Source organism: Peromyscus leucopus, chromosome 6, assembly GCF_004664715.2.
Source record: "Peromyscus leucopus breed LL Stock chromosome 6, UCI_PerLeu_2.1, whole genome shotgun sequence".
NCBI classification, from domain to species: Eukaryota; Metazoa; Chordata; class Mammalia; order Rodentia; family Cricetidae; genus Peromyscus; species Peromyscus leucopus.
In genome coordinates this window covers 49,346,589-49,418,677 of record NC_051068.1, presented here as the reverse complement: position 1 = coordinate 49,418,677, position 72,089 = coordinate 49,346,589, and the positions used below count along the sequence as shown (strand labels likewise).

The 72,089-nt window shown below is 35.5% G+C and overlaps 1 protein-coding gene across 1 annotated transcript; it reads right to left on the bottom strand.

The window, feature by feature from the left end:
* Window positions 1-44,692: 44,692 nt before the first annotated feature.
* LOC114691743 (transcriptional regulator ATRX-like) lies at window positions 44,693-49,487 on the bottom strand. Its single transcript, XM_037206659.1, is given in 1 exon segment — window positions 44,693-49,487. A coding segment is annotated over 1 exon segment (3,819 nt). The 5' UTR covers window positions 49,345-49,487; the 3' UTR covers window positions 44,693-45,525.
* Window positions 49,488-72,089: the final 22,602 nt, after the last annotated feature.

Genomic DNA, 72,089 nt, shown 5'->3' with positions numbered 1-72,089 from the left:
TCAGAGTCCCAGCATAAACTGAAGACTGTTGGAGACACTCACCTTGTGGATTGAGTTACTACTGGATTTTTGGACTTTTCCTTCATAGCGAGCTGTGGTTGAATTAGCCTGTATGTCATTCTAGTAGAGAGATTCATTCTATGAATTCTGTTATTCTTCAGAACCCTGACTAATATTCTTTTTATTCCTGTGATACTTTCTCACTAAATTATTTCAATTTTTACTTTTCAGTTGCCATTCCCTGTAAATCAGGAAAACTCAAAGAAAGCCTATGCAAACACAAGTAATTCATCTTCCAATTTCATTAGTATGGACTTTAAAACCTTGCTTGGGCTTTGTTTCTTCTAATATCTCTCAGGTAGTACACACAGGTCAACTAGGTGATCTCTGAGTTTATCACAAAACTGTATTCTGTTCTATTATTATCATCTGACTTTGAGGTGCATACATTCTTGAATTTGCCATTTACTATGATGGTTATTAATTTACTTATCCAGAAAATATAAACTAAAGTAAACATCATAATCAAAGGATATTACTTTGTATTTTTTTTAACTTTTAACTTTAATACGTCTGTACTTGTGTATGTGTGTGCATGTGTGTGCAGCAATGTATGACAAGGTGCGTGTATAAAGGTAAGATAGTGACTGGATGGAGTTCATTCTCTACTTTCACCATTTAGATTCTGGTGATTAACCTTAAATTATCAGATTTTGTAGCAAACACTTTCACATAATGACATATATCGTTTCCACAAACCATAATTTATATTCAAATAAGATCAGTAGATCAAAAAATATCTGTAATTTTGTGATAATCGGTTTTCCATTAGGTGTCAGGATCTTCACAATCTGTACAGAGTTAGATACTTTCATGATTAAAGACCAAAGGCAGAAATACAGTCTTGGTTATCTATACACAGTCCTCAGGGCAATAAGTATCTTGTCAAATTTCTGGTTACACAGAACCCTCTCTGCTGAATTGCATCAGCCTCAAATGCAGTTGAAAGCACATGCATCTAAGAATGCTTCATTTGGTGTTCACTGGATAACTGTATTTAGGACCTGATATTGGGCCAAACATTATTAATTTATATTTAAATGGTAGATTAATTGTTTCTTTCAAGATAATAATATAAGAAATTGTGGCAATTCAATTTTATTTTTTTATGTTGGTATAATATAGAATATGTCCATGGATTGTTGTTCAACAATTCTAATCAAATTTATCTTTAGAGCTGTGTTTCTTCTACACATATTTATAGCATGAATTATGGCATGTAATTATTAAATTATTCCTCCTGTGCAATTTAAGGTACAATATCAGGTCAAGTATCTATGATGCAGATGTTTATATAATTTTTGTAAATATGATCAACAGATACATCCCAATGTTTACAAATTCATCAGGATTATTTTCCAATAATATTTCAAATTTATGTTTTATTCATCATATTTCTATGTTTTTTCTAATTAATTTAGACATATTTGAATGATTTTACAAAATTCATCTTAATTCTATTCAAATCCTGACATATTAGTAATATATCATTTAATATCTTAAATATAAGTTAGCATCTTATGTCAAAATATACTAATTTGTATAGAACACATTGTTTTTAATTATACAAGATGTTTTCCTTAAGTAAAGTGATAGAAAATTTAACATGACAGATGGTGGGTGGGTGTACATCATGTAGGCACAGATGATCAAGAAGAAATAGATGCTATAGAAAGAAATTTGGGATGTGCTGATAATGGACTGGATTATGTTTAGAAAAAAACAAAACAAAACAAAAACCCAAAGAAACCAGCAATTATAATCCAATAAAATGGCCACCAAATAAAGTTTCTTATCAATAGACTACTAGTAGTAATTTCAAAAGGACAACTGAGCTACCTATTTTCATATACATAGTGTATTTACAATTGATCTAAAGTCATATATAATTAATATTTAAAATGTAATTATATGACATATGATATTCTTTACAGAAGCATAACTAACAGAAGGATTCCATATTTAAAATAGATTGCATTAGATTGGCATAAATGATGCAACTCAATAGACCAACCATGCCTGTCTACATGTTGGAGAGACTGGGAAATCAGAACCTTCTCAGTCCATGGGGCCAGATGCCTGAGCAGTTCTAATGTGGTACTGAAGACCTGAATGGTTTCCTGAGACAATGTGGTCTTCATTCCATATTGGATATTTGAAGAATCTGGATTGTCCAGTCAATGATGGAAAGGCACAGTAGTACCAGCAGCAGAGAGTACACAGTCACTACATATATATATCTGTAGGAATGATTGTGTTTCATGTATTGTGGGTATTATTTTAAAAGAAGAATTGAAGAAGAATTGGTCCTTTAATAAACATGCTTTATGATTCTGTTGTTAAATCATTAGGAGTTTTGAGAAAATTGATTGACTTCTTTACATAATTGCTTATAAGAGGAAGAGACAAACACTACAAATCATAACTAATAATATATATAAAATAACATATGGAATGTTGATCAGTCAGTGATTTTCTAGTACACATATTCAGCTACTTTTTATATAATTATGGATGTTTAAAGGATTAAAATAAAGGGTATAATTAGTTTTATATGTCTACACAGTTTTGAGTTTAAATTTTCTCATAATAAATCTGAATAATATTTGCTGTTACTTTAGAATAATAGAAGAAAATTTCAAACTTTAAAATCTAAACTATCACCTTACTAATAGAGGAAATTTACTGTTTTTATACATTATTACCTCTGGAAATATATGATCTTGGTGTAGATCCCTTACGTGACATTTGATAAATTAATATCAGACAAGTTATTTCACATTTTGGATCACTGATCTTTTGTCTTAGATGTAAAGTTGTAATATGAGAAGAATTTTTCATTAAGTATGTCACTACACAGTCAAGAATTTTTCATTAAGTATGTCACTACAGTCATACATCATCATTTTATAGATGGTTTCATTGGAAGTTTGTCTATTAAAAACACCTTTCTCTGGATTATTTTGTTGATTATTGTGATAACAGTGCTACCACTAAAATCAGAAGCTGAACCTCACAGAGGTTATTATTTTCTTCTTTATTTTATTCTATGAGTGGGAGTGCTTTTTCTGCATGTATGTCGCTCATCATGATGAGCCTTGTGTCAGTAGTGTCCAGAAGACAACGTTGGAGCCAATGGAATTACAGTTACAGATGGCAGTGAGCTTCCACATGGTTGCTGGAAGTCAAAGCTGGGCTCTTTGGAGAGCAACAAGGTCTTTTATCTGCTGAGCAATCTCTTCAGCCAGTTTTTCTTACTTTTTTGGGGGACTCGAGAATTTCATACATGATTATGATGAGCTTTGATCTAGCACCCCCAATTTTCCAAATTACATTCTCCATCTCCCCACCACTATTAATTTTGCCCACCAAATGCCTTCATTGTTGTCATGGAATAGAGACAGCCTAGACGTCCATCAAATAACGAAATTATCATGAGAATGTGGTACTTTTATACAATGGAATTTTATTCAGCTGTTAAGACATTGAAACTATGAAAATTTCAGATAAAATGATGGAACTAGAATTAATCAGTGAGGTAACAAGTCTCCCAAAAGAAAAATATAATATGCTTTCCTTATATATGGACTCCAGTTTTGAAATTTTGGATCTGCATATTTAAATTGGATTTCCCACAGACGTCAGAAAATTTTCTTAAAACAATGTTTAGTAAAATTCCATAGTTAATAAGTCACTTTTTAAAGAAAAAAGTGGGTAGGCAGTGGTGGTGCACACTTTTGATCCCAGTGCTCTGTAGGCAGAGGCAGGCAGATCTCTGTGAGTTCAAGGCCAGCCTGGGCTACAGAGTGAGTTCCAGGAAAGGTGCAAAGCTACACAGGGAAATCTTGTCAGAAAGAAAGAAAGAAAAAGAAAGAGAGAGAGAGAGAGAGAGAGAGAGAGAGAGAGAGAGAGAGAGAGAGAGAAGGAAAGAAAGAAAGAAAGAAGAAAGAAAGAAAGAAAGAAAGAAAGAAAGAAAGAAAGAAAGAAAGAAAGAAAGAAAGAAAGAAAGAAAAAAGAAGGGAGGGAGGGAGGGAGAGAGGGAGGGAGGGAGGGAAGAAAGAAGTGATTTCAAAATATGATACTTAAAGTCAAGGTTGTAAGGCTTACCTGATCTTAATAGCCCTGATGTTATGATTATATGCCTACCAAGAAGCAGAGACTGCACTTCTAGAAATAAGATAGTAGAGTTATATCTACCTTGCCAAAGACTTCCATGAGATGACTCAAATGCAGTAGACCTAAGAAAATATTACATTTATATTTGACTTCATAATTTCATAGAACAGATCATCTGTGGCTCAATAATTACTTTAAAAGATGGTAAAACAGATCATGAGGCATGATACAAGATTCAAATGCAAAAAGCACAGAGTAAGTAATTACTCACTGGCAAATATGGCTTGTTGAAAATTATTATTTCAAAGGAAATACAAGTTAGAACAAGAGAAAAATATGTAAATATATTTTTTACTCATAGAAGAATGCTCATAGCCTTGTCTCTTGACTCTTACAACCATTTCAGAGATGGATGTATTATTGCACAACCATCTATCTGGTGGGTTGTTGTACATAATGTTCTAACTTATCAAATGCCAGGCAAAAGCTTACAGTCACACACATCTGCTAACGAATGGTGTGCTTGGTATGCTTACTGAAAATACTGAGTGGTGTGTAAGGTTTCTATTTTGAGTTCTCAGCATATGTACAACATGTTAAATTTGCAAACTTGAGAAGACAAGATTCTGATTAGTTTGGGCCTGCTTCCTGCATCACTATTCAGATGGCTCAAGATTCTATAAAACTTGGACGAAATGAAGGAGACAGCCTTAATTGTAAAACAGAGATGTAGCTGATATATGTCCTGAAATATTCAATGAATCTGATATCAGAGAGACTTTTTTTCAATTTCGTTGTTATAGCTTATGGGGTAAATATCTTTTAGGTGTTTCAATATGTGAGATGCATCTCTAGAGATCGAGGGTTGACAGGTAAGGCCCTTAGAAGGCCCTTAGAAGGCACTGGTCCTGAAGCATTCTGCCAACATCATAGACTGTTCCATTCAAACATTAATACTGCTGTTGAAGTTGGTGCCTTATTATAAACATAAGCTTCCAAATTCATGGGAAGGGTACACAGACTTATGTATTGACATATATGAATCTCTTATTTTCCCACATAAACACAAAGAAATCTCCAGTGTAAAAACATTGCAATGAACTGACAGAGACTAATAATAAAACTTCGGAGTCCTTTATTGCTATAAGATTCATTATACATATCAGAATTTTACAAAGCAAGTATATCTTTGAAATGTGCTTAATAGATTTATTCATAAAATACTATATTCATTTGTTCTGCTAAAAGAACATAGCCACAAAATGACCTCTAACAACGATGTGCCATATCTTCTTTCAGTAGATGAGAATTAACTCAGATACCATCAACTGGACAATATACAGAGAGAGAAAGATTTAGGAAAGGCCAGTCCTACATGGGATGCCCTTATCTGACTCCTCCTCTCAGGGCTCAGGAGCTGTATGAAAGACAAGGAAAACAGACTGAAAGAGACAGAGATTGCTTATAATACCAAGAAAACCATGCCATCCAGACACAAGAGAACTGATGCACATATGAATTCAGGGAGATTGTGGTAGCACATACATCCATAAGCAGGTTCAAGTCAGCCAGTTTTCCAGCACTGAGAGTCAGGAGTGGACACCAATTCCCATCCCTAACAATAAATACATTTCTAATTAAAATCTACTCTCAAAGGAAAAATTAGTTTTTTTCTATAGAGGTTCATATATAGAGATATATACTTAAATATAATCTGTTGTGTCTGCACAATGTTACTAGTGAGAAAACAGTCCATGACTTTTAATAAATAGTGTGGAAGGAAAACATTGAGGATTTAGAAGAAGGAACAGGAAGGGAGAAATGTAATAAATTATAACTTCAAAAATAAAAAAAAAATAAACAAAAAAGTTTCTCTGCTAAAAGTTTTATCCCATGCAAACTGAATTCAAGAACACATCAAAAAATCACTCATCAAAATCAGTCTATATTTAAGAGGTGGTGAAATGTTTGAATATATGTATATAAATATGTAATAAATTACTTAAATGCACTCAAGGAGAAAAATAACATGGTAATATCAATAGAGACAGGAAAGGCTTTTGACAAAGTCCCAAAATCTTGATGTTCAAAGTTCTGAACAAGCATGAAATAGAAATAAATAATATATCTCAATATATATCTGAGTTTATATATGGTAAATCTATGACTTACATTGTATTAAATTGGGAAAATCTTACAGTATTTCCCCTAAAATCTGAAAGAGGACTATCATATCTTCTTTGTCCAGTTTTATTTTTAATACCATGCTACTATCTTCACTAGAGAAATAAGAAAAGAGAAATAAAAGCGAGGTAAATAAGAAATGAAGAAATCAAGTAACCCTGGACATTGTATGATTCTGTAAAAGACTCAAACATAAGACACTTGAAACCAATAAACACTTTCAGCAAAGTGACAGAATGCAAAATCAGAAATTCAGATGCAAATAAACACACACACACACACACACACACACACACACACAAATATATAAATAAAATAAACGTTAAAATCCCTGTGTATCAAAGACAAATATATTGAGAAAGATATCTGGCAAACAATTCCTTTCATAATAGCCTCAAACAAAATAAACAAAAAATAGCATATAATATCTTGGAATAAACATAATCAAGAATGCAAAAGATCTCTACAATGAAAACTTTCAAAACTGTAGGACAAACTGAAAAAAAAGCCATGGTAATATGGAAAATTTCCTACACTAATGGATCAGAAGAATCAATAATGTAAAAATGGTTATCCTACCAAAGCAATCTGCAAATTCAAGGCCACCCCAATAAAATTCAAGTGACATTCTTCTCAGAAATAGGAAACAGAGTTTTAAAATTCATGTAGGAACACAAAAGTCCCCAGATAGCAAAAGCAATCTTAACAGAAAGAATACCTAGGATGCTATCACCATAACTGATTTAAAGTTATATTACAAAAACATAGTAATAAAACTAACATTTTACTGTCACAAAAGAGACACCCAGATAGATAGAATGGAATAGAGGATACAGATACAGGGTCACATAGCCATAGGCAACTGGATTTCTGACCAAGGAGGAAAGGCAGTATCTTAGATAAATGATGTTGTGACAACTGGACATCTACAAAAAGAATATAATTGAATCCCTATCTTCCCCTTGCATAAAAATCAACTAAACATGGATCAAGGAGCTCGACATAAGACCTAAAACCCTGAAACTTCCAGATGAGGTATTGTGGGCACTCTTTGATATACAGGTGTAGCTAGTGACTTTCTGAATACGATTCCAATGGCTTAATAACTTAGACAAATATCTAAAGAATGTGATCTCATGGAATTTTAATGGTTGTATACTGAAGGAGAAACTGTCAGTAATTTCAAGGGGTAACATACAGGTTTGAATACAGTTGGTTTTTTGTTTGTTTGTTTGTTTGTTTGTTCTTTTAGCTATACATCCAACTGATGATGATTATGTATAACATGTAAGGAACTAATTTTTAAAAAAAAAATCAGGAGAACAACTGGGCTATGGAACTGAGAAGATCTTTCCAAAAAAAAGCAGACAATTACTAATAAACACAGAGACAACTGTTCAATATCATTAGCTATTAGAGATATAAATTAAAACTACTTTGAAATTCCATCTCACCCCAGTCAGAATGGATAGAAACAAAAATTCCTGGTCAACAAATTTTGACAACAAATTTTGACAACAATGTGGGGAAGTTATTAACTGTCTTGTATGAGTGTAAACCGAGGCTTCAGCATTGAGATTTAGTGTGAAAGTTTCTTAAAAACTAAAATTATAGCATGCATAGGACTGAGCTATTCTATTCCTGGCAAAATACCCATAGGCCATTATCCTAGTTAAGAAACCTTCAATTCAGTTGCTTTTAATCCCTATCACCAAGGACAAAATTCTACCCTTCTTAGGAATGGCTGGCTTCTTAGGCTCTTGGATTCCTTCTATGTCTCGTCTCACCTGCCCCTTATATGAGGTGGCCCTTGGCCACTCACAGGAGTTCCTCCTTGCAACCATTACCAAGACCTTTTATAAGCTTCAATATACCTTCCTCTAGACTCTAGCCCTATATCTTTTAGGCTTAACTCACTCCTTCTCTTTCTATATTACAGAAAAAGAGGAATATGCCCTCTGGGTTCTTGATTACCAATGGGGATCTTTCTTCACACTCATGGCATATACATATCCAAGGATGGACACTTTATCTGAGCACTCTGGCTGCAGCCAAACTTCTTAACCTCCTTAAAATTCTTAACCTATTACTGTCTTCTCTCCTCACCACTGGTCCCACCTTCTAACATACAAGAGTCTCCAAACATTACTCACTTCCTGAGTTCTCTCCCTCCCGATAGCATTGATAGAGGATGCCACCCTTACCTTTCAGCCATGCTCACTTCTCAACATTTCAAAGTGATTCAAGTTGTTGATTTGACTCTCTTAAAGTATGAGCAGATCTTTTTTTTTCTGCTGTCTTCTGCTGCCCATCTTACTTGATTCCAAATTCTAGAGTCTGCCTCTTCAGCTGCTTCTTTCCTCCACCTGGTCTAATCATCTGTCTCTACTCACCTGCTTAGTAACTGTCCTCTCTGGCTCCTGGAAAATTCTATGCCCTGTGGAACCCACCACATAGGCAACTCTCTGGTAACTAACTGTAGGCAGAGTTTTCTCCTTAGACTGCTGAACAGTTCTGTCCTGCTTGCCATTCACCAAATAACCAGAGACTTATCATTAGTTTTATATGATCAGCCAATAGCTTAGGCTTGTTTCCAGCCAGCTCTTACCACTTAAATTAACCCACTTCTATTCATCTGGGTGCTGCCTTGAGGCTCGTTTTCCTCATCTATGAACTTCCCATGATGCTTCTTCTACATCTAGCCTGCTACTCTTGTGATTTCCTGACCTCAATTCTTCTTCCCAGCATTCTCTCAGCCCTGAAAGCCCTGCCCAGCTATTGGCCAATTAGCTTTTTATTAACAGTGAGAGCAACACATCTTCACAGTGAACAAAAGGATTATTCCCCAGCAATTGACACACTTTCTCATTTCCCTTTGTTAGAACCCTCTCTGCTTTCTTGCCTCCTCCTGCTAGGAGCTTCCTTTTAAGTCCTGCAGCTTCCTTAAGCCCTTCCTGGCCTCTGTGACCTTGTCACTCTTGTCTGTCATCTCTGTCCTGGAAATCTCACAGCTTCTGTATGCCCTCCTGGGCTTCTTTCTTCCTTCAGCTCACACTTGGGACTTATAGGAGCTCTTGCTGGAGGAGTTCTCTTTGTGACCCTTCCTTTCTTCCTCCATGGACTCAGATTTTATTAAATCCTCACTCTGTTACTATAAATAGTTTGGCTTCAGCACAGTTTAATGGCCACATCTGACATGTCCAATTTTCAATGGTAGCAACTTCTGACACTGCACAGACAAATGATATGAACATCTTTTATACCTACATGTTTCCTTCTATCTACACTTGTCTAGGGGTTGCTCTTACATATGTTAATCATATATGAGACCCCTACAACAGCCCATCTTAATAGGGATTGGAAATTTCTCTATATCAGGCTGTCAAAGCCTGGTCCAGTTGTTTTAGAAATAAATTTAGGTGTTATCGGAATTAGTATCTCCATTTGACAACCAGCCTGTGAGCATTCTCCAGATATAACCATGCCAGTCAACTGGATCAACTGTTGAGTATAGGTTCACTTATAAATCTCTACTTCTTCTGGTCAGGCAGTGGTGGCGCATGCCTTTAATTCCAGCACTCGGGAGGCAGAGCCAGGCAGATCTCTGTGAATTGAAAGGCCAGCCTGGTCTACAAAGCGAGTTCCAGGAAAGGTGCAAAGCTACACAGAGAAACCCTGTCTCGAAAAACAAAACAAAACTCTACTTCTTCTGGATTCACTCTATTCCTGTTTTCTCTGTTATTGTATGAAAATTCCTGTAGTGGAAACCAAAAATCACAAAAACAGAGTTTGTGAATAATAGGATTTATAAAAACAATGCTTACTTAATAAGTTATAAAGCTGCACCTTAAGAATGTACCTCATGCTGGCAGTCGAACTTTGTAATGTAAGATTTACCTAGGTAGTATTAGTTTAAATTAGTACATGAAGGGGTCGTGGAGAGCAACTTGGCACTGTGTTTCAAGATGGTAGTTCCTAAAGAGAGCCCAGGAGAAACTATTGGTGAAAATGTAGACCAATTGCAATGAGAGTCTAAGAAATTGTATAAGGATCGATGGATACAAAAGCTAAAGGAAGATCTGAAGGTAAAAGAAAGTGTTCTAAGGCATGTAAAAGAAAGTTGTGAAGGTATAAGAAAGCTTTTTAAAGCATGTAAATTAAAACTCTAAAGTATAAGAAAGTGATTTAAGGAAATGAAAGAAAATGTTTCAGATTTCTGTCCTGCTCAATGCTACCACTATATTATGATTTTTAAAGATTTTTAAAGTATAAAGATATACTCAATGGTTCAACCAGACCACTCACAGGGTAGGGTCTGGAGAATGCTTACAGGTAGGTTTCCAAAAGGAGATTCCTATTCTTATAACACCTAAATTTATTTCTGAAATACCTGTCCTCTACACTTGCTTTCTCTATAATCAAACTAGAGATTACTGTCAAAGATGGCCAGAGACATATGAAGGCTGCCCTTATTGGTCCTGTAGGAGACATTATGCATATTCAGGAAGGTGCTCTTTCTTTTATTTAGAATGTGGGATCTTTTATATCATAAGAAAGTACTCATAGCACCCCAAATGGGAGACAGGGGTCATTGATTAACTTTACTATAGCATTTGCCAGGACACCTATCGAATATAATCAAAATACAGTGGGTACACACCCCACTCTCTCAAACCCTTGGTATAAGCACAGTAGAAAAAGTGGTCCAATGCTGTTCAAAGGTCCTTACATCCCTCATATCAATCCTCTTAGATAATATGAATCCCATCTCTCTGTCCCCATGGTTAGTCCATCTCTTGTTTCAGACCTTAATCTCTACATATCAACTATTGAATAACACTCTGCCTGACTGCCTCAAAGAATGCTGGTGGTGTGTCGCTCCCAGGTCAAGCACACAATCACCATTTGCGACTTCACTCAATGGACTATTAGACACTCTCGCCTTGCTGCTCGTGAACTGTTCTTAGTCAAATACTACTATCTCCTCTTGTCTCTGCCACATCTTTCCCTTCAGTATTCCAGTCTGCTTTGGCTCCTCCTGTACACACTTTGTGGGTGCACTGGATTACTTGGACTGTAATAATACTTTGATCCTAAGCACTGCCAGCTAACAATGTTCAAAGGTTCATGGTGCCTTGATCCTCAGCAGCACTCAAGTATACTACTGCTTACTCACTGGGTGATCTGAGATTTGTGCCCTTGTTTTTCTTTTTCCCAAAATGAAGGGGGTGGTAACCAGTGAAGAACCCTTGCCAGTTACCATCATGTGATTTATGGTGGCATGGCATGACAAATGAGCTGTTCCAGTCCCACCTTTCCCACAGTCTTGGGTATAACCACTGGCATCACTATTGGAGCAGCAGGACTGAGTACTTCCCTAGCTTTGTACCATTAGTTTCCCGCTAAGTTTATCCAAGATCTCCAATGGGTGACTCAGATCATCCTCACCCCCTAGGACATAACAGACTGGCTGGCTGCTATTGTAGTGCTACAAAATCAGTAAAGATTTGATCTACTAACACCAGGGAAACATAGTCTTTTCCTCTTCCTCAGGGAGAAATGTTGCTTTTATGTCAACCAGTCAGACACAATAAAAGATAAGATCTGACAACTCCATGTGGACCTCCAAAAACACAAGAAAGAGCTCCATGCCTCTGGGCAATGCATCATTGACTGTCTGACATGGAACTAGATACTGACTTTCTTAACCCTCTTTGACCCTCTTTTCCCTGATCCTATTAATTGTACCCAGTCTTGTAAATGTCTCATCTATATTTCTTCAACATCGGACTGGAAATATTTCTAGCAAAACTTTTAATCACTTGCTATCACAAGTCTCTTAGCCCCTAATTAGGGGACAAAAGACCTATGGCCCCTGATTATGCCTTGATAGTGGAAATCAAGCTTGCCCTACAGACCTTGCAAACCAGTACAACAGGTGGTAGTCTAAGGATAATGTTGCCCTTTCCTGCCCCATGATTGTTTACTAATAATAAATAAAAAGGGAGGCATGCAGGGTGAAAGTCTGGTGATCACCTCTGTGTTTTGAAAACCTACCAAACCCTCAACTTGAAAACTCAGGAATCCCTCCCAAAAGCCCACAAATCCCTGATCTCAGGACTTGAAATCCCATTAATCCCCACCCTGGAAATCTCCATCCTGGAAAACTCTGTGCCCAAGAAATCTTTTATAAAACTTGCCTCCTGCTCATTTTTTTGTTTGTTTGCAGCTTCTCTCATGATTAAAGGCAGCCACCCTCTTGCCTCTTTCCCAATGAAGCTTTTATGTGAGGTTTATTGTATGCTGTGACTTCCTGGAGGATGGAATGTTTCAATCTCTGAGGAAACTATTAAGGAACATGGACCAAAAGTTCCTAAAGCAGCACAGAGTATTAATACGTTCATTTACCATCATAACTGAAAGATGAGACCCAATGGATAAAAGCACAATAATTTTTGATCACACATCATGAGTAAATGAAGCTGGGACAGAGTTGGAAGCTTTATGCTTGTATATTTCAATGTTCATTTGTGAACACAGTTTACCAATATTTGTTCAATGCTAATGTAATTAGGAATTTTGATTTAAAATGTAGGTAATGTGAATAAACTCTATAGGTGTTATTTAAGTAAATGTAGCTGTGAAACAAAGTTTCTCCTCATTTAAATTGTATATTTAATGAATGCTTTATAATCAATGGCATATTTAAAAATATTCTTATGTACATTACCCAGAGAAAAACAAATCTAGTATTTTTGTATACTTATGTTCTTTTAATACTTCCTTTTAATTATTTCTCATGTCTTAATTATTGTCCTCTTCACAATAAAATTAAACCAAATTGAAATTACTCCTTATTTATTATAGCTGATAGGTCTGTCTCAATCAGTCCTATTTTTACTTGGCAGATGTCTTAAAATAAATTTCTTTATCTTCCTATATTCTGGATTCAGTACTTTATTATATCCATGTCTTTTATTTTTAATTTATATTAATTCACCATTCAAATTCATTTACCCTTTAAAATAACACACATGATACAAAAGTAGAGGATGAAATAAAATAGGAGGCAAGGTTAAATGAGAATGAGGTAGGAAGATGTGTTAGAAGAGGGGATGAAGAACTTTAACTAAAAAAAAAACCCACAAAAATAAATAAGAACCATATAAGAGAAGGTAAGAAGAACCCTGATAGGAGCCTATTACTTTATAAACAAAATACAAATTTTTAACAGATTTATGTTTTAGAGGTTGTTACCACTCCCACCTTAACTTTTTATTTGCTGTAAATACTTTCACACATTTCTGATAATGTTAACAGCATACCAGCTGTAATAGTTTTAAATATATGTTTATTACCAACTGGCCTGCTTGTTTTACAAGATAAAATTGAAGTTGTTTTAGTTTTATATTTAATAATACAAAGGTTGTATATACCTCAGGGTATATACATCCATTTAATCTGTCTGTTGTGTTACTCCAAATTTCTCTCCAGAGTTCAGCTTCTTTTCACATTAGTATCAAAGATTCATTACCTGTAATACCTTCAGAGATTATGTGATTGGTAAATAAAATATTGCAATATACAATAAATTCACATGGACTGAGCAGGATGTATATAGTTATGGATAGATAGATAGATAGATAGATAGATAGATGTAGATATATGTATTTATATATGTAGTTATATATTTAGGGACATATATGTAGTTATAGATATAGATATAGATATAGACATAGAATATTTCATATAGAATTTAACCATATTGTACTAGTGCAAAAATAAAACATTTATTTTATACAAAAGATATCTAGATGTAAGCTTATATGTATTTCACTAAGTTCATAATAAGGAATCATTGATTTAGTGAGATATTTCCCAATTTTGATATTCATGTATTTTACATTGAAACTACTATGAAACATGCTTTAATAATTTTCTATCAATAATGTAACTTTGTAAAAGTAGTAGTATAATTCATAATGAAATATTTTCTTCGTTTTCAAATTGCCTGTCAACAATGATCTCTTAACATATATGAAAAGGCACTGACAAAGTCTCACCAATCTGATGAATATGTACAATATCAGACAAGCCAAAGGGGATGGGAAAAACCAAGAGTTCTAAATCCTATACAATGAACTAAAAGCAACTCAGGATGCTGGGAGTGGGAGAAGTACTCTTTTCCAGTGAAGAACAGACCAATCCATTATCTAGTACTAGATGTTCAGTCCTGAAAACACACATAGAAATGACATTATATTGACTGAGCAGGTTGTATTTAGGAATATATCGATATATGCATGTTTGGTGTATAAAAAATTTCCTGAAATAAGAGGCTGTGAATTTGAAAGAGAGCAAGAATGGGTCTATCAGAGAGTTTGAATGGAAAAAAAAGGGAAGAAAGAAATGATGTAACGTTATATTAATTAAAAAATAGCAAAAAAATAAAAAAATAAATTAAAAAATTAGCAAGAATTGGCAAAGTATTAATGAACTTGCATAAATCTACTAGCCACCAGGCGGTGGTGGTGCATGCCTTTAATCCCAGCACTTGGGAGGAAGAGTCAGGTGGATCTCTGTGAGTTCGAGGCCAGCCTGGATTACAGAGCAAGTTCCAGGATAGGAGTTCGAGGCCAACCTAGATTACAGAGCAAGATCAAGGACAGGGACCAAAACTGCTCAAAGAAATCCTTTCTCAAAAAACAAAACAAAACAAAAACTGCTAGTCTGTCAAACACAGAATACACAATTTAATAGAAAACAAATGCCAGCTAAAGCATAATGCCACAGAAGCCTACCTTCAAATTACAGTGAAATGCAGAGAAAATTTGGTATTGATCTAGCCATCTAAATCTTAATATTTATAATAGAGCAAAGCATGATGTCATTCTAATACACAATCTTCTGTCTGAAATCAACCTCGGTGATCCTCAACATCAGAGGTTGAAAAGAGCAGACTTTTACCAAATTTAATAGGAAAGTGTCTGTATTTATACTTCTCTGCATAGTAAGTGTACATATCCCAAAGAAACATAGTTGTGTATACATATGTATGTGCATGTATGTGTGTGAGAGAAAGTATTTGTGTATGTGTATTAACAAGAGAGAGGTGAGAGAGAGGAAAGAAGAGAAAGTTTTTGCTATGAGTATTTAAGGACATTTTGCATAAATCATAATTAAATTATGGAAATAAATATTTTTATTTGTATAAAATTAAATGTAAAATAATCATTATACCATGGTCAAAATTACAATGACAGCAGATGTTTAATGCTAGAAAATTGTAATTGTTATAGCACAGATGGAGTTGAAGAAAGTGGAGGAAATAAAACTTGATTAATAAGTTTTAAACATTTATCAATAGTGATCACACAGGACATTAGTGGTTACAGAGGTCACAATTTCTGAAACATTTAGAATTTTAGTTGAACTCTAAATTAAACTCATTTAGAGTAGACAAAGTACACAATTGCACATTCGGGTACCTTAAAAGAGAACCTGATTACTCATCCCATTTCCTTCCCCAACTCACATTCAACACACCACACACACACACACACACACCACCCCCACCCCCACCCCCACATACACACAAGGGATAGACTTTGGAAATATCTTTAAAGACTAAAATATTTCATAAAATATGTTTAAATACTCACTATTTAAAAGTGTGTATTAGCTTCTAATATCATTTATTTATCTCACTGTAGGAAAGGATGAGAATTAATTTCATAATGTGTATTTTATAGGATAAATTATAAACATGAATATTGTTATTAAAAGTTATGTTATTTCTTTGTATATAGAAAGTAACCTATAATATAAAGGAAGATGAGTGTTAGATGGAAGCTACCATGTTTCTCAATAGAATATTCATGACATTTGAGAATAATGTAAATGTCATAAAAGAAAATCTTTTAAGTTCAAAACTTGAAAAAATGCATCATTGAATTTTTACACAACACAGTATGGATCAGAAACAGAAACAAAAATTGATGTTATGAAGCAAAAATTAAAAAGGGATTATAATACATATATTTGGTTATTTTACATTTTCCTCTTCTCAGAAGAAAATTTTAAATAAAGAATAAAATCCTAAGTATCACTGGGATAGAGGAAAGAATGTCATCCCTGAACCATAATTCTGAGGAATTTTCAGAAGATATAAGGCAGATGGGGACAGATGGAAGACAAATTTGTCACAGAAAGAAAAGGCTTTGATTCGATTTCTGCAAAAGGGGAACACTATGAGGAACAAATGAGCATGTTTCTCATGTAGAGAAGCAGATACCTGCAAAGCCCACCATAGGGGGAAATAGAAACAAGAGGTGTTGGGTAATAAGGCAGAAACCAGAGGCATTTAAATTCTGAGATTTTATTATCACACAAGGTGGCCAGTATAATCTTTCTTTCCAAGGATTATTTAAAAATGAGTGAAGGTTCCCACCATAGAGGAGGGGATTGGACCCGCCTCAACTGAATGTACCAGGCTCTGCTGACTCCCCTTGGGAGACCTTGCCTTGGAGAGGGTGAGAGTAGGGTGTGGGTTGTGGGGAAGGGCTGGGAGTTGGGAGGAGAGAGGAAGGGGGGATCTGTGGTTGATATGTAAAATGAATGGAAAATCTCTTATGTGGTGGTATTGTGTTCCCCAAAATATTGTGTACTTAATAAACTTATCTGGGGTCAGAGAACAGAAAAGCCACTAGTTAGGCAGTGATAGCACACACCTTTAATCCTAGCATTCCAGAGGCAGAAATCCATCTGGGATCTCTGTGAGTTCAAGGCCACATTGGAAATAGCCAGGCATGGTGACTCACACCTTTAATCCCAGGAAGCAAGCCTTTAATCCTAGGGAGTGATGGTAGAAAGCAGAAAGGTATATAAGGCGTGAGGACCAGAAACTAGAAGCATGTGGCTGGTTAAGCATGTGGCTGGTTAAGCATGTGGCTGGTTAAGCATGTGACTGGTTAAGCATGTGACTGGTTAAGCTTTCAGACTTTGAAGCAGCACAGTTCAGCTGGGATTCATTCTGGATGAAGACTCAGAGGCTTCCAACTTGAGGAAACAGGACCAGCTGAAGAATTGGCAAGGTGAGATAGCTGTGGCTTGTTCTCTCTCTCTGATCTTCCAGTGTTCACCCCAATACCTGGCTCAGGTTTGATTTTATTAGTAAGAAACTTTAAGATTCATGCTTCACTCTTAATTTAAAAAAAGGAGGAAAAGAAAACAAAATGATTGAAGGGACATAGCATTGAGACTTCTCAATACAGGCACAAAGACAAAGACACAATCAAAGCCAAATCTCGTACCATTGATGATACACAACAGAAAAAAATACAAAGAACTGTAAATCAGTGTATATTTGTTTTGTTTGTTTGTTTGGGTTTTTTTTTTTTTTGTAGGTAACTGGTAATTATTATTGTAACTGAACACTAAAATGCCTAATCCATCATGGATTTTAATGATTAGGAAGCCTGTGGGAAAATAAGCCACATCAATGATAGAATATTAAGAATATCCTCCAATGACCACCAATAGGACAAGCTGTGAGTGAACTCAGCATTCATTTTTATAAGAAGTGACTGAATCCCATCACTCTACTAAGAGGCTTCAATCCTGATAGAAGTTAAACAACTGATGAAATAAAAATTATTCTATCCCACCATCCCAGTCTATAATAAATACAGTCAAAACTCCCCTTGAACAAATTCACTGAAATTCAAAGTTTGATGTTGAGTAAGAGGGACGGATGCCAAAGAAGCCATGTTCATAAGTCTTTCCCCAAATCTTACTCATGTCCCTACCCATTCAACTCCACACGTTTTTTTCTCTCTCAATTTAGAAAACAGGTAAAAAATAAATAAATAAATATAACACAAGAAAGACACACCAAAAACCCCAATGAAAATACAAAAATATAATATACCAGCAAAAGACCTGTAATATTTAAAAAAAAATGCCTAATTAAAACAAAAATTCAGCAAAAACCATTGTACAGAAACACCATAGAATTCTTCTGGTTGGTCATCTATTGCCATGCATAAGGCCTGCCCTCAACTGTGCTTGGTATACCAAGTGATATTCTAATTTTCGATTTAGAAGAGGTTGTTAATTGGAGATAGATTCTTGATTGGGGAGGGGAGTTTCCGTCTATTTGCTCCTCTTTGTGCTGGGACACACATGGCTTGAACCTCTGCGGGCCCTGCCTCTGCAGCCAACGTTTCTGTGAGATCGTATGTGACTCACTCCTGTTGAATCTGGAAGACACTGTTTCCTTGGTCTCATCCATCCCCTCTGACTCTTAAAAACTCCCTGCCTCTTCTTCCACAGAGTTCCCTAATCCCTAAGGGGAGGGGCTTAATGAAGACATCCCATTTAGGACTGAGTGTTCCAAGCCCTCTCACTAACTTCCTATTGTCATGGTTTGGGTCTCTTTATTAGTTACAATCTTGTGCAAAAGGAAGCTGCTCTAACTAAGGCTGAGTGAGACACAAAAATATGGGTATTGAGTACATAGGTTTTTTTTTTTTTCCTCTAGTTCATATATCAGATGCTCTCTATATACTTTGAGCAGCTTCTAACTTTGCACACCAATATATTGACTTATGGATTCTTATAGCTTCCATTGCCTTAGATGGAAATGATAAAACTGTTTAAAAATGATGATGAAGGCAGGATATATGGCTCATCTGTTAAAGCCTAGGCTCATAATAACAAAAAATTGTAAAAGATGAGTTGAACATCAAAATAGCATATATATTTATTCAAATATATATCGAGTATAATTTATATATGTGATTTTGGAATTTCTGTTATGATGATGAAAACTGAACTTGATAGAACTACTAATACTAACAGAGAGAAAAGGATTTTCCAGTAAATAATTTAACAAATTTATAAACTTCTCAGAATATCAACTCTTAATGTATCCTAGAATAGACAATTCATGCTATAACTTTTTTAATTTTCACAGTTTTGAATTATACTTGTTCTACATGGGTAATTCTCAGATCAATCCTCTGTAATTACATTTACCACTGGTGAAGCTTTTTAATAGTCAATTGATTTCATAGCAAATGACTACCAGAAAAAGTAATTCTAATAAAAAAAAGTGAGTTAATGATATTCAAATCCATACAGGTATAATCATGAATATCCATTTAACCAATTCTTAAAACAAACATTTTTTTTTCAAATATTTTCAATGGTAAAATGACAAGTGAATTTAATGGAAAACTTCCTCAGGAGGAAAAAACATGAGTAGAGTAAAAAGTGCTGTGATTTTTCTTAAAAGTAGTCTATAACTTCAAAAGCATCTACTAGTAGATATTTATTTTCAGGTCATTTCACATGTTATTACTATTTCCTGACAGTTTATGGCTATAGAACGTTTTAACTTTGCTAAAGGCAAAATATTGCCTTATGGAAATATAAAATCTAAATCAGGACACAGATTTTTTTAAATGCCTACCAAGTGAAAGTATTTGAAGAAAATTTTATCCAAACCACAATAAAATGTCTGTTTTGGAGTTCTGTCATTTATGTAGAAATAAAAGGATAGTGTATATCTTAATAATTTTCATTATTAAAATCTTTAAATTGATAGATATTGCAAAAAAGCACATTTGTTCCCATAGTGATTACTTTGTTTTCTTAAAATACTTTATGTTTATTATATTTAGGTGTGTTGGTGTTTTGACCGCATATGTGTCTATGCACCCATTGCAAACCTGATTCTCACAGAGGCCAGAAGAGGACACTAGATCCACTGGACTAGAGTTTCAAAAGATGATGATATAATTTATGGGATCTGTGAATCGGACCACAGTGCTCTGGAGAAGCAGCCTGTTCTTTTAAACATGGACTCACCTTTCCATCCTCTACTCCCCTTTATTGCTTATTTTTCTTTGTGATAAAATACCAATACCGTAAATGACTCATGGAGGAAACTGTCTTAGCCTTTGGCTCCAGAAGGGGTTTCACAGTGGTGAGGACTGCATGACATCTTGCAGCTACAGCGGGACGCTTAGAGATCTCAACTCAACAACACATGCAGTGAACAAAGAAAGTGAGTTGGAAGTGGCATGAGGCCGAGGCTCGAACTCTCAAAGCCCACCCCAATGGCATCCTTCACCCACTGAGGCTCCACCTGTTAGAGGTTCAAACTTCTCCAAATAGCATCACTAACTTGGAGCAATTGCTCAAATGCATGAGGCTGTGGGGGACATTTCATGTATAAACCACCACAACACTTCTCTCCTTAAAATATTCTCAGGACAATTTATATTGAGGGTTGCTTTCCCAAGTGTCATTTTCACGCAAAAGAACAAATAATGCTTTCATGAAGTTAAAAAAATATATAATATTAAAAGAAATTGCCAAGGAAAATTGGTAAAGATTACAAGAATGTTATTCCCATCAGATAGATAGAGAAAACTCTTCTCATAAACACTTTCTATTCTAGACATTGTAATCTCAATGCTGATTATATTTGCCATTACATGACTCTCTCCATGAAATTCTAGCTTGTCTCAAGTTATAGTAAAAACTATCATGCCCACTTAATGGTGCCATATTAATTTTAATGCTGTAAGACAATGATGCATATGTTGTGATTGGGATAATGTTTCTATACACAAACTTTTATTTTCAGTCACATGAAATTATATACAGCATATATAACTTGATTGTGATAAAAACTATGCTACTTCTTAAATATTTATTATGCTATAATTTCATCTTTATATTAAAGCATACTCTATCTTTAAGGGAAGCTTACTGTACAATGTGATAGAATATTTCACAGGAAGCAGTATCAGATCTCTCTCAATTACTGAATCTTTATTCCACAATGTGGGCAAGTCAAGTGATTGGCTTTCCCCATGTTTCTGTCAGCACGTCCTAATTATTTTGCTTCATAACAAAGTTGGATAAGAGTGCATTCTAAAAACGTGTCTTTCTGAGACTACACGATTTAGATTACTGCTAAATACTAAATAAATGTGAAATAGTCATGTGGATTCTGGTATTTTTATATGTTTTGGTTATTCTCCAATGCTCAATTTTGTGCTTAGCTGTTTATCATTGTCTTTAAATAATATTTGTTACCAGACATTTCTTCCTAGAGAAACATAGATTGAAATCTAAATCTGCTTACTTGCTGTTTTTCTATATTAAAATTTGAGATCATTTAGTTTCATATGTTGTAATAAATTGAGTTCTTTTTACACATTTCTCCTAGAATTGATTCTAAGCTACAGAAGTTGAAAATTGTTGTCCTCATCCTCAGAAAAAGCCATGTTGCCTCTGGTTATATTATATTCTACAAACTTCCATCTACAGGAAGCTTTTCCCTCCAATTTTTCTTGTAGTCTGTTGAAGAGGCTGAACTACAAACCTCCCTGAAGCAATTAGTCTTTCAAGGCCATTCTGATTCTTTCTTTCTCTGCTTTTTCTCTGTCAATAGAATTGACTCTCCTATTATAAGTTCAGAGAACTTGTGCACATCTTGTTTTCTTTCTCAATATTTGGAGATCCTGGGAAGGAATCAAAGACCTTACTCAATGTGCTGTGTAAGCACTAACATAAATTTGCATTTCTGGTGCATCATATTGCTTTTCAATGGTACCTATTTACATTTGTGTTGTAAGGATATTCTGTTTTGAAGACTGGAAAAAATAAGGGAAGCTTTTGCACTAAATCACACAAAACATCCAACATTGTATTGTAAGAGTTCTGTAGAATTTTCCTCTTTAAATATATGAATTACCAAATGGTTCATTGTTTAGCATTATTGAGATGAATTCACAGCAAGTTAAGGTAATAGTTTAATTAACCAATAAAAGACATTTGACGTTGAAATAATTCATTTAGCCTATAGTACATTTATTTATAAAATTTAGTATACTGAAGAAGTCATATGAAGTTCTAGCATGGATATTTAGAAAGACAAGTTTATAGTTTGTTTTGGCAAAAGACTATTACCATAATTTTTATGAGATTAGTCTACAACAGTAGCATCATTTATAGAGATTTCCATACTTTATTTGCATTAGGGTATTTTATTAAAACTCTTTATCAACAAGTTCTAAATGGCTTATCTAAGATTATTGATAATTCATGAATATATACTTGCTTATCATTAAAATTTATATGGAAAAGAATTGGAATATATTTATGGCTAAGCAGAGGGGAAATATCTCTGGTGGTTAGGTTTATACACTATTACTTTTCTTTTATATACAATTCTAAAACTTCTAAATAGGCTGTATCTTCAGACTCTGATACTGGAGCTCCTGGGAGCCACTCACTGGATGCGGAGAACAAACCCAAGACCTCTGGAAATGCTGCCATTGCTCTTAACTGGTGAGCTATCACTCCAGCTTCCTGCTTCAGATATTTTGACATGGAGAAAAACAACACTCAGTCTCTTGTTTAATTAGGAAAACATGTCTTGGTTTATTTAAGACTGGCTACACGAGCAAACAGAAACAAGTGACAAATAGTTCTATTGTCTTCAAAATGTTTTTGATGCAATCATTTCCTAAATCATTATTTTACACTTCAATTAGTAGCATTAAAAGCTTTCCAAAACACTGTTTTCTTTTTTCTTCTTTAGAATATTATATAAATAAATGAGTGTCTGGTTATTTGGGCATATAATTGGATATTAGAAGTAAGCAACTGTAGATTTTGAAAACTCTGTTTCAAAGGTTAGATGGAAAAGAACTCAGAAATCTGTACATAATTTCATATACTTTAAAATATAGTATTACTACAACCTCTTTTGATATTAAACAAAAACATTTATTTGATATTAAAAAATATTTGATACTAAACAAAATATTCCTGGCTTGGCAGTAAATTCAGTTAGATTTTTAGCATCTTAGTGAATGGTTATTTGCACATTAAAAGTATAAGAGATAATAAGCACATGTGACCTTTGTAATCATCACATATAATTATCTATGGTTTGAGCCATAAGATACATGTTGAAATATACTACATGTTAGCTCTCAAGGCATTTTGTCTTAGGTTTATGAAAAAAATGATACTTGAGTGTGTACCTGTGATAAGAATTTATCTGAACTAGGTTTTGAATATCAAATGATTGATTTTATTCTCTAAGAAAATCTTCAGGTAAAAACATATATCAACAAGGCTCAAAATTCTTGTGCCCTGCATGATTACAGACAAGTGACTTGCAAAAACTTCTCTCCTGCCTCCTTATGTACACATGGCTTGTGGGTACCAAAAAATTCATTCATTCATTCATTCATTCATTCATCCATTCATTCATTAAGTAAATAAATAAATAAATACAATGCAATTAAAAAAAATACTGCTGGGCAGTGGTGGTGCACTCCTTTAATCCCCTTTAATCAAGAGGCAGCCAGGTGGATCTCTGTGAGTTTGAGGCCAGCCTGGGCTACAGAGTGAGATCCAGGAGAGGCAACAAATATACATAGAGAAACTCTGTCTCAAAACCCCTACACACCCCAAAAAGAAAATACCTACTTTAAAAAGAAAACTCTTGTAATTAGTTTTAAATTTACATGAAATTAATATAGAATAAGGGGTTTACAAATGCTCAACATTCAGCTTCCTTGATCAACAAAATATTAAAGTTATTATATTGTATTTTTAATATGCATTAATCAATATAATATGTATATCATTATGTAATCACTTGTGGTGGTATTCTAATTGTACTGAAATGTGATTTTGATTGTATGTTAATAAATAAAGTTGCCCGGGGGTCAGAGCTATTAGAGCCATAGACAGAGTATGGCGGTGGTGGCACACGCCTTTAATCCCATAGATCTCTGTGTGTTCAGGGATACAGCCAGCATTGAAGACATATGCCTTTAAGACCTAGGGGGCTGTACATTCAGACAGTGATGAGGCAGTCATGTGTTTGGGTTTACAACCAATGAGAAGGCAGAACAACATACTATAAAAAAAAAAAAAAAAAAAAAAAAAAAAACGAACAGACAGGATATAACTCTTTTTTGGGAAGCTGGGACACCGCAGGCGGAAGGGTGAGATTTTAGCTCTGAGCTCTGACCTCTCGGCTTTCTCTTTTACATTGTTTCTGTGTTTCTTATTTAATAAGACTGTTGATTACACCAATAATCTCTGGTTGCAATTCACACCCCCTTAGTTTCAACTGTGGAATCATACCCAGGATGTCACTTTATTTTTGTGGAATTTTATGTACACTGTGGATTGTCTGGTTTTTCCTTGTCCTCAGACACAGTTTTATTATCCTATAATTTTATTTTACTTTCCTTATTTTAGTGTGTATTTCTCAACTATTTGGGATTTTCTTTATACACACACATCTATTGATGAAGATATTTGAATGTCTTATTTTATGTAGTTTTATGTTGATGAACAAGTAGAGTAGAGACACTCTAGCACCTCCTACGCTTACACACCCATAGGAATGGGGGTGGATTGGGGGAGGGCAGGGCGGGGAGAGAGGACAGGGGAATCCATGGCTAATATGTAAAATTAAAGTAATTTAAAAAAACTGAATTTAACTTCTTCCAGGGTAACATAAATGTAAGTATTTTTATTCACATAATTTTCAGGGTCATTTCATTTTATCAGTGAATAACGTCATTTATATCCCAAATAACAGTTAAGTGTTCTATTCAGCCACTGAGGGGCACCTTTGTTGTTTCTTAGTCAGGAATTAACTAACCTACAGCACTGCATATGCAGGATTTAGGACATATGTCTTCAATTAATTTGTGTGACTGCAGAAGAGTACAGAGTCTGTGTCATAAAGTAAACATGTACTAGTTGTTTCTTTTTTTTTTTTTTTCAATGATAAATTGTCTTCCAAAGTGGCAACATCCTTCTGTATCCTTATCAGTGATTAATGAGAACTCATCCTCATAAGGGTTTAACGTTGTCAGTGTTTAAAATGTGACACCACAATCCATTTTGGAGCTAATAAAGCAGGCTTTACTTCTTCCTTTCCAATTTATATAAATTTTATTTTTTTTATGTTACCTATCGCAAGCATCTTTCCAGTAAATATGAAACCCAGGTTTAAAGAGAAACTTCTTAGCTACTTTCTGTGCTTGAGGACAAAATATCGAGCAAGAATGTAAGGCAGCTAGTCACTTCCAACAGTCGAGAGCAGACAGTGAGTGCATGTCTGGCCGTGCTCGTGTGCAGAACACTTCTCCTCTCAATACAGGGCTCAAACCCAAGCAGTGTGGCTCGCGTTTAGCCTGCATCTATCCACACTAACTAACAAGCGGTTGTCCTTAGACAGCTACAGATCACCCTGTTCTAGAAAATCTCCCATAGAGATGATTCTAGATTGTGTCTAGATGACAATGCAATTGTGTATCTTGGACGCATTTTTAAAAATGTCTGGTAAATCATCTTCCTTCTTGTTTGTTATTTTAAGCAGGTTATTTAATTTCAAGTTATCTGTGTATTTTCTTGTTGCCTTTTCTTTATTGATTTCTACTTTAGTCTCAGCTTGGTGTGAATATCTACATTATGAGGTTTCTGTTTGGATATTATCGAAATAGATAATGTATGTTGGATATTATCTATTTTATTTCTTTAATATTGTCTATGCTTGTTAGTCAGCACACCTCTCATTTTGCTGATTTAAAGTATCCAAAGTTAATTATCAAAGTTGGATTCTTATCAATGATTATGTATCAAAGTTGAGTGTTGTTGTTCATGGCAATGTCATTCTCATGGCTTTCTCTAAGACTAATGTATCAATTGCTAACAGCAGGATGCTGAAATTCATATTAGTAAAGTCAATCTGTTTCTCCTTCCCTTTCCATTAATTGTTTTTTTGTTGTTGTTGTTGTTTTTGGTTTTTTATTTTTTTCTTTCTGATTTTGAAGCTCTGTTGTTACATCTATGTCTGTTAAAGATTTCTATGGTATGTTTGAGAGCTAATCCTTGTTATCTTTGTGCTATATTGCTGTCAATTTTTCTCCCTTATTTTGAAGTATGCTTTGTAACAAATCTAGCCATACAATTTTTTTTAAACTTTATTATAAAAAGTTTAAAATTTTGCAACATATATATATATATATATGTGTGTGTGTGTGTGTGTGTGTGTGTGTGTGTGTGTGTGTGTATCATGGTAAGTCTGTTGTCATCCATTTTTTAATGTATATAAAGATATTTAAAGCAGTCTTTACAAAAAGTAAAATTTGCTTTTTCCAGAACTTTTCAAATTTTGTCTCATACCAATGCATTTTTAATATTCTCAATTTAAATTATCACTAAAGTAAATTCTTTACTTATAAAGCCATTACATTTTATTGTTCTTTCCTCATTTTCCTTCTTTTATATCTTTGTTGGTTATTTTTGAAATATTTTTATTACATTTTATTCTTTTCTTATTTTCCTTATTTTGTATCTTTGTTGGTTATTTTAAAATTATTTTTATTAATTTTCATTTAAAGTTAAATTTTTTCATACAATTAATTCTGATTATGTTCCCTTTACCTTTGTTCACTATAACTGAATATTATATGTGACTGTATTTCATCGTGTTCTGTAGCTAGAGTTTTCCTGCCTGGACTATAATCAGGACAAATCTTTCTCACCCGCCAGTTCCACAGCCGCTTAGACCCAACCAAGTAAACACAAGAGACTTATATTGCTTACAAACTGTATGGCCATGGCAGGCTTCTTGCTAACTGTTCTTATAGCTTAAATTAACCCATTTCTATAAATCTATACCTTGCCACATGGCTCGTGGCTTACCGGCATCTTCACATTCTGCTTGTCCTGGCAGCGGCTGACAGTGACTCCTTCTGCTTTCCTGTTCTTTCTTTTCTCCTCTCTGTTAGTCCCACTTATACTTCCTGCTAGCCACTGGCCAATCAGTGTTTTATTTACTGACCAATCAGAGCAACATATTTGCCATACAGAACATCCCACAGCAATGTTTCTAATTTCATACCTATTTTTGGTGCTTTCTCTAGAGCTTAAAATAGTTAACTGCAGTTCTAGTTTCTTATAATTTAAGTCATTGTTGAAATAAACCTTCAGAATTCCCCTTGGTGACAGATGTCGGTTACTACTTTTTTATTTCATTCCAGCACTGCAGTTGTCCCTTTTACTTCTGCCTGCAATAATCATTCAATATGCTTTTTGAGATAGGCTATATACTTAATGCAAACAACTATCATACATGCTATGTAGCTGAGGATGTAATGGAACTTCTGATCCTTTGGCCTTAATCCTCTGAGTGATGAAGTTACAGGGGTGTACCACCACACTCAGTTTACATTGTACTGGGTATCAAACCCAGGGTTTTATGTATGCTAGCCAGGCATACTAGTTACTGAACTAAAGAGTGCCCACACTGAAGAGAAGTTATTAAACTAAAAGTTATCTTACTTATTAATATTTTATGTTCTTTCCCCAAAAGATGTATATTAGCAGTCTCTAAATAGTGGTTATCAACCTGACCAACCATATTATTATAAAAATTATTTTGTTGCTACTTCACAAGTGTAACTTTGCTACCGTTATGAATTGTATTTTAAAGATCTGATGTGGAGGTATCAAAATTTGACTCATGTGGGGCTTGCTACCCACTCATTGAGAACCGCTGCTATAAAGAAAGAGGACACATAGGATGAACTATAATATAAATATATAAAACAAGATTTATTATAGTGCCTTATAGATTGTTATCAGAGAAGTCTAGCAAAGGCTGACTCCTGATAGGAAGGGCAAATATCCAGAAGGTATTGCATCCAAATACTGGTTGCTTCAGCAGTCCTGATCTGGTGTTGGAGTTCTATGGAAGCTCTGGAGAGCTAGCAATTTTTGACTACTTTGCAGTCACTAAGAACCTACTTCTTAGTAGGTTCTAACATCATTGAAGGTGTATTTCAGGAACTGTATAAACAAATTTGCCAGCCATAGAGACAGCAAGCAAGCTAAAATCAAAAACAAACATCTTCGATGTTCTTTCACTTTGGTTGACACCAGAAGGTGTGTCTTCTGACCTCAAATGATCCAAAGTTAAATTGGGTCTTCTACCACAAATAATCCAACCAAGAAAGATCCCACACAAGTTTACCCAACTGTTTGGGTTTTAGTTTGCATCTCAAAGAATTAAAAGACAAGAATAATTAAATCAACAATCAGCTAAAGATAAAGAGTCATGCTAGAATTTAAGTAAGAAAGAAATGGAATGGAGATGAAGATGAAAAGGAAAAGGAATAAAGAGCTTCCCTTCCAACAACAACAACAACAAAAACAAGCATCCAAGAAAAAAAAATATCTAAAGATACACCTAACCTGACTGGAAGAATGAATAGATACAGAAAGGTAATATGAGCAAACTTAAAAGTATATGTCGGCCTCACAAAGGATCCCCTGTGAATGTTATGAACAACTCAACAAATTAATCTGAAAACTTCATGAACATGGGTAAATTACTAGACATGGACTCTTTTCTCCAATTTTCATAATGTAGAAATCATAACCTCAGAACAGTAATGATATCTGACCTTGACTCTGTGCAAAACTGCCACCTGAAACAGAAAATCACAAGGCAAAGTAGCTGTATTACAGAGATCTAACTGTCATTTTAAGGAATAAAAAACATATTCTCTCCAATGGACTTACTGTAATAAGAGAGGAAAACCCCACAAAAGTTCAACCCTACACAAAACCATAAGCAACTAGAGAAAGCTGAGAGCAGGAGAGGTGGCCTTACCCAGGGAAGAGCACACTGTGCCAAGCAATCAGCCTTGAAAATGTACAAGTAACATTATATGGGCTGAGCATACTATATTTATGAATACACACACACACACACACACACGCATGCATGCATACAATAAAAATTCATGAAAAGAGAGCCATGAATTCCAATATGGGCAGGGAAGGACATATGGGAGAATTTAAGGCGAGAAAAGGAAAAGGAGAAATATTGGTGCTGCATTATGAGTTTCAAAATAAAATAAATATGCATATATATATGTATATATATATAGGCATATATATGGAAGAAGAGAAAGAAATTTTAATAAGAAATTATTTCTAGTATATTTCATAATGCTCGCTCCTCTTAATTGGAAAAAAGGGAAGAGACATAAATGCCCATATCTTTGATCTAAGATATTAAAAACTGGACACAGGAAAAAGTGATTATCATTCACAATGATAAACTGGCTTTTGCTCTATGAATTAAGCATTAATTCAACATTCACAGATAATTGAACAAGCTGCACTACTTCAACAAACTGCAAAATCAAAGTCAATATGCTGATTTTGATGAACAGATTTCGTTATAGTATAGATCATGCTCAACTGAAAATTGGAAACTTTCTAGAATCTAGAATAAAACCAAGATGCTTTTCACTATTTTGCTTTAACATATTATCAGAAGCTATGGCCAAACAAATCTGGGAAGAGAAAATTCTAAATTTGTAACCAAAGTTGTTTTTCATTTGAAAAATATTTTCCTTTGAACAATATATTCTGACTGCAGTTTCCTCATTCTTAATGCTTTTCATTTATTCCTCACTTCCTGACCCATCATAATCCACACCTTTTCTTTTTCTCTGTCATAAGAAAACAAACAAACGTTTAAAAATATTGAGAGTTGCTAGTAACAAAAGGCTATGGGAGTATACAGCAGGTGACAAGTAGTGTTCGGAAGGTCAACCTATCAGAACCAAGGCTTCTGGTGGTGGAAACCATGACACAAGGCATTTTGGAATTACTGCCTTTTGAATGAATTGGCTGTTTCTTGTTGTAAACTTCTTGTACGATAACACTATGTTATCTTCCCATGACCATGCATATTCATGTAATGTATACAGGTAATCTTATGTTTACATCTCAATCTTATGGGCACATATATCTCTGGGTGGTCAGAAAGGTGACTTTTCATTTAGCTGTATAATTTTGATATATAGAAAATATACTAGGAGATGCTTCATAGCCAGATCCATTGTCCCATGACACTGTAGACATTTAAAGCTTGCTTTGTTCATTTTGCTCAGACTAACAGAGACAATGATAATCTATCCTCAGTCTAACACAAACTGCATATATTTAGCTCATTTTTACCTCAGAGAAAGTTTAAACTAGATGAAAGTCCTTTATAAATACATCTTAAGTTGAATCTTTACAGTTTTGCACAAGGTCAGAATTGCAGGTGTCTCACCAAGGCTACTAACACAAAACACCCTAAAAAAAAAAAAAAAGCCTGCCAATTCTTTGCTTGCCAAGTCTGCTGAAAAAAAGCTATGTTTCAGAGTTTGTCACACTGGGCACTGCACACACACACACACACACACACACACACACACACACACACACACCCCGGTCCTGAGACCTTGGAACCTTGAGTTACTATGTTGATGGCTCTGCTCCTTATCATCTATTCTAGGAATGTGCTGTGACCTTAAGGGTTTTGAAACTTTTCTCAGGGTTTCAAAGAGTCTCCAGTTAGAAATATAAGGAATCAGGCAAGAGAGGAACTAAGAATGAGAGATGAAAAGAAGCCATAGACTTAAAGAAGCAGTAAAACAAAGAGAGAGCAGCAAAGGGATCAGAAGGCTTACTTAGAACAATATAGGGATGGACTGAGAGAGCACAGTGTATGTAGATTTATTGATATACCCTCAGATAACTAGATTTATTTGTAGATAAGTTGTTTCCTCAGCTGCTAGTAGAGTCTTCCCCAGACTCAGGGAGAAAATTCCCTAGGACAGGTACATGAGGAGCTTTCAATATAAAATAATTAATGAAATATTAATGATGATAATAAATAATAACAAAAGATAGGGCAAAGAGTCAAAGAAAATAACAAGAAACACACTGAGATTCTAAGACACAGAAATTCTCAAACAAATGAAAACAAAATCAGAAACCATGTTATATAATTAAATGTCTGCAAGTAAAAAATAAAATGTTTTAACATAGCATTGTTATACCAAATTCTGCAAAAATGCCAGAGTCTATTTTGTGTTAGTCATCTAATGCTGGGCATGAAGCCTTCCCAAAAGTGTGGTTTGTATATCCAGTGTATCTCCATTTTGGAAAAATTAATTTTTCCTTTGTAAGAAATTAGCAATTGGAAAGTTTCTGGTTTAGAAATGGAGGCTTATGTTCACTTTCCCTCTTAGCACTAGGACCCATCTGGTCTAGACCTGTGCAGGGTCTTTGCATGCTGAGTCTGAGAGTTCACATGTGTGTTCTGCTGTGTCTAACAGGCCTCGTGTCCTTGGTGTTGTCCTTTCCCATTGACTCTTAAAATATTTCTGCCTCCTCTTCCCTAGGGTTCCTTGAGCTCTGAGGGAAGGAATATGGTGGAGGCATTCCATTTAAGACTGACAGTTCCAAGGTCTTTCAATCTCTGTACATGCTCCAGCTGTACATTTGTTTCCGTATACTGCAAGAGGAAACTTCTCTGAAGATCACTGAGCAAGACATTGATCTATGAGTATTGCAGAATGTTGTTAGGAGTCATTTTATTGCTGGATTTCTTTAGAAGAACAGTAGTTGTGGTATTCCTCTAGGTCTCTGGCCTGTTTAATCTCAGGTTATTGGACACATGAGCAGTGCTGATGATGAGTTCTTGCTCATGGAGTGAGCCTTAAATCCAATCAGATAGCTGTTGGTTACTTCTACAAGCTAGTGCAACAATTATACTAGCATATCTTGTAGGTAGGTGATCATGTAGATTGTAGGCTTTGTAGCTAGGCTAGTATTTACCTATTTCCTCTGGTACAGCATAGAATATCTTTCAGTACCATGTAGTTTAAAGTAGACTAAAGTATGGTGGTATTTTATTTGTACTGAAATGTGATTTTGATTGTATGTTAATAAATAAAGTTGCCCGGGGGTCAGAGCTATTAGAGCCATAGCAAGAGCGGGGGGGGGGGGGGGGGGGGGCGGTGGGGGGGCGGTGGCGGCGGCGGTGCACGCCTTTAATCCCAGCACTTGATAGAAGAGCTAGATAGATCTCTGTGTGTTCAGGGATACAGCCAGTATTGGAGACATACGCCTTTAAGACCTGGAGGGCGGTACTTACAGGCAGTGACAAGGCAGTCTTGTGTTTGGGTTTACAACCAATGAGAAGGCAGAACAGAAAGACTATTTAAAGACAGACACACAGGAAGTAGCTCTCTTTTGGGGAAGCTAGGAGCACTGCAGGAGGTAAGATTTTAGCTCTGAGCTCTGACCTCTTTGCTTTCTCTTTTACATTGGTTCTGTGTTTCTTATTTTAATAAGACGATTGGTTACATCTACACTAAAGTCTTGTTTAAACTAGACTAAAGACTTACTGACAGTAAGTCAGTAAGAATGAAGGCTTCTCAGGTATGAAGTATAGGCGGGACAAGCAGAGAGGAGAATTCTGGGAAGTAGAAGGCTGAGGCAGAGAGACACTGCCAGCCGCCACCATGAAAAGCAAGATGTAAGGTACCGGTAAGCCATGAACAATGTAGCAACTTATAGACTAATAGAAATGGGTTAATTTAAGATAGAAGAACTAGATAACAAGAAGCCTGCCATGGCCATACAGTTTGTAAGCAAAACAAAAAAACAAACAAAAAAAGTGAAGGCTTCTACTTATCTTTGTTTAGTGAGTTATGTTGTTATTGTTGACTTTAACAATTGGGCCTTACCGTAAGTTTGTGGAGAGCATCCACTAGCCTTGGTAATATCCTAGGTTGTTTGGGAGTTTCCATATGGCTGGCCCTTTTAGCTAACAATTTGATTTAATGTACCCCATACCCAACAAAGAGGAAGATAAATTATGTGTTGATGATAAATTGTATGTTTAGTAGAAAACTTAAAAAAAAAAAAAAAAAAAAAAAAAAAAAACACCTATTAGGACCTTTTAAAGTTAGTAAATTAATTTACCATTGATGCATAATACCCAAATCAATAACATTTCAATTTTCTTTTTCTTTTTTTTATTAAGAAATTTTCTATTCATTCTACTTGTCAACCACAGATTCCCCTGTCCTCCCTCCTCCTACCCCACCTACCCTCCCCAGCCAACTGTCCCCTCATTCCCACCTCCTCCAAGGCAAGGTCTCCCAAGGGGAGTCAGCAGAGCTTGGCACACTCAGACAGGGCAGGTTCAAGCCCCTCCTCCCTGTACCAAGGATGCACAAAGTATTTCACCATAAGCACTAGGCTCCAAAAAGCTGGCTCATGCACTAGGAACAGGTCCTAGTCCCACTGCCTGGGGTACCCCCAAACAGTTCAAGCTAAACAACTGTCTTGCCTATCCAGAGGGCTTAGTTTAGTACCATGGGGGCTCCTCAGCTATTGGTCCACTGTTCAAGCATGTCCACTAGTTTGGCTAGTTGTCTCTACTTTTTTCTAATCATGGTCTCAATATCTCTTTTTCATAGAATCTCTCCTCTCTCTTGTCAATTGCACTCCTGGATCTCTGCCTGGGACTGAGCTGTGGATCTCTGCATCTGCCTCCATCAGTCACTGGATGGTGTCAGGGTGTTTAACCATCTGATCTCCAGCGTAGGTCAGCTCCGACACCCTCTCAACCATTGCCAGTAGTCTATGGTGGAGTCATCTTTGTGGATCCTGGGGATCTCCCTAGCACTCTGCTTCTCTATATATCTACAGAACATTCCACCATAATAAAAAAGAATATACCTTCTTAGCACCCCCATGGAACCATCTCTAAAATCAACCACATACTCAGTCACAAAGCAAATCTCAACAGATACAAAAAAAAAAAAAAAAAAAAAAAAAAAAAAAAAAGGAATAACCTCCTGTATTCTATCTGACAACCATGGTTTAAAGTTAGATTTCAACAACAACAAAAATTTCAGAAAGCCTATAATCTCATGGAAACTGAATAATGCTCAACTAAATCACCAATGAGTCAAGGAAGAAATAAAGAAATTAAAGACTTCCTAGAATTCAATGAAAATGAATGTACAACATACCCAAACTTATGGAACACTATGAAAGCAGTGCTAAGAGAGAAATTCATAGGACTAAATGCCCACATAAAGAAGTTGGAGAAATATGACACTAGTGACTTAACAGTACACCTGAAAGCTCTAGAACAAGAAGCAAAGTCAATCAGGAAAAAGAGATGCCAGGAAATAATTAAATTCAGAGCTGAAATCAATAAAATAGAAACAAAGAGAACAATACAAAGAATCAATGAAACAAAGAGTTGGTTCTTTGAGAAAATCAACAAGATAGACAAACCCTTATCCAGACTAACCAAAAATCAGAGAGAGAGAGCATTCAAATAAACAAAATCAGAAATGAAAAGAGACACATAACAATTGACAATAAGGAAATCCAGAGAATCATCAGGTCATATTTCAAAAACCTGTACTCCACAGAATTGGAAAATCTGAAAGGAATGGACATTTCAACTTTCTAAAAGTGAACTGCAGTTTAACAAAAACAAAATTGCATTTATACATTTCATATAGTAAAATAATAACTCTAAATAAATTTAAAGGCATGAAATAATATAAAATTTTTTCTAGAGCTTAAAGAGGATATAGCAAAATTGAAACATATATCTTCATGGACCAGAAGAATGACTACTACTAAAATATTCATCTGTTTAAAAGGAAATGAAGATTCAGTGTAGTTCCTATCAGAAGATGAACACCTTGTTCAAGAAAGAAAAAAGGCAATTTTTTTGTTTTGTAAAAGGCCACAACATATTCCAAATGTTGGCTCTATCTCAAGCAAAAAGAACACAGTAAGGAATGGAAAAGTAAAATGTTTGATGTGGCATCATTGCACAGCTAGCCAAATGTGGACTCCTATTTTATATTGTATATTGCAGAAAGCTAAAAATAGGAATTGTCTGAATGACTTCAATATAAAGAAAATATTTTAGGGGTCAAATACACTTCAATTTTCACCCTGCTTCTTCATGTTTCTGCACTGTACTAAGAACTGTCCACCATCAATGTTGATCTTTTTAGATTTTACATATGGGAGAGAACATTATTTTAGTATGGTAATGTCTAGTATTTTACTTAAAACAATGCCTTTTTCATTCATTTTTGTTATGAATAAAAAAATTCCCCTACATAAGGTCATGATATTCTATTATCTATAGATTATATATATATATATAATTACATTTTTTTTTTTTTTTGGTTTTTCGAGACAGGGTTTCTCTGTGTAGCTTTGCGCCTTTCCTGGAACTCGCTTTGGAGACCAGGCTGGCCTCGAACTCACAGAGATCTGCCTGCCTTTGCCTCCCGAGTGCTGGGATTAAAGGCGTGCGCCACCACCGCCCGGCATAATTACATTTTTTGAATACTTACATTTACTCCATATATTACCTATTATGAAAAATGTGATGATAGAAATGGACATTTTTGATATTTATACCAAAACCAGGACATTTTTGATATGATAATTTTATGTTATTTTCCTATACAGGGTGCCACTAGTGTATCTTTGGTTACATCTATCCATGTTGTACATTGTGGTTCATAGACATTATAGTTGGGTAATGTTATCAGTTGCTTTCTTCCCCCATACTAAAATGTCTAGCCTCACAGAGTATGCTTTCCAGTCAAATTCTCTAATTCTCTGAGTCCTATGACCAACGTTCATGCTGTCTTCATCAATAGTATCCCATCTTCAAATTCTGGGGGCAACCAAGGGCAAGGCTATATTGTTTAGGAAATCTCTTGGATTCCCTTGACGTACAGCTTGAAAGAAGGTTTTTTTTTTTTTTTTTATAACTGATACTGTTTTTATAGTGAAGTAGTCTACATCTCTTGGGATGAAAATTATCATCCCAAGTAGTATACCTATATTTAACATATACACACAATGTATATAATATATAAATATAAAATAATATAATTATATTTGTTTTCCTGAACATCCTTAGTTTTGTTTAATTTGCTTCCCTCTTCTGTGGTCCTCCTTCTGTCTTTCCAATTATAGACCCACAAGCATTTTCCATTTGTCTTTCATATACCTATATAGTGTAATTTCCCTCCCAAGAGGTCGCACACCCTTCCTCCATAGTCCCTTTTGAATTTCATGATTATGTGGTTACTTCGGTTAAATTACTCACATCTGAAGATTTGGAGCTAGATACTGATGAACGGGTTAGGAATGTATGAATTTAGACAATAGTATATTATTCAGCTATTAAGGAAAAATGTGAGATTCACAGGTAAATGGATAGAGTTGGACAAAAATCTTAGTGAGATAAGTCAGACTCTGAAAGACTAATGTTGCATGTTTTCTTGGATTTGTGTGTATTAGATTTGGACACCCAGATGTTTGTGTTCCATTTGTGATACACATAGAAGTCAGGGAAATACTAGGGGCCATGGGATCGGGAAATAAAGGAGAGAGGGAAGATCCATCACAGTGGTATAAATGATTAAAGGTGAATAGTGGAATAAGGAGGGTTAAAACGAAAAGAGGATCAGAGGGAAGGAGATAAGAAGGGCTAGGTTCAGGGACAGCTGACACTAAAAGCTTTCCAAAAACGTAATATGGATGTCTACAGTTCTACTAGCTACCTAAAATACACATGCATGCCAAGTGATAGTGGTACGGGTTTTAATCTTAGCACTCAGGAGGCAGAGACAGGCAAATCTCTAAGTACAAGGCCAGTCTGGTTTACAGAGAGAGTTCCAGGACAGACACGTACAAAGAGAAACTCTTTCTCTAAAAACCAAACAAACAAACAAAAAAAACTGCACACATACATATATATGTGAAACACAAATTGGGTTAGCCATTTAGCTTTCCAACAAACATATTTTCTGCAGATCCTAATAGCTATGATTTATGTAGTTTATGTCAAATTATAGGTAAATGATTTAGTTTGTATCATAACTATCTCAAAATTTGTATTATTAGATTATTAAAAACCAATAATGTTAGTATTTTGGCTTAAGAATTGTATCTTATTACTAATTTGTGATTTTAGTTTTATATATATATTACATAAATTCCTGCCTTTAAATGAATACTTTATAAAAAGTATTAAAAAGGACTTGAAGAAAATTTTTCTATTTTATATGTCTCAATTATTTCTGTTTGCCAGTAATAATTTGGGGTAAAATTATATGTGACAACCTCGTAATAACTGCAAAAATTTTAAATGATCATACTTTTCAAAACATAATCTTTCCAGTTTCAGCAACAAGAATAACATATATTGTCACTGAAAACTTAAACTGAAATCTAGTTTCCCATAAGACTTTATCTTCCATGTCCTGTTTCTTCAGTGTGCACAGAGCTTTCAGATTATTGGCTAATCAATATCTACTACTCACATCTAGATAAGGTCTTTATTGTCTGAGATGAGAAAACTTAAGTAGAATTAAGTAACTTGAACAAGGTCAATGTGAATTGGTGTTTGAGCAAAGGTTAGCATATAGATTGGTTATTCCCATAGCTGTTGACTTATGCCCATAGTAATTTCAGAGGGTACATTACAGAGAACTTTTTTTAGTGATGGGTCTACACTGTTATCTTGCAATTGTAGAAATGTTTAATATTTTTTGTATCTGTATATATTTTCCCAGTATTGTTTACAGGACAAATTGTGTAGAGGAAAGAAGCCCATTTTACATGTCCATTCACACACACACACACACACACACACACACACACACAAACACACACACACGCACACACACACACACACAAACACACACGAGTCATGTTTATATAAATTGATGTTTTTTGATTCACATTTTGCATACCATATATTATTTCAGGTGAAACTTAACTTTTTTTTAACTCTTAACTTTGAGACCTGTGTAAGATTTTTTTAAGATTTATTTATTTATTATGTATACAGTGTTCTGCCTGCACATATCCCTGTAGGCCAGAAGAGAGCACCAGATCTCATTACAGATGGTTGTGAGCTACCATGTGGTTGCTGGGAATTGAACTCAGGACCTTTGGAAGAACAAGCAGTGCTCTTAACCTCTGAGCCATGTGTAAGGTTATTATAGGAAGAATTTATATTTAAATTATAATTGAACCTATCCCCTATTGCTGGAGCCATTGTAATGAAGTATCCTATATCCATATGCCAATATAGGATCTTTGATATTTCTTTATGGTATTCACACGTTTCATATTTTCACACACAAATTCCTTTCTGTAGTATAAAGTTTTCAGATTACTAGTTTCTCTTATACTCTAGTGAAATATTCCCAAAACTTCTGAATAATCATAATCATGATAATATTTAAGGGAGTTATCTTCAATACTCCTCATCTGATACCTGTCAATCTCCTATTATCTTAGAGGATAGTAAGACACATCCAGTCACACACTGGCATAGCCCTATTGTTGGATAAGCTTGCTCATGCTCTATTTTAGTGGTGTTACAGTCTAACCAAGTCAATATTTTCATTTATTAAACTTCTTTTATTCCACAGACAAAACTTATTACTCTCTCCCTAAACCGCTCCAGCATGATTTCCTTATAATTTACACACTTGAAAAATGTGAATTTCATGGGGCAAGTTAATAATCTTTTTTGCTTTCAGGACATTCAGCTATTTTCCATGGTTATACTAAGTAATCATTTCTTTTCAGTCTTATTTAGCAATCTCAATTATTTTAAAGTGTCATCATTCATATACTTTTAAAATTTTTACACAATACATTTTTATCTTATTCTTTTCCATCTTCCAACTCTTTCTCAGGGAATCACTTCTCAGCAAATCCCACTTTGTATTTTACTTTCTCTTAAAAATTTTAAAATAAACAAAGCAAAAAGAAAGCAGACACATGTACACAAAATAAAAACAATGGTAAAAACAAAACAACAAACAAAACGCGGATTCTATTTAGTGTTGCTAAATTATTCCAGAACATGTGTCTTGACATGGAGTATGGAGAACACATCCTGTATTGCTACATGGATAAAAGTTGAATTTCTTTCACACAAAAGCTATCATTTTAAAATAGATTCTTTGTTAAGTGTGCTACTACTTTACATTCAATTCTCCTTTCCTATTCTGGAATTTCAGTCTAGGTAAAACTTGTACAGGTCTTATGCATTCTGTTGTAGTCTATGTGAGTTCATAGGTGCATCAACAATATTCTGTTTGGAAAAATGTTACTTTTTTTTTTTTTAGTCGTCCATTTCCTCTTGCTTTCTGCCTCCTATTCCATAAGTATCCCTGAACCTTGAGTGAGGAATGTGATACAGACATCCCAGTTTAGGCTGGGAGCTACAGAGTCTCTCATTCTCTGTGTGTTGTCCAGTTTTTGGTCTCTGTGTTAATTACTATGTGCTTCAAAAAGCATTTCTCTGATGAGAGTAAAGAGATGCACTCATTCTAACACTTTTTGATTAGGAGTCATTTTATTGCTGTGTTTATTTATTGGAATTAGTGTAACAGTTTTTCTCTTAGGGTCTATAGACTGTCTAGTCTCTGGCTCTTGGCCTGATTGACAGTGACAACCATGGGTTGTATTTCACCAACCGGGCCTTCCCACCAAACAATTTTACTCCCATAACACTTTATTACCCTAGAATATCATGTAGGCAGGTTACCAGTTTTGCTCATAGGTTTCACAACTAAATGAAATTAGTGATTACTCTCCTTCTCCAGTCACATGTATAGAACCTTTCAACACTATGAATGCTGGTCATTAGGAAATGAAGCTTCTAGTTTAGCACCGGGTTGATTTATCCATGTACACCAATGTAAGTTTCTTCAGCAAGAGAGACATAGGTTAATTTGAGTGGAGGATGACCAATACTATTGAAAATGACCTGTAATATTCTGGGGAGTGATAATATAGGACCCCTTTGAGGAACAACTCAATAAAATGTAACCATTTTTTTTTTTTCTGTACTGGTTGTATTGGTCACATATCTGGTTGTTTATACAGGGTCAGAAATATTAATGTTTTTGGTAAGGATTAAAAGATAAAGGGTGAGAAACCCTGGAACAGATATTCGAAAGTGATGTGCATATGAACTCCCAGAAACTGAGACAGCATTCACACACAGGGCCTGCATTGGTCTGTGGGGCATACAAAGAGGGTACTGGGAGAAAGTTAGGCAAACAGAGCTTAAACTTTAAGCTGGTTTTACTGCAGAGAGTAGATACAAATGGTGCTAGAGGAAGTTAGTTTAAGCTGTTGATGCAGGGAGTAGATACAAAGGATGGCTAAGAGGAAGTTAGCTTGGGTTGTTTGTATGGAGATTAGAGACAAATGGTTAGGAATGAAGTTAGCTCAAGTTGTTAATGCTGAGATAAGATACTAAGATCAGGAGATGATGTCAGGGCTTAAACAGTTTGTAAATAGGGTGACCTTTAAAGTGATTGGTCGGTTCGTTCACCCCCTCCTAGGGTTCTGAGGTTTTTGCTATAAAAGAGGCTTACTGCCTAACAATAAATAAGTTCTTGCTTGACTTGACTCCCTGCTGAGTCTGATTGTCTCTGGGTAAGAGGGAGGCTGTGGAAGGACAGTGAGGGGCATGCACTTAACCTCTCCTTGGTTCCAGGTTTCCTCTTCACGGGTGACCTAAGTTCCAGGTGGGGCAGGACCCCACATTGATCTATGTCAACTGGGTCTCAGTGATGAGAATGGGAAGGCCCCATGCCCATCATTAGACAGACAACAAAAAGCAAGCTTTTTTAGTTTTAGAGGTAGTTTTAGAGGTTGATTTTTCCCATAATGTGTTGTCTAGGCATCTTTCTTCTCTTCTCTTTTCTCTTCTTTCTCTTCTCTTCTCTTCTCTTCTCTTCTCTTCTCTTCTCTTCTCTTCTCTTTTCTCTCTTCTCTTCTCTTCTTCTCTTCTCTTTTGTTTCTTTATGTGATTTCTGTTTGTGTCTCTATGTGATTTCTGTTTGTGTCTCTATGTCATATATGTTTCCTGTTTGTTTTTTTCCCCTTTACTCTTTTATTTCCCTTTTGTTGCTTTTGCCCTATTCATGTTTGTTTGTTTTATTTAACCGTATTTAATTTTTTATTATTATTATGTTATTATTTTACTTATTTATTTAGATGACTTTTTATGAGTAAGAGCAAAAACTGTGGATTTGGGGTAGCAGGGGAGGCGGATAGGATCTGAGAGGGTTGGGGAAGTAGAAACCATAATCAGAATATACGGAGGGAAAGAAAAAGCGTTTTCAATTTGCAGAAAGAAAGTAGAGCACTGCACACAAGAAGCTGATCCACTTTAGACATTAGAAGAAATGGCTGGCTGGCTGAATCAGTGTGTTTAGACAATTCCTGACAAACCTCATTCCCTGAGTTAGACTTCAGAACTAAGGTTGGGGTATGAGAGAATCAGCCCCTTCACCTGCATGCACACACATACACAATTAAAAGCACACATCAAATTAGTATACAGATTTATTAAAATTAAAGATCAATAAAATGAGAGTAAGTACCTAGAATGAAAATAAAAAATCAATTAAAATTAAATTATATAAATATATAAAATAATATTTTGTATTAGTAATGTATCATAATAATTATGTAGAGATAAAATAGTGTTTTATTTTATTCTAAAAACTACCCTCATGAATTTACCTTAACATAATTTATTTAGTATTCTCATTTACTTAATTGTTTAATACATCCAAATGTAATATTAAAAGATCAACAGCTGCTAGATTTGAGCTGAGATTCCTTTGTAAAACATTTAGTACATTTAATTATGTGGGAAACTTAGTGCTATAATATTTTTCCCTGACTAAAAATTAACCCTTAATGATACATTCTAACAAAATATTCAAAAGTATATGTAAATGATGCCTGACATTAAATATATCTCTTGTAAAAGGTCTGAATTATCAGAACTAATGTAATAGCACAATAGTCTCAATGTAATAAAAACAAGAATTTAAGTTTCAGCATTCCCAAGTCCAAGCCTAGCAAGAGAACAACTTATTAGTAAGCACTGAAGGCTCCCTACAGAGAAACAATTTATTTCCCACAGAGAAAGCAACATATGAACCAAAAGCTCAATAAGGATGCAATCTGGTCTAAGAGCAGATGCTGGTCAATAATTCAATATCTAAAACCAACTGATCAGAGAGCAATGGCAAACATTTATTCATGGAGTAATAAATTATATACTTGTGTTTCTTGCCTGAATATAGAAGTGTTCTACATCATAAACTCTGCTTCTCCTTTTTCCTGCAAAGTATATGTGTAGAAAACTGTAGAGAGATCCACTAAATGATGAAATTTGTCAGTCACTTTATGGGGAATTTTCATTTAGTATAATCTTAATCATTACTTCTGAATTTTAAATATCCTCATAGTAAAGCTACTTATGAGTAAAATCCACTGTATAATAAGAAAGCAACCAGGCAGTGGTGGCGCACGCCTTTAATCCCAGCACTCAGGAGGCTGAGGCAGGCAGATATCTGTGAGTTCGAGGCCAGCCTGGTCTCCAAAGCGAGTTCCAGGAAAGGTGCAAAGCTACACAGAGAAACCCTGTCTCAAAAAACCAAAAAAAAAAGAAAGCAAAATCAAAGAACTTAAGAGACAGGCAGAACATTTTATCCTTCTAGATATTGGGCTACTAACATAGATCATGATGGATACTTATTTTTATATTTTCCTTTATGTTTATCTGTATGAGTGTTTCACCTTCATGTATGTATGTGCATCACATGTGTACCTGATGCCACTGAAGTTCAGGGGACATTAGATTTCCTGGATTCGGAGTCATAAGTGGTTGTTAACCTTAGGGTGGAGTCTGGGAAGCCAATCCAAAACTTCTGTAAGAGCTTTGCATGCACGTGTGCTTTTGTCTGAAGAGCCAACCACCCAGATCCATGATGGATGTTTTGATATCCAATGTTTCCACTTTTATCACAATTTATATGCTGTAATCCAATAAAATGATTCAGGTTGGGTAAAATGTTTTACGCCTTTAATCACAGCACTTGGAAGATACAGGTAGAACTCTGCATTTTGAGATCAGCCTGATTTACATAGTAATTTCCAGAAGAGAAGGGTCTACACAGAGTGATTTTTATTTCTCAGAAAAACAAGACAAAATAGAAAGTGTAAAATGATTCAGACTCATATTATTGGATATCATCAGTTGAGTAATTTTCAAATACATCTTAAGGTATTTCCTTAATACTTAAGGTATTTCCTTAAAACTGGTCTATTTTTTTCATCTCATACAAATGCATGTTAAGCTACCTTATATATAGTCCTACATCGTTATCTTGCATCTTACGTTTGCTGTGTTCCATGGAAATGATTTATACAACTGCACATCAATCACATTTTCTTAACCTGATCTACTGGTGGCTAGCATAGATCCTGTAAGTAGTGTTAACAATAGTCACCAATGCATACATTTTCCTTCCAACATATGTTACTATGAAATTACATGTGACCATTACTGGTTTTGAATAATGACAAAGGAGCAAAAGAACAGTAAGTTTCCTTACTAAATTTTTGTATTACTCTGGTACAATATCCTGATTCTGTTTTGTTTTTGTGAAAAACAAAGATGCTGATTTGGAAAGAGTCTCTGGTAATAGTAATCCTGACATGTAACATGAAGAGGACCTTATAATAAGAAATAAATGTTAATACTGTTGAGTTGCTAATACTTAAGATAGTTTGTTAAGTCATCATAATCTTGCTTTATTATTTAATACACACTTAATTAAAATGGATAGTTAGTCTCTTTCCTTGAATAGTTATTTAATACTTTTCATTACTTACTTTTATTATTTCTAAATGTGTGTATGTGTGTGTGTGTGTGTGTGTGTGTGTGTGTGTGTGTGTATGCATGTGTAAGAGTGCAGATGCTCACACAGTTGGTGGAAACCTGACTTGAATGTTCTGCAAGAGGAGTACATGTGCTTAAGCTCCGAGTTACCTCCCCAGCTCCCCCATTTAACATTTTATATTCAAATATTTCCTAGGTGTCAGTTTACATTGTATTTCCATTTGTCCTATCAGCATGTTAAATTGCACTTCACATCTAATCTACTCTGTATGGTGTCATATAATTGACCTTTATAAAACACGAAACCACTCTCACACAGGTGAAATGAATGAGGCCGTGAATGGCAAAGAGGTGTTGAGGTGTTGGTACTGTGCATGACTTCCCCGTGGTGAGATAATATTGAGTTCAATTTGGGAGCTACTAGTTACCACCCAGGAATGTGAGTCACTATTGCAACCTTAGGGTTAACCCAACACAGAGAATCAAGAGGCAACTAAGGAATGCTGAGGGTGGGAGAAATAATTTTTTTGTCCCAAAGTAAAGGCATACCCATTGGTTATTAAATATCAAATGATCAACCCTGAAAACATAAATACAAATAATATTATACAGACTGAGTGATTTATATTCACGTATTTAATAATATATATGTGAATACTAATAAACAGATGTGTGTAACAATTCATTTTAAAAGGCCACATATTTGAAAGAGAGCAAGCAAGGGTCCATGAAAGGAGGCATGAAAGTGGTAGAACGGTATAATTCTTTCCTAAACTAAATAAATAAGAGAAGCACTGGAGAAGGCAGAAGGAGGGCAAGATGAAGTATGAGAAGGGAGAGTAAGCCAGTAGATGGAGAGAGTGACAGGGGAGAATAAGAGATGAAGGAAAAAACAAAAACTCATTTTATGGGAAAAATGCTAGCATGAATATTTTTTCCTGCTCATAGTTTTATCAGCTTTCAGAATCCTCCAAATTTTCCTTCTGCCTTTCATAGATGACTTAGTTTTATCAGTTTCCTCCTCCAGTTCTGTCTCTTCCCCCACTCTTTCTTCAGAATGTCTCTTTTTCATGAGGATGAACCCTCTTGAAATTTTCTGCTTGTATTTCTACTGATTTTCTTCTAATTCTCCTTTCTGTGCAGACCCTTTTCTTGGTTGTTTTCCCTCCTCAAATTCATTGACTTCTTCACTAATTGCTGATTCTTGAAAGCCAGTATATTTGACTCCTCACTGCTCACCTTCCTTCGATTTCTGCCATTGGCTTCATGCTCTTTAGACTTTGAACTTTTTCTTTTCTGGACTCTCCATCTCTCACAGGCAGTTTATAATTCAAAGGTCTGTCTGTATCTTGGCTTCTTAGGTTCTATAGATGAATCTGATTCAGAATTGACTTGATTTGGGCCTTCCTTCTCTTCTAGGAGTCCCTCATTTTGTTGTAAAGTTCACTTGTTTATTTATCCTCCTTATGATTCATCATTTGTAGAGAATCTTCATCTTCAGAGAAAATATTGGCTCTAATTTCTTCTAAAAGCATCCTTCTGGCAATCCTATTCTCAGGATCACTGTTGTCATCAACATTGTCTTCTATGACAGATACTGATGTTGATAAGGCATCATCATCTCTTGAAGACTGATAGCATCTAGGGTGAGTATGCAGCACGAAACTTTCTATCAGAGGCTTTATCTTCTGTTCATCGCTGCTCTCCTCACCTACAGAATACCGCCCATCATCTACATTATCAGGAGGAGAAGTATTGTTGGCTGGCATCCTTTTAGTGGTTGTTTTTAAGGAATTTCTTTGTTTTTCTGTGGCATTGCCTGTCTTCTTTTTGGCTGGAGTTCTTTGTTTCTTCTGCTTTTTAGTATCTTCTGAACTTTCCATAGAATCAAAAGATGATGAATCACTTTGTGTTTCTTTGGCAGTTCTCTTTGAATTTAAATTTCTTCTTTCTCTCAAGTTAATTCTTTTCTGTCTCTTAGTGGCAGAATCACAACATTCTCCTTTCAAACGATAATTTTCAGTATCAGATAAACATGCTGGCCTTTTCCTTGAACTTGGTCCAGGCAAAATGCATTTTTCTTTTTCTCTACCAGGCACTTCATTCTTATTCTTTTTATCTTCTGAAGAATCACAACTATCTCCTGTTCCTTGAAACTTCTCAACACTATCAGATAACTCTTCCTTATTTTTTGATAATTTATCTTTTATTCTTTTGCTTTTATTTTCTCCATCAGTAGTGTCATTCTTACGTTTTTTTATTCCTTTAAGAAAATGAGCAGTTTCTTCTCTTTCAGGGAATTTCTCAGGAGCATCTGATGAAGACTCATGCTGTTGCTCTCCCTTGACTGTTTCTTCCTCCACATGAGTGGTTTTCTTTCCTTTTGCTGCAGTTTTCTTTCGGGTCTGCTTCTTATAACCCGAAGGCTCATCACTCTCTTCCTTCTTTGGAAATTTATCAGTAGCATCGGATGAACCACTCTGCATGGTTCTACATGCTTTGATTTTCAGGTGTTTAATATTTTCTTTAGTTTTAACAAGTATTTTGTCCTTAGGAATATTCACATTCCCTTCCAGCCCTGAAGGTTTTTCAGTGCCATCAGAGGAAACATGTAGCTGCTTCTTATAAAGCATCTCTCTCAATTCCACCTCATGCTTGCATTTCTTGACCGAATCATCTGCTCCAGTGAAATTCTCTTCCCACTTCCCATCAGTGCCATCAGATATTCCCTGTGCAGTGGTCACCCTTTCCTTCCTTTCAGTATCCACTGCAATTTCACTCTGCATTTCATCTTCAGAAGAGTCACAGTCTTTCTTATTTGAAACACTTTTCTTGATCCCTCTGTCTGGCCCAATGTTGCTCATCATTTTTATCTCTCTTTTGAATTCTGAGTCATAATGAGAAGACTCAGAGTAGTTTTGGCATGCTCTTTTAGAGATTATAGAGCTTTTAGTTGGCTTCCCCTTTTTAATGCCAAAATCTGAACCAGAAGTGGAAGTTCTCAATTTTCTTTTTTCATTAGTATCTTTCCTTGTTTGCATTTTATGAATTACCTGTATTTCATTAATGCCAGTGTCTGAAGAGCAGTGACGCATCTGGCTTACCTCTGTGAGGACTGCTTGGATTTCATCAGAATCGGAACTTTGATCTACAATCCTTGCTTGCTTTGATTTGGGCACCTTATAAGGTTTAGGCTTATCAATAGCTGTAACAGAATACTTTTGCTTAGCCTTTCTTCTTATCAGAACTGACAAGCGTTTCTTCTCTTTAATGGTTTCATTGCTTTCTTCATCTGAATTTGATATTGAAAGGTTGGCTTCTGTCTGTTGCCTCAAGCGTTTGGTTTTTACATGTAAGGATCTTCGAAGATCAGATTCTTCTATGACTGATGCAACATTATTTTCACCCGAATGTTCATTCTCACTATTTTCCTCTTTGGCTCCACATTTCTCCAAAACAGGGGCCATCTTAGAACGTTTACTGAATTTTTTCTCTTGTGGAACTTGTTGGAAGTCAGTGCCTTGAATTGAAGCATTAGAAAGGGACACTCTGGTGAGTTTAACATATATTTCTTTTCGTACTTTTGCTGTAATTTTTGACCTAATAGCCTTTGAAGGAAAGTTCAGTTTTAGAGGTGAGCTCTCCAGTTCTGGCTCGGTCCCACTGTTACTATCTCCTTGATAATCAGTTGAACTCTGAACTTCTGTAACAGTCTCAAGGCTGTCAAAAATGTCTTCAGGAACTGAGGAAGAAGCAGACACAACATCTATGCCAAAGTCTTCGTAAGTGTTAGTGGGTTCATTCTGAGGTCCATCTTTCCTACTTGATCTCTTATTTTCATTTTTATTTGCTTTTCGATCCTCTCCTGTGAAATGTTTGCTGTCCCTCATCTTCGTTGTTGATCTAGCATCCAACTTTAAAAAACATTGATTTTCTGTAGCACAGGACTTTCTCCCCTTTTGAATTTTTGTTTTAGAATAAACACGTGTAATTTTAAGATCTTTGGTAGTTTTCTCTTTGTATACAGCATCCAAAGCTTGAATCTCTGAATTTAAGTCATTTTCTAAGGCAAGATGAGCCTTCTTGATATCAGCCAACACAGATTTAAAAGCCTTAAGCTGACATAACTTCACAGAAGAACTCATTTCTGAATTATCTGCTGCCTGTCTTAAAAACTTAATATAGCTGGAGTTTGTGTTGGATGTTATCTCAATCAATTTTTTGGTCTTCTTTATCATCTCTTGGGGCACAATTAGTGATGAGTAAGCACAGGGTACAGAATCAGAACAAGAATTATCTAATTTTGATTTTTCTCCATTACATCCGAGGCTGTTCTTTCTTGGAGAAGCTATGGGTGTATGGTCACACACTTCACTATTCTTTCCCCTGTTGACTTCTTTCTTCTTATTTTTTTGCAACAATTGTTCTAAATTCTCGAATACACTGTTGCATGCAGTGACTAAGTTCAACAGAAGCTCTGGGCGACACACGTAGCAATGCCATTGATGGCTTTTATCCAGTATTGTAGATAGCTCTTTTCGACCAAGGTTGTACAGGATGCATTTCTTACAGAAGGCATTGTGGCAAAAATCACAGCAAACCAAGGTCCCCCCTTCTGCACACCATCTACATTGCTCATCTGTTCCATCTGAGCCACGGCTAATGTCACCACTCATGTAGTACTTAAAGCAGTTCTTACAGATGAGGACGTTCAGTGAAGGGTGTCTATAAAAGGAATATTTTTGAAATTGATTGACCTGTTGTCCACAAGCAGTGCAGTTCACAATCCCCCCAAATCTGTCTCTGTGCTTTTTGAAATTTTCAATTCTCATTTTTCTTTTGCTTCTAACTTCAGTCACTTTAAAATCATTTTTGTCTTCATTCAGGAAAAGGTCTGGCTGTGAAATCACTGTACCTTTTGGTAAGTGTTGCATAGAAGTATCATTTTCTGAGTTTTGAGGAGTAGCTTTTACATTTATAGTCTCCTCCATGGGTTTTTTATTACCGGATTCTACACATTTTGTCACAATTGAAGGTTTTTTCCTCTTTGATCGTAATGGTCTTAACAATATGGGAATTTCTGAGGAGTTAGTTTCCTCTTCCTTACTGTTTTCCATCATATCAAAGATAATTCCAGAACTGCTGATTTTACCTGTGTGTCAGGTCATTCCACATTATGGGAAAGATGTATCCTTGGGTTCTTCTGGTGAATGTGCTCAGAAGTCATGAAGGGGCTGCACAAGCGGCTTTCTCTTGGGATCAGCACTCATGTTTCCTACTCCGATGCCTATTCGCCTTCAGCTGCCCTAGGGTAGAGTTCCTCACTCCCAGGCGCCCTCTATTCCTATCAAAATACACTGGAATTTTACTGGTTTTCAGAGACCGGAGCCATGCTGGACACTCCCAAAAGCAGAAAGACCGCTACGCTGCCATGGAAACCAAACTACGTCACGCCGCCATTTCGTTGGCCCGAAATATCAGGAATTCTACATAGAAAAGAAATATAATCAAGAGTTATGCCTCTGATGGGATGGGGGCAGGAATCTAAGAATATCTCATTCATTAAATCTTCCCTCAGACAAAATGATTGGGAATTTTTGCTATTTATCAGATGAGCAAGCAGTGATACTGAGGATAGAAAGGATCCGTATCTATGCCTATGAGCTTTCTAAAACAGAGAGTCTACCAAATATCAAGATACGGTACAATCTAACTGTGGAGTGTACCTAAATTAGTTTTTTTTTTTTTTTTTTTTTTTTTTGTAAAAATCTAATGGTAAAATTATTCTATTTGTTTCTTTTGTAAAGGATAAGATCCATTTAGGACGCCAAAATGTCAAGGATATAAGGACTTGGGGCACTGAGTTCACTGCCAAGGGAGACAGTGCTTTATGCAAAACTCAGATATGGTAGCAGACACAGAATTAGTTATTGTATATCTACAATTTTGCATACAAAATGACTGAAGTACAAAGCTCTTATACAGATAAATAGTAGGGTCTGAGAGAACCCCCCAAGAAAGACCAGCAGTCATGTATGCAAGTTAGCAAGAGCATTTATTTCCAGCACGATGGGGTGGCAAATAGCGACCCTGTAGAGGGGTGTAAACTCCTTTGAAGCAGAGTTAGGGGAATTCCAGGGAGGAAGGATTAATCTGATGTTGATTGGTGGAGGAAAGGTTAGTCTGGGAGCTGACTGATTGAAGGCTGTAGTGGTTAGGGGCTTGTGGACAGAAGGGTAGGAAAAGCTATCTTTAGCTAGCAGAAGGCTGTGGGATGACTGCTGAGCCAGCAGAAGGCTGCGGGGGCACCTGCTGATTGGTTGCCCCTGAGTTGTGGTCTTCCTGAGAACTGCTTGCTCAGCTCCAGCCAGTTCCAGTAAACTGAAACTAAGGGCTAGTCTGGGCCAGGGCTATCAGAAAACTGTCATGGCTCTGGTCTGGCTCCTCAACCCTCTCAATAAACGAAACAAAAATAGTTGTCAAATTTCGAATCCATCATGGGCATAGTGTTACTGGGTGGCCAGATCGTTTCACAAAGAATTGATTATAACTAATTATTGGCCTGATGTAGATGTTGAGTTAAGTCCTGGTCATTGAGTCCTGCTCCAACATTATTTTGCAAATGTGAATCCTCCCCTTTTCTCCAGCTTAACACTAACGTTGTCTAAATATCACAATCGTTCCTTTAAAGTTTGCATGATTTTCTAAATTATATATTACCTCCCATTTATTATCAACAGAAAATATTCTTTTGCAAAAAGGGCAGTGAATTATCTTTGGTACTTTTCTTGATGGGCAGTATTTCTATGAAGCCTTTTATTGATAGAAAGGTATAATGCATTGACATCTTATAGGTTATTAGGTAGAACTGTTACATAAGCATACTAATATTAGAAAAATGGAAAATAAAACTATTAAAATAACCAATGTGAACATTCAAGATATCTCACAACTTAATTGTATTTCTACTCTCATGTGAGATAAATGTCTCAAAACAGCATTTAGCCATTATTTTTAGGCATTATAATATTATTTAGTGTGACTCTCTAAACAAAGTCTATTTCAAATTAATACATATAATTTTACATATAAATGGGTTTCCTTTTATTGCCTGTTTCTAAATCTCAAAGTGTGTCTGATAGTAGTCAAGAATAATCACTACCCATGAGTTCTCTGTATCTATTCTGGAATGTGATAAGTATTATTCTATAATGTGTCTTAGAACAGTGAGTGAAGTGTAAGTTCTTTCTGTCATATTTCCTTATAAAAGTATTACATTTTCTCTTAATTTTGGGAAGTAATTAAAATTAGACAGATATGTTGCACATCTCATATGTTTTATTTATTAAGAATGAAGTTCATTTAACTAAGATTATAGAATTAGATAATATCTTCAGGTGTAGATGGACTTCCTAAACTCAAACACTCAATGTTAAGAGAAAATGGGTTATATCAAAGGTATTACTGACATACTATTTATATATAATCAAGACGTATTTAGATAATTAAATAGAATTATGCAACATGTAGTGAGCAAATGAAAATGCTGAACATTTATATTCTCCAAATATTAATTATTTTATTGTGAATTTTGTCCTCTTTTCATCATTTTAAAAATATATTACTTTGTGTTTTAATCTCTAAGTTACTCTGTTATGATAAAGAAGTATTAGTTACTACTTTTTGAAACATGTCTTTATTTTTGTTATTTTATGTATATGAGAGTTTTGTCTGCCAGTTTGTATGTCTACCATTTGTATGAGCGAATAAATTTCATAATTGGGTTGGGCCTCAGTTATGATGTGTTAATGTTTTATTTATGCTCTAAAAAATAAAGCTTGTCTGGAGATCAGAGGATAAAGTCAGCCACTATATTAAATAAATAGGTCAGGCCGTGGTAACACTTACCTTTAATCCTATCACTCGGGAGGCAGAGATTCATCCAGATCTCTGTGAGTTCAAAGCCACACTGGGAACAGAGGCAGGTATGGTGGCACACAATTTAATCTTAGTTCTAGTTAACCATAGAGGTCTGGATGTCTGTACAGACAGATAGGAAGTAATAAAGCTGGGCAGAAAGAAGAAGTGATATAGCTAGGCAGAGAGAGGAAGTAAGATGGCAGGGCACAGAAAGAATATAGGTGTGAGTATACAGGAAGTAGATCTCCTGGGCTGAGGATTTTCTAGCAGTAATAATGTGGTGGCTTCTTTTTGCTTTTCTGATCTCTCAGTTTTCATGCCAATATTTGGCTTTATTTTTTTTAAAAAAATAAGAATATTTATCAATTCATTTTACAATGATCGTCTTTGATTTCTTTGGAGTTAGTGTTTGTTCAAGATAGTAAATAGGGGAAACTTTTCAATTTTCTGCATGTGGAAATCCAGTTTTCCCAGCACTATTTGATGAAGATGCTTCCCCCCTCCCCAGTATATATTTTGGAATTTTTGTCAAAATTATCTCTTCATGCTTAGGTCTTCGATTCCATTGTTCCATTGGTTTATACGTATGTTTCTTTGCCAGTACTATACTGTTTTTATTGCTATGTCTCAGTAATGCATCTTAAGACTTGAAATGGCAGGTTGTCCAGAATTGCTATTTTTATTCAAGGTTGTTTGGTTATCCAGAGTCTTTTGTGGTTTTCTATAAATTTTAGGATTTTTAATTTTTGTTGTTAATTAATATATTTATTTTTGTACAGCCTGATCACTTTTCCCTTCTTCCCTCCTCTCCTTCCAGTCTCTCCTTCCAACTGTCCCTCTCCCCTTCATCATCTCCTCCTCATTTCTCTTTAGAAAAGGACAGACCTCCCATGTATATCATAGCATATCCTGTTTCAGTAAATCTAGGTACCTTCTCTCTTATTAAGGCTAGACTAGGATTCAGTAGGAGCCAAGGGTACCAAAAAACAGAGTCAGACAGCCTTCTTACTCCCATGGTTAGGAGTCCAAGAAGAAGACCAAGCTACACAACTGTAACATATGTTCAGAGAGTCTAGGTCAGTCCCATGCAAGCTCTTTAGTTGGAGGTTCAGTCTCTATGAGTCCAGGTTAGTTGATTCTGTGGGTTTTCTTGTGGTGTCCTTGACTCTTCTGGCTCCCACAATCCTTCCTCCCCCTCTTCCACAGTATTCCTGAACTCTGCCTAATGTTTGGCTGTGGGTCTCTTCATTTGTTTCCACCAGTTACACACTGAAGCCTCTCTGAGGACAATTGGATTAGGCACCAATCTACAAGTGTAGCAGATTGTCATCAGGAATCATTAAGAGATCAGAAAGAGGGAGCATTGAGGGAGAGAGTATTGGGAGAGACAACTGAAATGGAGGGTGGTGCATTTCTTGGACTAGCTAGAAACCTACTGTAATGAAAAGTCCCATAAATCTGTAAGGATGACCCTAGCTAAAACTCCTAGTCATGGGGGATACAGAGACTGAACCAGTGATCTCCTATAACCAAGAAAGACTTTTAGTGAAAGGATTGGGAATGCAATCCAGCCATGTAACCATTGACCTATAATTTGTCCTACAATTTATCCTGTCTGTAAGATGTGCTGGGATAAAGGTGGCACAGAAATTATGGGAGTATCCAGCCAATAACTGGTCCAGCTAAAGACCATACCATGAGAGGAAGTACGTCTCTGATTATGCCTGGAGGACCAGGACTTAGAGGCAGGACAGCCCAGGGGCCTAGGATAGAACCAAACATAAGACTGTATAAAGAAAATGTGGTACATATACACAATGGAGTACCACTCTGCAGTAAAAAACAATTACATCATGAAATTTGTAGGCAAATGGATGGAACCAGAAAATATCATCCTGAGTGAGGTAACCCAGATGCAGAAAGACAAACATGGTATGTACTCACTTATAAGTGGATTCTAGATATAAAGCAAAGGATAACCAGACTACAACCCACAGCTCCAGAGAAGCTAGCTAATAGGGAGCACCCTTAGAGGGGATGAATAGATTGCCCTGGGAAGGGGAAATAGATGAGATCTCCATGAGAGGGTAGGGAAAGGGGGATGGAAACATAAGAGAACTGGTTGAGCTGGAAGAGGGGCAGAGTAGGAGAGCAATGAATACAGATACCTTAATAGAGGGAGACATCATGGGGATAGGGAGAAACCTGGTGCTAGGGAAGTTCCCAGGAATCCACAAGAATGACCCCACCTTAGACTACTAGCAATAGTGGAGAGGGTGCCTAAACTGGCTTACCTCAGTAATCAGATAGGTGAATACCCTAAATGTCTTCATATAATCTTCATCCAGTAACTGATGGAAGCAGACCCAGATATCAACAGCTAAGCACCAGGCCGAGCACCAGGAGACCAGTGGAAGAGGGGAAAGAAGGATTCTATGAGCAAGGGGCATCAATATCATGATGGGGAAACCTATGGAGACAACCAAATCAAGCTTGTGGGAATTCATTAACTTTAGACCAAGAGTTATGGAGCATGCATGGTATTGAGCTAGGCCCTCTGAATAAGTGAGACAGTTGTGTAGCTTGATCTGCTTAAGGGCCCGCCAGGCAGTAGGATCAGGATCCATGGAAGAACATTACCAACAGTGGGACACTTTGCATAGCCTTGAGGCAGGGGAATGGGCTTGGACCTACTCCAACTGAATGTTCCAGGCTCTGTTGGGAGGCTTTACCTTTTCAGGGGAATGAAACAGGGGTGTATTGGGGGCAAGCTGGGGTGGCAGGAAGAAGGAAGAGAGGGGGATCTGTGGTTGGTATGTAAAATGAATAAAAATTTCTTAATAAAAATATAAATAAATAAAACAAAAGATTTTCTTTTTAATCTCTTCACAGAATGAGAGAGGATTTTGATTGGGATTACACAAAATCTATAAACAGTTTTTAGTAAAATAGTCATTTCCACAATATTGTCTACTTACTCCTGGGCATTCCATTTTGTAGCTCTTTCCATAGGCTCATAGTTTTCTTTGTGTTTGCTCTTGTGTCTTTACCAGGTTTGAGGACTAGAGAAGGAGTTTGAAAGTGTTTTTTCTGTTTTAAATAGTTTAATAAGAATTAGCTGTAGATCATCTTGGAAAGCCTGAAATTCTGCTTTGAATCAATCTGGCCGTGGAGTATTTTTTAGCTGGATAGCATTTTAATTTATTACTGTTTAAATCTCATTTGTTGTGGGTCTTTTTAGGTTCTTGAGTTCTACTTGCTTTAAGTTGAGTGGTGAAAATCATCCATTTCTTTTATGCTTTACAGATTAAGGGATCAGTTTTTGTGGGTTTACTATTTTTTTTTTTAAATTGATGACATTCCTTCTTAGTTTGGTCTTAACACTGCTAAGTTATTCTTTTCCTTATTTTCCATTTTCTTAATTTTTTAAATGTGTAATTATCATGCTTCAAGGAACACTTCAAATATTTATCTTTGATTATCATGTCTTTTCACTTATGCTTTATTAAGACCACCACTTTCATAAATTTAAATTTAAAGTGCAATAAATGTACTATTATTATCCACCTGCAAGTGTTGATAAGATTATAACTTGTTATGCAAACTTAATTTAGCTTTCTATAACTACTTTTCAGTATCTAATAAGTATACCTCTTAATCTTGGTCTTAAGGGTAGAGAAGACATCCTGAAATATAGAGCAATTTCTTTTTATAGTGATTCACTTTTAGATTATAATATAGTTACATCATTTCTCCTTCCCCCAAACCCTCCCTTATACTCACCCCATTGCCTTTTTTGCAAAGTGATGACTGTTTTCCTTTAAATACACACACACATACATGCATATATATTTAAAAATATGAACACTTTTGTAAACAAAGGTGACAAAATTTATGGATGAGTCAGTACATATTCTTAAGGGGTTAGAATAAAATACAAATAGAAAGTATGACTCCATCACAACTTTATAGCACCTTTGATACTTGATATTTTCTAAAGAAACAGAAAAGTTTAAAAATATTTCATTATGAAGTGATTTTTCTCCTTTCATATCCAGTTACATGCTTTTGTTATATTTTCTCCTAATGGATTGTTTAGTAACAATTATCATTCCAATAATAATTTTTTATTTCCCTCTAGCATTTTATTTTCAGAAGTCTTTAATATCAGTTTCAAATCAGTACTCATAATATGATGGTTATATATTTCATGCACTGAAGTGCAGAGATGTGACTGATTTTTGTTTAGCTTATGGGACTTGAACATATAGTAAAATTTACCCAAAAATTATAGTATAGAAAAGTCTTATATAAGAAACTAATCAATTAAGTGGTCTCATTTTTTAGTATTATCCCACATCACATTCAAGTTTTAAAATTTAATGTGAAGTGATGTAAAGTTTGAAAAGCTTCAGAAGACTCAGATTGTACCTTATAAAACAACTGCTGGAATTTACTCACTTTGTCATTAGATTTTTATTTTTAATTGATGTGTATGTCTGCACATCTGTCCAAGCCTATAGAGTTCATTAGAGATCATAGAATCCCTTGGTGTTAAAGAAATTGTAAATTTCCAAATTTGAGTGTTGATAATGAAACTTTAATTTCACCAAGAGTGCAAAGCTCTTAATCAGAAAGTTATTTCCCGAGCCCCTTGTCATTGTTTTTAAATTTAGAAAATTAACCTAAGGTTATTGAAGAGTACACCTACTATTCCTTTTGGTAAAACAATTTTTAAGTTAATGCTGTATGTAAGAGGTCTGAATCTCTGCTACAGATGAACTGCATGGGATTCAAGGGGAAATCAAAAATTACATTAATAAAAGTGTGATTCCCAGTGCTGACTAAATACATTGTATTTATTTCACAGCAATAACAGTGCTGCAGCTGTTTGGATTGAGCAAATGAACCTCACTGATTCTCACTGTTGTTTCATTTCTACTTAATGAAGTGGAATCCTCACATTTATGAATGCATCATCACCAGAATTAACTGAGAATAAAAAGTTTTATAAACTCATTAGAGCTAGTTAACATTAGGTATCACTTAATGTCATTCTGCATTTTAGAATAGTAAGGTGAATGCATTAACATTAAAGGAGCAAAATTTAAAATAAGCTCTGTTTAGATTAAGTCGAATAAAAAAATAAATTTTGGAAAATTTCTCCCTTATATGCGTGATATATATTAAAATAGTGATATTACATATTAAATAAATCACTAGATATCATTAAAGCTGCAGAAGTATTAAGATGAAGAAATAAGTTTGATTAAATAAAAGCAATTCTAACTTATTAGAAAAAATAAAATTTAACAATGGGAGCATAGGGGAGAAGTTGGAGAGGAGAGAATGGGGATAAGTTTAATCAAAGTACGTATAAAATTCCTAACGATAAATTAATAATTTAAAAATAAGTTTCAGGTTAATACAACAAAAATCAATTTACTCATGATTTAACATATTACATTAATTAGATTAATGATAAATTTTTGATTACTGGTTTATTGTCAGTAAGATATACACTAAAATACCATTATTTAAAATATTACTATTTTATGAATAAGTAGATCATTGAAGATGTACTTAATTTTTTGAAATAGAAAACTCTAGATAGAGGTTAAGGTTGATTATCCCATCCTAATCCCTGTTTTTACAGAGTACTCTAATAGAGGAAGAACAAGAAAGAGCTGGATACAGAGACTGAAGATTATATTGCATAATCATTATTAGACAAATTCAGGTCTAGAAAATTTTCCTATTTTTCACACAGTTTTAAAAGGCATCCTACTTCTCCAATGAGGTACTTTAGGAGGGATAATTTGTTTTAACCACAGTATAATGTGAGCACAGCAATTTTAAACTACCTAGAGTGTCACATGTGGTAATAATGAGTATTTTTATCCATCATTATTGGATTTTATCCCTACACTGAAGCAAATTGCTATTGTTAAATGAGTAGAAATATCATCATCCTATAAGATTCTCAAAAATATTTCTTAACTGACATCAAAATATAATGACAGAGAGAAAGAAATGACTTTCAGGGGTAAACTGGATTAGTGGCTAAGATAGAGCTGGGGGTAGAACATAAGGGGAGAGTGATTTATGTTTCACATTTGGTAGAGGAAGCAGAGTAGAAGGCTTCAGATACAAAACTATTAATACATTTGGCAGTGAACAGATGAGGTTATATTCCATTTAGTCAAAATAGTCCTATTTTTGCAGGGAAGCACAAATATAAATTTTAATTTGAAGCAAAAAAAAATCAAAACTAATGAGAAATCAAAAAGATATGTTGTTAAGAAGAAATGCCCTTTGGGCAGTCATTTTACTCTCTGGGCAGTGGAAAAGTGAATATAGGGGAAGATAGAGTTCGCGCAAAGTAGAAAATCACTTACTGAAAATATGTGGCATATGTCTTGGCAGGATTGAGTGTCCATGCAGAATTTGGTGTCAGTAATCAAAGTTAAAGTTAATTCTCTAGTGATGTTTGGCTATTTATCATATTTCTTTTCACTATGTCTCACTTTAATGAGGCTTCAGAGTTTATCCTGAGGTTAAATTTTTCTCAGTCCATAATGACTATATTGAACATTGAATCCAAATTATTTTTCTACATCTCTACATTTTTTAACTTCCATGACATTTGTTGTCCTTGACAATGTTAGTGGATTCTGAGATATGTCAATATTTTAACAAGTTTCAGTTTACTATGTTTTTCCTCTAGCTTTTCCTATGGACACCTTGCATGGTGCACCATGTGGAGAGCAGATCTACATAAAGAGAAACAGTTGGTCTCTGTATCTTGATCCCACTCTAGAGTCGATACTTGAGACGTAGGAGCTTATTTGAGATCAAAACACACTTTAATTTTTGTCATGCCAATATCTATGCAAAAAAGGTGTTACCATCTTTAAAAATGTTGTGTGTCATTCAACATGTGTATTTTGAAGTAGTCATAAAAACAGCAATTCAGGAGCTACAGAAATATTACTTGCCATTATTTATTACAAAAATACACAAAAAATAGCTAGAATAAGGACTGTGCTAATAGAATTTTCCCTGGATTTTATATAATACTACTGTATTTTAGCCAGTAACTATAAAGTAAGACATAAAAGAAATAAATTCAGAAAGATTGTCATACAAGTTCAAATTAATGTGAGCACATATTTCAATGTTTAAAAAGTAGATTATTTTTTGAAATGGCAAAACAACAATGGTGACCATACTAAATTTTAAGTAATTGAACTCCAATTAAGTCTCAGATTTTACATTTATCCAATGCAAAACCAAAACTAATGATATAACTGTTATAACTGCCCCACTTTTCAAAATTACTCAAAGATATCTTCTATTAAACTAAAGCATGGCATGGAGTAATTTAACAGAGAATTAAAGCATACTCAAATCCCTACCTTAAAATTAACTTCAGAATATTTTAGGTGGGTACATTAAAAATATAATCAAGAGACGAGGGATTTCATTGCTGTGTACTGCACAATATTGTAAATGACTGTGCTGTTATTTTACAGACACTGGAAGGGTTAGTAAGAAATGGAATTATTCCCTGTTGCTCTTTATAGCTTCTACTGGAAGATGGAATCAGAGCAATCAAGGATTTGCCTCCATCATGTCAGAACATCACTGCACATTACCTGATGGAAGAATTCAGTGTTCTGTGCAGTACAACCAAGGATTGTTCAAGAACAAGGACCACCACATATTACAACATTTCCTTTTTAGAATATTATATTGACTGGAATTATCATTCCACCATCCATCTTCCACTGTTTCAGCTGAATGTCAAACCATATGTTTATCTTCCTTTTTTAAATTATTTTTTAATGTTTTAAATTTCCTCACCAGCAAAGATATATATCATTTTCATGCAGATATATCCACAGGTGTGGATCCTGAGCTTTTACCTGGACACTTGAATTGGCTTAATATATGAATTATCTTGAAAAATATTTTTCACATGTAAGGTAGAAAATGAGCCACAGTTAACTAGCCAAAAGAACCAAAGACTTTTAGTGACCTCACAATTGTAGTCAGACTTCTATTTGGTTCACTAGTTCACCAAAAAATACACAGAGACTTACTAATTATGAAAGTTCAGCCTATAGCTTAGACTTGTGTCACTAGCTCTTATAACTTAAACTAACTTGTTTTTCTGTTCAGCTATGTGTTGCCACATGACTCATGGCTTTTACCTCTTCTCCTACATATCTGTTCCTCTGAGTTTGCTGACAAGTCTACCTTTCTTTTTCCCAGAGCTCTCTCTGTCTAAAAGTCCCTACTATACCTCCTGCCTACCTATTGGCCATTTAGCTTTTTATCAAACCAATCACAAGACACATTTTCACTCAGTGTAAAGGAATGTTCCACAACAAACAATATTGATCACTTGTACCGATTTTGGACTCCTGATCCTAATTCAGTCTGGAGAACTGTATGAGGGACTGTTACCATCAACTAGAAGACCCTTTTTGATGGTGTTTCCTCTTTCCATCCTTTGATCTGGCAAAGAGTGTCCAGGGTAAACATGTTCCAGAACATAGTATTTTTAGGTTGTGTACAGTCTCTGAGATCTGAGGTAACAACAAATAAATACATATTTATTATCTTAAAACACCTTTACTGTTCTTTTGAATAATCTAGCCTATTCAAACTTGCCTCATGTATACAAGAAGAAACTATGAGAATTTTTGTTTCATGCAAGAGTTTGCATTAAGTGCCCACTACATCTTTCCAGCAATGTCCTTTCATCATTTTTGCTTCTTATCATTTTTTGTCTATTTGTTCACATCTACTTTTTAAGTATATATTTTTAAGCAAACATTTTCTCTTTCAAATAACTATAAAATTACTTTTAAAAGGTATTTGTAGAATTTTAGAGAAAGGAGGTATATTGAACTTAAGGTTGCTTATGAAAGTTTTGATAATGAGCCTCGTAGCTTTAATATGTTACTAAATTGTTTTGTGTATGTATCTTTCTTCTATAGAAGCTAAAAAAAAAACATAGTCCAGATATTGATGAACATACACTACCAATTTATTTTAAGTAAATTCAAATGAGGAACTTCTTTCAAATAAGCTCAGTGCTTACGAGTTCAGGCCTCTGTAATCATTTAACAGTACATTCTGCTTTCAAGGCAGCAACAGCACAACAAATGTATAAAAACGTTATCATTTAGGATCACAAACAAAACTTCAGGATGTCTCATGGTATAGATGATACCCTCACCGCCCATCCATATTGCTATTGCCTTCAGAGTCAGGGTTCTAAGTCCCATGACCAGGTTTCCAACTGTCAGTTTGTAACTGTTTGTCTAGGGCTCTTCTCTGACATCTGGAGTCATTGCTGTGAGAGAGCACTAGGGTGGTGTAAACTGCAGCAAAATTAATGTCTTTTAGGGACAACATTCAACCAGGGATCCATTTTACATGCGGAGATAAATCAAAATCAAGACTGCAGGCAGCACTGTACTCAGAAACTCCTCATCTGAATTAAGTTTCGGTTGTCTGCAGTGCTATTTTTAAAACCGGCTATCTTTTGTATGTTCTTTCCTTCTCCACATTCGCCTGTGCTTCATCACCTCCGAAACAAAATAGATGGCTTGTGCTTAGTGTCATATCTGGACTCTGCTTCTGGGTAATTCAAATATGGCCAATATTCTAAGCAGCTGGCTTTTATCTATGAATGCCCTTAAATCTAATTCATCACAAGACCTCTTGTGAATGATTGCTGCAGGGATAAAACTAGTGTTTACTCCATGATCTTTCTATGATCTCTACAAGCAAATGTATTTTGATAGTTAAAGTTGGTTACTACTGGTAGTTAAACATCACAAGTAGTTTAATTCACAAATTTCATGTTGGAAAAATGTAAATATAAGAGTACAAGAAACAATGTATGATTTAAAGTTCTTTGTATCTATATACACATATTTGTATGTAAAGATTAACTCATCACATTGTGCTATATAAACATCACCGTTAATAAATGCCATTTATAAAAATCCTGAAAGGGAGATTAAAATGAAAATTTTCTTTTTCAGATTAAAAGGCAACATGATATTAGTGGAAGGTAATATATTTTTGTTAAGGAATGAAAAAATCAATACTCTTTTTTTATTCTCTGTTCTTAATGTTTTCACCTTAATATGCCATGGACAAGTTTCTTTTCTGATTGTCTCTATCTGTAAGCCTCTTGTATCTGGGTAAGAATCTCTTTCTATACATATGGAAATGTTTTTCTATTGTTTTAATAAAATATGCTTTTAGTACATATTTTTCTCCTTTTTCAACACCCATTGTTTGAATTTTGACTCTTTCATTGCATCTTAATGCTCTCCCATGTTCAGTCCATGGATTTTTATAAATTTATCATTGATCTTTGCCAAGTTATCTAATTTACATACTTTGTCATACAGCTATGATGGTCTCTTTTCCACATGATACATTCTTTTGGTGAGGCCTTATTCAGCTTATAGAAGTTTCCATGTCGAGCATTATTCCAGTTCGATTTATCTTGTTATTCTATCTCTGTAGTGAATTCGGTTTCATCCATTGTATTTTCTTCCTTATATCATTTATTTCTTTTCTTTTGGTTTTGAATTGTTCAACATGGTTAAAACCATGTTCCTGAATTATTTGTTTTGAGGGTCTTTGAGGTCATTTCCATTCTGATCTATTATTAAGGGGTTAATTAGTTTTGAGGAGAAATGTTGAATATTATTTTCACTTCTTTTCATACTTCACTTGGATATCTTCATTTGGAGTTAGCTGAATAGGAATGTGGTTTAATGGCTGACAATCTGATATTGTTTCCCTGTCATCTCCAGGAGCTATGGGAATTGTTGAAGTGTGAGTAGAGCTGGGGATCAAGGGACAGTTTGCTTTTACACACCAGGATGTGAAGGACAAAGGAAGTTTATGTTGAGTGTGTGGGCCTTAAGAAACCCTATTCATGTTGGATTTTACATACAGACTTGGTTTGTTCCCAGACTTGGTCCAGGCACCTTCTTCCTGTAGTGGACAACAATCAATGGAGAGTGGCACAACTAATCAAAGTGCTGAGGGAAACTATGTTCATCTCTAAATGACATAAATGCATTGATCCCATCAAGACTAAGGTTCTCAAAACATCCTGCAAGAGGATATTAAAAGTCTCTAAGAAACATAGAATGGGAAGCTTACTGTGAAGTGTTTGCTTCCAGACATGATATGGTTATTGCTGTCATGAGCTCAAACCAACTGTGATTACCTTACCAAGATCTATACTAGGTCAAGCCAGCAAACATATTAGCATACATGAGGCAGATGAACTTCATGCTCCTCTTAACATTGAATATGTATTGGCAGAGGATAGTTGCTAGAAGAAGAATCATTCTTTGTGAAGGTATGGCCACTAGTAGATGGTCCAGACTCCAAAGGATAGCTTCAAACCCATATACTTAAGGTTATTGCTAATTAGACTTAGAGATTTATAAGAAAAAGGAAGACATGAAGTTGAGAAGGGGACATGTTTAGAGGATGAGAGAGTTGTATATTGTATAGAGATATACAGTTATATGTATACTACTAAAGAAGTAATCAAAAAAAAGATGAATACAAATGAATATATGACTATGACAATTCTTATGTAACTGAAGTAGATAAAGTTATTATGCTTTGTGCCAGGGGCCATGTCAGAGGAACAGTAGATGGCAATTGACGTCAGGGTGTCAGTCCACCAGGAGGAAAAGGCCTGATGGGTGAATCTTCAGTAGGCAAGGCCCTGAGACCACAGTCTCCAGAATGTCTTTGCTTCTGTTGTGCCTTTACAGATTTGCCAGTGCCATCTTTCTCTGGTATCTGGCATGGTGTGAATAGACATGAGGAGGTCCCCTCCTACGTGCAATGTATTTATCAAACAAAAACCCGAGTGTGTTTATCTCATGGAAACATCCCATTTTACCGGGCATTTTTACTTGTGAATTATTATGAAGATGATTTCCTCCTAAGTTGTACTGTCTAATCAATAATAATAGTGTTAGTTTAAATAGGATTGTGATGATTGAGGGTTTTTAATAAATATTGTAAGGAATTATGATAGAAGTCAGTTTAAAGGGAAAATTAATATAGGTTAAAGCAGGATAAAAAATAAAACAAGGAAGTATCACACAGATAGAACGCATGAGTTTCTATTGAGGAGCAACATAGAATGTGGCTTAGGTTAGTGATTAAGAAAAACCCAAGCTGGTGGGAGGTCATGGACTCTGGCTTGTCAGCTGGGGAACATGCATGGGATGGAACTTGGCCCTCTGAATAAGGGTGACAGTTAATGTGGCTAGATCTTTTTGGGGAGCCCCCATCAGTGGGACAAGAATTTATCCTGAGTGCATGAAATTGATTTTTGGAACAAATTCCCTAGGGCAGGATAACTTGCTCAGTCTTGACAGAGGGCAGAGGGGCTTGGCCCTGCCTCAGTTTAGTATACCAGATATTGTTGACTCCCCAAGGGAGGCCTTACCCTCTCTGAGGAGTGGATGGAGGGGGTGGGATTAAGGGAGGGGCAGGGAAGGGGAAAGGGGATGGAGGGAGTGCTGGGATTTTCATGTAAAAGGAAAAGAAAATATTTTTAAATAAATAAATAAATAAATAAATAAATACAAATAATTGAGTCCCAACAGCCTGGCTAGTTTAAATTCTATTAATCTCAATGCTGGGAGAGGAGTTCAATGGTTTTAGAGGGCATCATAACTGGAACAAAGCTTTGAAAATAACCTGAATTTAAATAGATTTGAAATAAAAAAAAAAAAAAGCAAGAAGAAAATCTAGAGATTTAGAAAGACACATAGTTGAGTGAGAAAACTCAGGGAATAAGAACAAAGTAGATCAGTTATCATTAGCTGATGTGCCTTTCTTGCTAAGATTGATTGATGATCAAAGGTGATAATTATTTCCTTATCCCTATTTCTAACCCCAATCTACTGATAAAACAAAACAAAACAAAAACTATTGATGAATCAGTATTCACACTGAAGATTTAAAGTAGAGTTGACTGTTTTTCGTGTATAAAAGTTTAGATTTGTGATTCCTTTAAGATTTCTTATAAGATTACCTTTCAAGATAAGGAATAAAGTTGTGGGAGCCCGTTCTGGGGTTCCTCGTGGCTTTACCCAGCAGGTCTGAATAAAGGATGATCAGGATCACAGGCCTGAGTGCAGGTGTCTGAGATGGTCTGCACGTGGCTGTGCTGGGGGAGGAGGTCTTTTGTTCCACCCCTTGGCGTCTCTATAAAAACCCTGAGGCAGAGGCAGTCAGAGCCCATTGGAAAAGGTTCCAGGCCCTCTCAAGGCTATCCTTTATTTTCTTTCTGTTTATCTCCGCAAGATTCTCCGCTATAAATCCTTCTATCTAATATTTTCTGCTGCCTGCACTCAAGAAAACTCTGGGAAGCTGTGGGGTTGGTAGGTAAATGCCCCACATAAAGTGATTAATTTTTTTTTTTTTTTGTAACTGCAAAACTCAGCCTGTCTGTAAAAGAATCAATTGAGAAGAATGTCTTGCTAGCTTACTCTCTGTTAATTTATAACAGGTTACTAGGGAATGAATGTATGTGGGTTTTTGAGGATAATTTTTCACCTATAATAAGTACAATGTTTAATCATATAATGATATGGAAAACGTGCTGTTTTTACTTATATTCATTGTAATCATTCACTTGAAAAACTGAATGTAAACACATTGTAATTTTTATATTGTCTGAATGATTTTTCTAGGGTATGTAAGGGAAAATAGATTTAGGAGGAAAACATCAAAAATGACAGAAAAAGAAAGGATAAATGTAGAGTTAGAAGGAAAACATCAAGAGAGACAGAAATGGATACAGATAAGAAAAGAGAATAGAGAATTCAGAGAGAAAATACAAAAGAACAGCGAAAATTTCTGAAGAAAACCATCAAGGAAGTGTGTGTGTGTGTTTTCCCACACCCCCTCAGATAAAAAAAGTCATAGTATGCCATCTCCATGGATTCCCTTATAGTCTTGCACTCCTCCTGGAAGCTGGTCCCACAAGGCAGTGAAAGCTTTGAGAATTTTGTTACCTAATATTAAACACAGAATATATAACAATGTATACTTTTTGTATTGAATGAAAAATTACAAGTAGCAACATAACTGCTTTGTGGGAGACAAGTTAGTCCACATCAGCTGATCAGGTATTGCAAATGTCAGAATTACTGTTAATAGATTATTACTATTAATATTATGATGATCTGACATAAATATTAAAATAGAAATATAAGTTAAATCTATAAAAGCATATAATTACCTTTGAGCTATTTTTCAGTGTGGCATTCCAATATAAATTGGGCCATAAAATAAAAACACATACATGTAATTGTTTTAAAAATACCATGTTTTATTCCATATTTTCTATAAAATGGGAATTTCAGTTGTGCTTTATATGAAGAGAATCCAGGAAAGTTGGAAAATTAGTCATAATAACTGAAGCCAAAATATCTAAAGTTCAAATTAATCTTTTTTCATTTGTACATAAAATTTTGTATGTATTCAAATAGATGAGTATCATATAACATTTATATATATATGCATACATATGTATGCATATACATATATATATTGAATGGTAATCAAGAAAGGTGAAAAAAATTGTGTCATTAGATAGTAATTATTTATTTCTTCATCAGTAAAAATTCAAAATTATTTTGGAAAAATACAGAAATTATAAAGAAATTTATCATGAGTAATTCATCCATTGGAAATCATGAGATTTCAGTCTTTTTTGCAAACAGTAAACAGATTGAATATAGATGTTACTACAGGAAGCCCAAAATGACTTTTATAGAGTTCATAATGAACTGAACACAAAGGGAAAGTGGACACCATGAAATGAGAAAACGGAGAGTACTCTTGAAATATAAACATGTTATTTGATGACCCACAAAGAAACCACAGGACATCTCCTCCATTACCAGCATATATGTGATGACTTTAATTGGTAGAGAATAAATGTGGACTGCCTTGAATGTGTAAAATCTATAATACTGTATCTAAAGGCCAGATCCAATTTTTACTAGTTTTGGAGGGGATCTCACCTCACAGAATTTATAGCTATATGAAACAGAGTAAAATAAAATAAACTGGCATATCCAACACTATTCTAACAGGAAATAAGGTTGATTCTAGCTCTTAGAAGTAAAAGTGATGGCAGTGTTATGATGCTCTAATTGAGCAAGCTAGAAGAAAGATGAAACTGTTTACTTAGGGGTCTGGGTGAAGTGTAGCTGGAGTATTCCTGTGTTCACTGGGCTCCTGCAGCCCCTCAGACTCAAATAAACATACAGGCGCTTATATTATTTAAGCTATTTGGCCTAATGGCTCAGGCTTCTTGCTAGGTAGATTTTACATCTTAAATTAACCCATTTCTATAAATCTAAACCTTGCCATGTAGCTCGTGGTTTACCAATATCTTACATCTTGTTTCTCCTGGTGGTGGCTGGCAGTGTCTCCTGACTTAGCCTTCCTGTTCCCAGATTTCTCTTCTCTGCTTGTCTGCCTATATGTCCTGCCTGGCTACTGGCCAATCAGCATTTTATTTATACAGAGCGATATCCACAGCAGTGAAGGGATAGAATATTTAGTCTGACTAACCAGGTAGTTACCAGGTAGCTAATAACTCCTTTTGGTCAGGAATGACAGGTGACATAGTAAGTTCACAGGATAGAAAGGTTGACCTAAAAGTCAAATATTCTCCCATGTGCTATCAATGATCAACCGAACTTCTATATTGAATCACATAGCAGAATATTACTCGAATACAGTGAGTTAAAAATAGACCAAGTACGTATAATAGCTATATATAAACACAAAATTCATGAAAAAAGACATTTAAGTAAGGAAATGCATTATTTTTCTTGTGTTGCACAATTGAATATATACATAACAATTCCTCTCAACTAATTTTAAAATATGAAATGGATGTATATAATGAAGAGATTTGAGAAAACACTCAAATACTCAAAAAGTAGAGGCCTGGGGAATTAATTTCAACAAAACATCATGAGGCTAGATTGACTAAATATATAACATTTAAGACAATATCCACAGAGATCAGTCAATTAGAATATAAACACAATGCATTAAAAATACTCAATACAGGTTTATTGCTATTGTCTTTGGTTTCCCCCCAGTAGTGGCATGTAATTAAGTCCCCATTTCTGAAGAGTCCATGCCCTAAGACATATGTCCCAGAGCCCCTGAGCTGGAACGGACCTCAAATCCTCTGCCTTGAGGATTAGCTTTCATGGTACCAGAAGGCACTGTTGTGGTTTCAATCAGAATCATTTCCACAGGCTCATATATTTTAATGTTTGGACAATTGGAAATATTTGGAAAAAATAGAGTTATGGCTTTGCTTGAAGGCCTGTCATTGAGGCATGGCTTTGTGGTTTCAAAAGCCTATGCTATTGCCAGCTCTCTTTACCTCCTTGTTGTGAAAAAAGGTGTAAGTTCTCGGATATTGCCTCAGTCCCATGTTTGCTGACTTGCTACCATGCTGCCTTCTATGATGAGCATGCACTCTAAGCTTATGAAACCATAAGCCTAGTAAACATTTTCTTTTATAAGATGCCTTGATTATATGGTCATATTGTGTCTTTACCACAACAGGAAATAACTAAGGGTCATTAAAGCTTCCAAAATGGTGACATCCATGAGTCCTAGCCAGGTATGATACCTGTCAACCACAATAATAAATAGCATGTCACAATGACCCTAAGGATACAGTAGTATCATGCATATGTTGGTGATAATGAACAACGTTCTAATTGAACTTGACCTCTACTCAACAAGAATTAAATATCCCTGGTATTGGAAAATTAGTCAGCTACCCAGATTGAAGTCATTGATATTGGAGAACCTACATACTCTATTTTATTAAACCAGGATAATCCCTAAGTATATTCTAAATATTTGTCTTTGCACCCACAGAGAAGTGTAGTCCTCACAGTTCATCAAAAAACTTCTCCTTGCAACACATGGAGATCACTACAGAAAACTAACCAAAGAAAAGGCAAAGTTGTGAAATTAAGCCCCAGGAAAAATCTCTAAAAAGGTACTGTATCTAAGGCTTGGTGATCATTGTGGAAGTGGAGGTTAAAGGATTGTAAGAGCCAGAGAATCATGGAGTTTTCTGTAAAAATGATATTTCATTATATTGTTAGATGCTATGCCCAAAGTCTCATCACAGTGATTACCTACTTCAGCAGAAAAGGACAGCAACAGAAGACATGTCAAGTGGATGGAGGAAGACCAAGAGGTTTCAACCATACACAAAGAACTACGGGCAACTAAGAGATACTGAAAGCAAGACAGTCTTCCTTAGAGAATACTACATTAATTTGTTATTCTATTTCAAATGGTCAGCCCTGAAAAAAAGGCATACATGTAACATTGTACAAACTGAACAGTGTACATTTATGTATTTTGGAATATATATATATATATATATATATATATATACACACACATATATATATACACATATATATGCATATAATGAAAGTTCGTGAAAAAGGGGGCCATGAATTTGTAAATGGGCAAACATTGTTACATGGGACAGTCTGGAGTGATGAAAAGAGAGGAGAGAATTATGTAATTATATTGTAATCTAAAAAGAAAATGATTGACAAAAATACCCAGATTAAACTTTATAAGTATTTAAAATCAACTGAGTTAATGAATGGTATCATTTTAACCAAACTATACTAGAAAATATTGACTTTCTGTACAAGGAAATCAGAGTAGACATAAATTTTCACAGTTATTCAAATAGTATTAAAGACATAAATGTTTTGTAAATAGCAGCGGGAGAGAAATCTAAGATTTTGTGATGTATTTTAGACACATTTAATGGTCTGATACAAAGAAATTACATAAATAGTTAATCTTAATTGTGTTTTTGCTAAAAATACTATGATTTGAGAACAAAAACCTCTCACTTGTTCAAAAATAACATTTCAAATCACATATTAAAAATATATTTTTAACATAATTCTTTATTGATTGTTTGGGAATTTCACATCATGTACCCCAATCTAGTTTATCTCTGAGTCCCTCCATATCTACGCCTTACCCTTGAATCCTGTCTCCCCAAAATAATCCCCCCAAAAATAATTAAAATTTTAACTAAATAAACATGATAACTACCTCACTCCTCCTTCAACTTTTTTTTTTTTCTTTTTTTTTCCGGTTTTTCGAGACAGGATTTCTCTGTGTAGACTAGGCTGGCCTCGAACTCACAGAGATCCACCTGGCTCTGCCCCCCAACTGCTGGGATTAAAGGCGTGTGCCACCACAGCCCAGCTCCTTCAAATTTCCATCACGTCTTCCTTCATCCTATGGCATAGGGAACTGCAGTGAGCCAAGCAGTATACTCTTTTGTCCAATCATGTGCACCCACAAAATGTTCATCACAATGAGTCATTGATATAGTTCCAGGCCTCTGACATATCATCAACATGGGACCCTCACTGAAACTCCTCTTCAGTGTCCTGCTGTTGCTCCAAGTCATGGAGATCCTTTGGTTATTATTCCACAGGACCAGTTCCTTCACACATTCTAGCATGTCAAATAGATTGGGTAGATGTTACAGTAGGCCAACCCAAGGCCCAGGATATAGGTTGAATGTTAGCTTAGCTGATCTGTCGTCTCAGCCACTGGAACAGTCTCCCTCAGGCAAGGAAGCTTCCCTAGGCCCATGCTATCAGAGCCAGCTCTCCCACTTCTGTGGTGAGGGGTGGGGCCATTTCTCCTGAGTTGGAGAAGGGGCAGAGCCAGCTTCAACTCTCCCATAGGGGGCAGGAACATCTCTCTTGCTTCATTGTCCAGCTAGGGACAGAGCCAGATGGCCCAGGTCCAATGTAGGGTGGAATCAGCTCAGAAAGACCCTCTGATTTCTGCATGCATTGGTCCTATGACCCCTGTGGCAGGTACTAGACATCATCACAGACTTCAGCTACAGCAGGAACAGGGACCCAGACATGGCCCTCAGCAGCAGCCCACCAGAATGTACCCATGGCACCAGCTGTAACATAGACCACACAGACCAGTATGGCTCCAATGGTAACAAAGCCCTCAGACACCAACTTTGTCCATTCCCCAGGCATCCTCACAGCCCCCTGTGGCAATAGAAGTCACAGAAAATAACCCAGACCTTGGCTGCAACTGGGCCACAGACCCAGACATAGCCCAAGACAGCAGCCAGGTCCCAGGCAATACCATGGCCCTTGAAGCAGTAGAGGCCACCCAGATCATCATAGCTCCAGTGGCTGCATGACCTTAGACAGTAACATGACCACAGATTGCAGACCAGATCCTGGGTATACAGTGGTCCACAGATATCAACACAGAACCTGGCTATAGTAGTACCATGGATCCATACATAGTCTTCATTATCAACCTGGGCTCAAATGTCATTATGTCCCCAGGTGGTAGAGCAGGCCACTCAGATGGGCTCTCAGACATCAGCTTGGCCCCACATGGAAGCCTAGACCCCGGGCATCAACATACCCTTCAATGGTGCTAGGATCCAAGGACATCAGCACAGACCCTGGCTTCAGTAGGGCTATGGACCCAGATAGTCCTTTGGCAGCAGTTTTGATCCAGATGCCATTATGACATCCAGTGGCAGTTCAGGACACTCAGATCAACATGATCCCAGTGGCAGCTGGCCCTCAGACTTCAAAATTGACCCAGGTGATGGTTCAGACTCCAGGCATCTCTATGGCCTTGGTGGCAATGTGGGTCAGAAATTATTGGAGATGAATCAGAACCCTATTGCAGTATCTACAAGAATGGGCATACTTTTACAAAAAGCAGTGAAGCGATTTGCTGAAGGGATACAGGAAAATGTAGAGCAATGTTCCAAAGACTAAAGGTATAACAAGTTAAACATTCAATACAAAGTTAAAATAAAATTTATTGTAAGTAGATAATATAAATAATTAATTGCACAGTAAGAAAGAGTCTACAAGTTCTGTATATACAACTTGGTCCAGGTAGAGGAGCACATGTCCCCAAA